We start from the raw sequence: 66213 nt of genomic DNA, 5'->3' as shown, positions 1-66213 counted from the left end.
GTGTTTTCGTTCTATACCGTACCAGGGAGGGACAGTTCTAAGGGGACCAGATACTGGGCTTTACCACTAATCCTGTTGACATAGCAGTTACTGTCTGATGTGTTTTATTGATATCTGTCATACAAAACTTAACCTTTGTGAACTGTTACTCAGTATCTGTGGTTTGTCAATGTACGTTGAAGGGGGTGTATCGTTGCTATAAAAGATCCCTGTAGCCATTCTGTAATCACCTTGTTCAATGGTTCATTCGAGAGAGTGCATTATTGGGTGTAAAGTGCTTTTGCAAAAGTATCTTAATTAAGTATTAAAGATGTAGTTTTAACTCGGACTGGTGTGTTTGTAACTCCTCATTTGGTAATGCAGAAATTAGCCACCACACGCCCCTTTAAAACCCCACACATCAGTTCAACAACTGCAGATCGCCCCTTTAAAACCACACACACATCAGTTCAACAACTGCAGATCGCCCCTTTAAAACCCCACACGAACATCAGTTCAACAACTGCAGATCGCCCCTTTAAAACCCCACACACACATCAGTTCAACAACTGCAGATCGCCCCTTTAAAACCCCACACGAACATCAGTTCAACAACTGCAGATCGCCCCTTTAAAACCCCACACATCAGTTCAACAACTGCAGAATGCCCCTTTAATACCCCCACATCAGTTCAACAACTGCAGATCGCCCCTTTAACACCCCCACATCAGTTCAACAACTGCAGATCGCCCCTTTAAAACCCCACACATCAGTTCAACAACTGCAGATCGCCCCTTTAAAACCCCACACACACATTTACATTTACATTTAAGTCATTTAGCAGACGCTCTTATCCAGAGCGACTTACAAATTGGTGCATTCACCTTATAATATCCAGTGGAACAACCACTTTACAATAGTGCATCTAAATCTTTTAAGGGGGGGTAAGAAGGATTACTTTATCCTATCCCAGGTATTCCTTAAAGAGGTGGGGTTTCAGGTGTCTCCGGAAGGTGGTGATTGACTCCGCTGTCCTGGCGTCGTGAGGGAGCTTGTTCCACCATTGGGGTGCCAGAGCAGCGAACAGTTTTGACTGGGCTGAGCGGGAACTGTGCTTCCTCAGAGGTAGGGAGGCGAGCAGGCCAGAGGTGGATGAACGGAGTGCCCTTGTTTGGGTGTAGGGCGTGATCAGAGCCTGAAGGTACGGAGGTGCCGTTCCCCTCACAGCTCCGTAGGCAAGCACCATGGTCTTGTAGCGGATGCGAGCTTCGACTGGAAGCCAGTGGAGAGAGCGGAGGAGCGGGGTGACGTGAGAGAACTTGGGAAGGTTGAACACCAGACGGGCTGCGGCGTTCTGGATGAGTTGTAGGGGTTTAATGGCACAGGCAGGGAGCCCAGCCAACAGCGAGTTGCAATAATCCAGACGGGAGATGACAAGTGCCTGATTTAGGACCTGCGCCACTTCCTGTGTGAGGCAGGGTCGTACTCTGCGAATGTTGTAGAGCATGAACCTACAGGATCGGGTCACCGCCTTGATGTTGGTGGAGAACGACAGGGTGTTGTCCAGGGTCACGCCAAGGCTCTTAGCACTCTGGGAGGAGGACACAAGGGAGTTGTCAACCGTGATGGCGAGATCATGGAACGGGCAGTTCTTCCCCGGGAAGAAGAGCAGCTCCGTCTTGCCGAGGTTCAGCTTGAGGTGGTGATCCGTCATCCACACTGATATGTCTGCCAGACATGCAGAGATGCGATTCGCCACCTGGTTGTCAGAAGGGGGAAAGGAGAAGATTAATTGTGTGTCATCTGCATAGCAATGATATGAGAGACCATGTGAGGATATGACAGAGCCAAGTGACTTGGTGTATAACGAGAATAGGAGTGGGCCACATCAGGAGTGGGCCACATCAGTTCAACAACTGCAGATCGCCCCTTTAATACCCCCACATCAGTTCAACAACTGCAGATCGCCCCTTTAATACCCCCACATCAGTTCAACAACTGCAGATCGCCCCTTTAAAACCCCCACATCAGTTCAACAACTGCAGATCGCCCCTTTAAAACCCCACACACACATCAGTTCAACAACTGCAGATCGCCCCTTTAAAACCCCACACATCAGTTCAACAACAGCAGATCGCCCCTTTAATACCCCCACATCAGTTCAACAACTGCAGATCGCCCCTTTAATACCCCCACATCAGTTCAACAACTGCAGATCGCCCCTTTAAAACCCCCACATCAGTTCAACAACTGCAGATCGCCCCTTTAAAACCCCACACACACACATCAGTTCAACAACTGCAGATCGCCCCTTTAAAACCCCCACATCAGTTCAACAACTACTGATCGCCCTTTTAAAACCCCACACACACATCAGTTCAACAACTGCAGATCGCCACTTTAAAACCCCACACATACACATCAGTTCAACAACTGCAGATCGCCCCTTTAAAACCCCCACATCAGTTCAACAACTGCAGATCGCCCATTTAAAACCCCACACACACATCAGTTCAACAACTGCAGATCGCCCCTTTAATACCCACACATCAGTTCAACAACTGCAGATCGCCCCTTTAAAACCCCACACACACATCAGTTCAACAACTGTAGATCGCCCCTTTAAAACCCCACAAACACATCAGTTCAACAACTGTAGATCGCCCCTTTAAAAACCCCCCACCCACACACATCAGTTCAACAACTGCAGATCGCCCCTTTAAAACCACACACACATCAGTTCAACAACTGCAGATCGCCCCTTTAAAACCCCACACACACACATCAGTTCAACAACTGCAGATCGCCCCTTTAAAACCCCACACATCAGTTTATCAACTGCAGATCGCCCCTTTAAAACCACACACACACACACACACACACACACACACACATACACACACACACACACACCAGTTCAACAACTGCAGATCGCCCCTTTAAAACCCCACCCACACACACACACACACACACACACACACACACACACACACACACACACACACACACACACACCAGTTCAACAACTGCAGATCGCCCCTTTAAAATCCCCACATCAGTTCAACAACTGCAGATCGCCCCTTTAAAACCACACACACATCAGTTCAACAACTGCAGATCGCCCCTTTAAAACCCCACCCCCACACACACCAGTTCAACAACTGCAGATCGCCCCTTTAAAACCCCCACATCAGTTCAACAACTGCAGATCACCCCTTAAAAACCCCACACACACATCAGTTTAACAACTGCAGATCGCCCATTTAATACCCCCACATCAGTTCAACAACTGCAGATCGCCCCTTTAAAACCCCACACACACACATCAGTTCAACAACTGTAGATCGCCCCTTTAAAACCCCCCCCACACACACACACATCAGTTCAACAATTGCAGAGCACCCCTTTAAAACCCCACACACACATCAGTTCAACAACTGCAGACCGCCCCTTTAAAACCCCACACACACACATCAGTTCAACAACTGCAGATCGCCCCTTTAAAACCCCCACATCAGTTCAACAACTACTGATCGCCCTTTTAAAACCCCACACACACATCAGTTCAACAACTGCAGATCGCCACTTTAAAACCCCACACATACACATCAGTTCAACAACTGCAGATCGCCCTTTAAAACCCCACACACACATCAGTTCAACAACTGCAGATCGCCCTTTTAAAACCCCACACACACATCAGTTCAACAACTGCAGATCGCCCCTTTAAAACCCCACAGGAACATCAGTTAAACAACTGCAGATCGCCCCTTTAAAACCCCCCACACACATCAGTTCAACAACAGCAGATCGCCCCTTTAATACCCCCACATCAGTTCAACAACTGCAGATCGCCCCTTTAACACCCCCACATCAGTTCAACAACTGCAGATCGCCCCTTTAAAACCCCACACACACATTTACATTTACATTTAAGTCATTTAGCAGACGCTCTTATCCAGAGCGACTTACAAATTGGTGCATTCACCTTATAATTTCCAGTGGAACAACCACTTTACAATAGTGCATCTAAATCTTTTAAGGGGGGGTTAGAAGGATTACTTTATCCTATCCCAGGTATTCCTTAAAGAGGTGGGGTTTCAGGTGTCTCCGGAAGGTGGTGATTGACTCCGCTGTCCTGGCGTCGTGAGGGAGCTTGTTCCACCATTGGGGTGCCAGAGCAGCGAACAGTTTTGACTGGGCTGAGCGGGAACTGTGCTTCCTCAGAGGTAGGGGGGCCAGCAGGCCAGAGGTGGATGAACGGAGTTCCCTTGTTTGGGTGTAGGGCGTGATCAGAGCCTGAAGGTACGGAGGTGCCGTTCCCCTCACAGCTCCGTAGGCAAGCACCATGGTCTTGTAGCGGATGCGAGCTTCGACTGGAAGCCAGTGGAGAGAGCGGAGGAGCGGGGTGACGTGAGAGAACTTGGGAAGGTTGAACACCAGACGGGCTGCGGCGTTCTGGATGAGTTGTAGGGGTTTAATGGCACAGGCAGGGAGCCCAGCCAACAGCGAGTTGCAATAATCCAGACGGGAGATGACAAGTGCCTGATTTAGGACCTGCGCCACTTCCTGTGTGAGGCAGGGTCGTACTCTGCGAATGTTGTAGAGCATGAACCTACAGGATCGGGTCACCGCCTTGATGTTGGTGGAGAACGACAGGGTGTTGTCCAGGGTCACGCCAAGGCTCTTAGCACTCTGGGAGGAGGACACAAGGGAGTTGTCAACCGTGATGGCGAGATCATGGAACGGGCAGTTCTTCCCCGGGAAGAAGAGCAGCTCCGTCTTGCCGAGGTTCAGCTTGAGGTGGTGATCCGTCATCCACACTGATATGTCTGCCAGACATGCAGAGATGCGATTCGCCACCTGGTTGTCAGAAGGGGGAAAGGAGAAGATTAATTGTGTGTCATCTGCATAGCAATGATATGAGAGACCATGTGAGGATATGACAGAGCCAAGTGACTTGGTGTATAACGAGAATAGGAGTGGGCCACATCAGGAGTGGGCCACATCAGTTCAACAACTGCAGATCGCCCCTTTAAAACCCCCCACACACACACACACATCAGTTCAACAACAGCAGATCGCCCCTTTAATACCCCCACATCAGTTCAACAACTGCAGATCGCCCCTTTAATACCCCCACATCAGTTCAACAACTGCAGATCGCCCCTTTAAAACCCCACATCAGTTCAACAACTGCAGATCGCCCCTTTAAAACCCCACACACACATCATTTCAACAACTGCAGATCGACCCTTTAATACCCCCACATCAGTTCAACAACTGCAGATCGCCCCTTTAATACCCCCACATCAGTTCAACAACTGCAGATCGCCCCTTTAAAACCCCCACATCAGTTCAACAACTGCAGATCGCCCCTTTAAAACCACACACACACACATCAGTTCAACAACTGCAGATCGCCCCTTTAAAACCCCCACATCAGTTCAACAACTGCAGATCGCCCCTTTAATACCCCCACATCAGTTCAACAACTGCAGATCGCCCCTTTAAAACCCCACACACACATCAGTTCAACAACTGCAGATCGCCCCTTTAATACCCCCACATCAGTTCAACAACTGCAGATCGCCCCTTTAATACCCCCACATCAGTTCAACAACTGCAGATCGCCCCTTTAAAACCCCACATCAGTTCAACAACTGCAGATCGCCCCTTTAAAACCCCACACACACATCATTTCAACAACTGCAGATCGACCCTTTAATACCCCCACATCAGTTCAACAACTGCAGATCGCCCCTTTAATACCCCCACATCAGTTCAACAACTGCAGATCGCCCCTTTAAAACCCCCACATCAGTTCAACAACTGCAGATCGCCCCTTTAAAACCACACACACACACATCAGTTCAACAACTGCAGATCGCCCCTTTAAAACCCCCACATCAGTTCAACAACTGCAGATCGCCCCTTTAATACCCCCACATCAGTTCAACAACTGCAGATCGCCCCTTTAAAACCCCACACACACATCAGTTCAACAACTGCAGATCGCCCCTTTAAAACCCCACACATCAGTTCAACAACTGCAGATCGCCCCTTTAAAGCCACACACACACACACACACACACACACACACACACACACACACACACACACACACACACACACACACACACACACACACACACACACATCAGTTCAACAACTGCAGAATGCCCCTTTAAAACCCCACACACACATCAGTTCAACAACTGCAGATCTCCCCTTTAAAACCACACACACACACACACACACACACACACACACACACACACACACACACACCAGTTCAACAACTGCAGATCACCCCTTTAAAACCCCACACACACATCAGTTCAACAACTACTGATCGCCCTTTTAAAACCCAACACACACACATCAGTTCAACAACTGCAGATCACCTCTTTAAACGCCCACAAACACACACATCAGTTCAACAACTGCAGATCACCCCTTTAAAACCCCACACACACACATCAGTTCAACAACTGCAGATAACCCCTTTAAAACCCCCCACACACACACATCAGTTCAACAACTGCAGAATGCCCCTTTAAAACCCCACACACACATCAGTTCAACAACTGCAGACCACCCCTTTAAAACCCCCCACACACACACACCAGTTCAACAACTGCAGAATGCCCCTTTAAAACCCCACACACACATCAGTTCAACAACTGCAGACCACCCCTTTAAAACCCCCCACACACACACACCAGTTCAACAACTGCAGATCGCCCCTTTAAAACCCCACACACACATCAGTTCAACAACTGTAGATCGCCCCTTTAAAACCCCACAAACACATCAGTTCAACAACTGCAGATCGCCCCTTTAAAACCCCACATATCAGTTCAACAACTGTAGATCGCCCCTTTAAAACCCCACACACACATCAGTTCAACAACTGTAGATCGCCCCTTTAAAACCCCACACACACACATCAGTTCAACAACTGCAGATTGCCCCTTTAAAAACCCACACATCAGTTCAACAACTGCAGATCGCCCCTTTAAAACCACACACACACACACACACACACCAGTTCAACAACTGCAGATCGCCCCTTTAAAACCCCCACATCAGTTCAACAACTGCAGATCGCCTCTTTAAAACCCCACACACACATCAGTTCAACAACTGCAGATCGCCCCTTTAAAACCCCACACACACATCAGTTCAACAACTGCAGATCACCCCTTTAAAACCCCACACATCAGTTCAACAACTGCAGAATGCCCCTTTAAAACCCCACACATCAGTTCAACAACTGCAGATCGCCCCTTTAAAACCCCACACACACATCAGTTCAACAACTGCAGATCGCCCCTTTAAAACCCCACACACACATCAGTTCAACAACTGCAGATCGCCCCTTTAAAACCCCACACACACATCAGTTCAACAACTGCAGATCGCCCCTTTAAAACCCCACACACACATCAGTTCAACAACTGTAGATCGCCCCTTTAAAACCACACACACACATCAGTTCAACAACTGCAGATCACCCCTTTAAAACCCTACACACACACATCAGTTCAACAACTGCAGATCGCCCCTTTAAATCCCCCCCCCACACACAAGTTCAACAACTGCAGATCGCCCCTTTAATACCCCCACATCAGTTCAACAACTGCAGATCACCCCTTTAATACCCCCACATCAGTTCAACAACTGCAGATCGCCCCTTTAAAATTCCACACACACACATCAGTTCAACAACTGCAGATCGCCCCTTTAAAACCCCACACATCAGTTCAACAACTGCAGATCGCCCCTTTAAAACCCCCACATCAGTTCAACAACTGCAGATCGCCCCTTTAAAACCCCACACACACATCAGTTCAACAAATGCAGATCGCCCCTTTAAAACCCCCCACACACACATCAGTTCAACAACTGCAGATCGCCCCTTTAAAACCCCACACGAACATCAGTTCAACAACTGCAGATCGCCCCTTTAATACCCCCACATCAGTTCAACAACTGCAGATCGCCCCTTTAATACCCATACATCAGTTCAACAACTGCAGATCGCCCCTTTAAAACCCAACACACACACATCAGTTCAACAACTGCAGATCGCCCCTTTAAAACCCCACACATCAGTTCAACAACTGCAGATCGCCCCTTTAAAACCCCACACATCAGTTCAACAACAGCAGATCGCACCTTTAATACCCCCACATCAGTTCAACAACTGCAGATCGCCTCTTTAAAACCCCCACATCAGTTCAACAACTGCAGATCGCCCCTTTAAAACCCCACACATCAGTTCAACAACTGCAGATCTCCCCTTTAATACCCACACATCAGTTCAACAACTGCAGATCGCCCCTTTAAAACCCCACACGAACATCAGTTCAACAACTACATATCGCCCCTTTAATACCCACACATCAGTTCAACAACTGCAGATCGCCCCTTTAAAACCCCACACACACACATCAGTTCAACAACTGCAGATCGCCCCATTAAAACCCCACACATCAGTTCAACAACTGCAGATCTCCCCTTTAATACCCACACATCAGTTCAACAACTGCAGATCGCCCCTTTAAAACCCCACACATCAGTTCAACATCAGCAGATCGCCCCTTTAATACCCCCACATCAGTTCAACAACTGCAGATCGCCCCTTTAAAACCCCACACACACATCAGTTCAACAACTGCAGATCGCCACTTTAAAACCCCCCACACACACATCAGTTCAACAACTGCAGATCGCCCCTTTAATACCCCCACATCAGTTCAACAACTGCAGATCGCCCCTTTAATACCCCCACATCAGTTCAACAACTGCAGATCGCCCCTTTAAAACTCCACACACACATCAGTTCAACAACTGCAGATCGCCCCTTTAAAACCCAACACACACACACATCAGTTCAACAACTGCAGATCGCCCCTTTAAAACCCCACACATCAGGTCAACAACTGCAGATCGCCCCTTTAAAACCCCACACATCAGTTCAACAACAGCAGATCGCACCTTTAATACCCCCACATCAGTTCAACAACTGCAGATCGCCCCTTTAAAACCCCCACATCAGTTCAACAACTGCAGATCGCCCCTTTAAAACCCCACACATCAGTTCAACAACTGCAGATCTCCCCTTTAATACCCACACATCAGTTCAACAACTGCAGATCGCCCCTTTAAAACCCCACACGAACATCAGTTCAACAACTACATATCGCCCCTTTAAAACCCCACACACACATCAGTTCAACAACTGCAGATCGCCCCTTTAAAACCCCACACACACATCAGTTCAACAACTGCAGATCACCCTTTTAAAACCCCACACACACATCAGTTCAACAACTGCAGATCGCCCCTTTAAAACCCCACACACACATCAGTTCAACAACTGCAGATCGCCCCTTTAAAACCCCCCACATCAGTTCAACAACTGCAGATCGCCCCTTTAAAACCCCACACACACATCAGTTCAACAACTGCAGATCGCCCCTTTAAAACCCCACACACACACATCAGTTCAACAACTGCAGATCGCCCCTTTAAAACCCCACACGAACATCAGTTCAACAACTGCAGATCGCCCCTTTAATACCCCCACATCAGTTCAACAACTGCAGATCGCCCCTTTAATACCCCCACATCAGTTCAACAACTGCAGATCGCCCCTTTAAAACTCCACACACACATCAGTTCAACAACTGCAGATCGCCCCTTTAAAACCCAACACACACACATCAGTTCAACAACTGCAGATCGCCCCTTTAAAACCCCACACATCAGTTCAACAACTGCAGATCGCCCCTTTAAAACCCCACACATCAGTTCAACAACAGCAGATCGCACCTTTAATACCCCCACATCAGTTCAACAACTGCAGATCGCCCCTTTAAAACCCCACACATCAGTTCAACAACTGCAGATCTCCCCTTTAATACCCACACATCAGTTCAACAACTGCAGATCGCCCCTTTAAAACCCCACACGAACATCAGTTCAACAACTACATATCGCCCCTTTAATACCCACACATCAGTTCAACAACTGCAGATCGCCCCTTTAAAACCCCACACACACACATCAGTTCAACAACTGCAGATCGCCCCATTAAAACCCCACACATCAGTTCAACAACTGCAGATCGCCCCTTTAAAACCCCCACATCAGTTCAACAACTGCAGATCGCCCCTTTAAAACCCCACACATCAGTTCATCAACTGCAGATCGCCCCTTTAATACCCTAAATCAGTTCAACAACTGCAGATCGCCTCTTTAAAACTCCACACACACACACATCAGTTCAACAACTGCAGATCGCCCATTTAAAACCCCACACATCAGTTCAACAACTGCAGATCGCCCCTTTAAAACCCCCACATCAGTTCAACAACTGCAGATCGCCCATTTTAAAACTCCACACACACATCAGTTCAACAACTGCAGATCGCCCATTTAAAACCCCACACACACATCAGTTCAACAACTGCAGATCGCCCCTTTAATACCCCCACATCAGTTCAACAACTGCAGATCGCCCCTTTAATACCCCCACATCAGTTCAACAACTGCAGATCGCCCCTTTAAAACCCAACACACACACATCAGTTCAACAACTGCAGATCGCCCCTTTAAAACCCCACACATCAGTTCAACAACTGCAGATCGCCCCTTTAAAACCCCACACATCAGTTCAACAACTGCAGATCGCCCATTTAAAACAACACACATCAGTTCAACAACTGCAGATCGCCCCTTTAAAACCCCACACATCAGTTCAACAACTGCAGATCGCCCCTTTAAAACCCCACACGAACATCAGTTCAACAACTACAGATCGCCCCTTTAAAACCCCACACATCAGTTCAACAACAGCAGATCTCCCTTTAATACCCCCACATCAGTTCAACAACTGCAGATCGCCCCTTTAATACCCCCCACATCAGTTCAACAACTGCAGATCGCCCCTTTAAAACCCCACACACACATCAGTTCAACAACTGCAGATCGCCGCTTTAAAACCCCACACACACATCAGATAAACAACTGCAGATCGCCCCTTTAAAACCCCACACATCAGTTCAACAACTGCAGATCGCCCCTTTAATACCCCCACATCAGTTCAACAACTGCAGATCGCCCCTTTAAAACCCCACACACACATCAGTTCAACAACTGCAGATCGCCCCTTTAAAACACCACACATGAGTTCAACAACTGCAGATCGCCCCTTTAAAACCCCACACATCAGTTCAACAACTGCAGATTGCCCCTTTAAAACCCCACACATCAGTTCAACAACTGCAGATTGCCCCTTTAAAACCCCACACATCAGTTCAACAACTGCAGATCGCCCCTTTAAAACCCCACACGAACATCAGTTCAACAACTGCAGATCGCCCCTTTAAAACCCCACACACACATCAGTTCAACAACTGCAGATCGCCCCTTTAAAACCCCACACACACATCAGTTCAACAACAGCAGATCGCTCCTTTAATACCCCCACATCAGTTCAACAACTGCAGATCGCCCCTTTAAAACCCCCACATCAGTTCAACAACTGCAGATCGCCCCTTTAAAACTCCACACACACATCAGTTCAACAACTGCAGATCTCCCCTTTAATACCCACACATCAGTTCAACAACTGCAGATCGCCCCTTTAAAACCCCACACACACACATCAGTTCAACAACTGCAGATCGCCCCTTTAAAACCCCACACATCAGTTCAACAACTGCAAATCTCCCCTTTAATACCCACACATCAGTTCAACAACTGCAGATCGCTCCTTTAAAACCCCACACATCAGTTCAACAACAGCAGATCGCCCCTTTAATACCCCCACATCAGTTCAACAACTGCAGATCGCCCCTTTAATACCCCCAAATCAGTTCAACAACTGCAGATCGCCCCTTTAAAACCCCCACATCAGTTCAACAACTGCAGATCGCCCCTTTAAAACCCCACACACACATCAGTTCAACAACTGCAGATCGCCCCTTTAAAACCCCACACACACATCAGTTCAACAACTGCAGATCGCCCCTTTAAAACCCCACACACACACCAATTCAACAACTGCAGATCGCCCCTTTAAAACCCCACACACACACATCAGTTCAACAACTGCAGATCGCCCCTTTAAATCCCCCCCCACACACAAGTTCAACAACTGCAGATCGCCCCTTTAAAACCCCCACATCAGTTCAACAACTGCAGATCGCCCCTTTAAAACTCCACACACACACATCAGTTCAACAACTGCAGATCGCCCCTTTAAAACTCCACACACACACATCAGTTCAACAACTGCAGATCGCCCCTTTAAAACCCCCACATCAGTTCAACAACTGCAGATCGCCCCTTTAAAACCCCACACACACATCAGTTCAACAACTGCAGATCGCCCCTTTAAAACCCCCCACACACACATCAGTTCAACAACTGCAGATCGCCCCTTTAAAACCCAACACACACACACATCAGTTCAACAACTGCAGATCGCCCCTTTAAAACCCCACACATCAGTTCAACAACTGCAGATCGCCCCTTTAAAACCCCACACATCAGTTCAACAACAGCAGATCGCACCTTTAATACCCCCACATCAGTTCAACAACTGCAGATCGCCCCTTTAAAACCCCCACATCAGTTCAACAACTGCAGATCGCCCCTTTAAAACCCCACACACACATCAGTTCAACAACTGCAGATCACCCTTTTAAAACCCCACACACACATCAGTTCAACAACTGCAGATCGCCCCTTTAAAACCCCACACACACATCAGTTCAACAACTGCAGATCGCCCCTTTAAAACCCCACACACACATCAGTTCAACAACTGCAGATCGCCCCTTTAAAACCCCCCACATCAGTTCAACAATTGCAGATCGCCCCTTTAAAACTCCACACACACATCAGTTCAACAACTGCAGATCGCCCCTTTAAAACCCCACACATACACATCAGTTCAACAACTGCAGATCGCCCCTTTAATACCCCCACATCAGTTCAACAACTGCAGATCGCCCCTTTAATACCCCCACATCAGTTCAACAACTGCAGATCGCCCCTTTAATACAACCACATCAGTTCAACAACTGCAGATCGCCCCTTTAAAACTCCACACACACATCAGTTCAACAACTGCAGATCGCCCCTTTAAAACCCAACACACACACATCAGTTCAACAACTGCAGATCGCCCCTTTAAAACCCCACACATCAGTTCAACAACTGCAGATCGCCCCTTTAAAACCCCACACATCAGTTCAAGAACAGCAGATCGCACCTTTAATACCCCCACATCAGTTCAACAACTGCAGATCGCCCCTTTAAAACCCCACACATCAGTTCAACAACTGCAGATCTCCCCTTTAATACCCACACATCAGTTCACCAACTGCAGATCGCCCCTTTAAAACCCCACACGAACATCAGTTCAACAACTACATATCGCCCCTTTAATACCCACACATCAGTTCAACAACTGCAGATCGCCCCTTTAAAACCCCACACACACACATCAGTTCAACAACTGCAGATCTCCCCTTTAATACCCACACATCAGTTCAACAACTGCAGATCGCCCCTTTAAAACCCCACACATCAGTTCAACATCAGCAGATCGCCCCTTTAATACCCCCACATCAGTTCAACAACTGCAGATCGCCCCTTTAAAACCCCCACATCAGTTCAACAACTGCAGATCGCCCCTTTAAAACCCCACACACACATCAGTTCAACAACTGCAGATCACCCTTTTAAAACCCCACACACACATCAGTTCAACAACTGCAGATCGCCCCTTTAAAACCCCACACACACATCAGTTCAACAACTGCAGATCGCCCCTTTAAAACCCCACACACACATCAGTTCAACAACTGCAGATCGCCCCTTTAAAACCCCACACATCAGTTCATCAACTGCAGATCGCCCCTTTAATACCCTAAATCAGTTCAACAACTGCAGATCGCCTCTTTAAAACTCCACACACACACATCAGTTCAACAACTGCAGATCGCCCCTTTAAAACCCCACACACACACCAATTCAACAACTGCAGATCGCCCCTTTAAAACCCCACACACACACATCAGTTCAACAACTGCAGATCGCCCCTTTAAATCCCCCCCCACACACAAGTTCAACAACTGCAGATCGCCCCTTTAAAACCCCCACATCAGTTCAACAACTGCAGATCGCCCCTTTAAAACTCCACACACACACATCAGTTCAACAACTGCAGATCGCCCCTTTAAAACTCCACACACACACATCAGTTCAACAACTGCAGATCGCCCCTTTAAAACCCCCACATCAGTTCAACAACTGCAGATCGCCCCTTTAAAACCCCACACACACATCAGTTCAACAACTGCAGATCGCCCCTTTAAAACCCCACACACACATCAGTTCAACAACTGCAGATCGCCCCTTTAAAACCCCCCACACACACATCAGTTCAACAACTGCAGATCGCCCCTTTAAAACCCAACACACACACACATCAGTTCAACAACTGCAGATCGCCCCTTTAAAACCCCACACATCAGTTCAACAACTGCAGATCGCCCCTTTAAAACCCCACACATCAGTTCAACAACAGCAGATCGCACCTTTAATACCCCCACATCAGTTCAACAACTGCAGATCGCCCCTTTAAAACCCCCACATCAGTTCAACAACTGCAGATCGCCCCTTTAAAACCCCACACACACATCAGTTCAACAACTGCAGATCACCCTTTTAAAACCCCACACACACATCAGTTCAACAACTGCAGATCGCCCCTTTAAAACCCCACACACACATCAGTTCAACAACTGCAGATCGCCCCTTTAAAACCCCACACACACATCAGTTCAACAACTGCAGATCGCCCCTTTAAAACCCCCCACATCAGTTCAACAACTGCAGATCGCCCCTTTAAAACTCCACACACACATCAGTTCAACAACTGCAGATCGCCCCTTTAAAACCCCACACATACACATCAGTTCAACAACTGCAGATCGCCCCTTTAATACCCCCACATCAGTTCAACAACTGCAGATCGCCCCTTTAATACCCCCACATCAGTTCAACAACTGCAGATCGCCCCTTTAATACCCCCACATCAGTTCAACAACTGCAGATCGCCCCTTTAAAACTCCACACACACATCAGTTCAACAACTGCAGATCGCCCCTTTAAAACCCAACACACACACATCAGTTCAACAACTGCAGATCGCCCCTTTAAAACCCCACACATCAGTTCAACAACTGCAGATCGCCCCTTTAAAACCCCACACATCAGTTCAAGAACAGCAGATCGCACCTTTAATACCCCCACATCAGTTCAACAACTGCAGATCGCCCCTTTAAAACCCCACACATCAGTTCAACAACTGCAGATCTCCCCTTTAATACCCACACATCAGTTCAACAACTGCAGATCGCCCCTTTAAAACCCCACACGAACATCAGTTCAACAACTACATATCGCCCCTTTAATACCCACACATCAGTTCAACAACTGCAGATCGCCCCTTTAAAACCCCACACACACACATCAGTTCAACAACTGCAGATCTCCCCTTTAATACCCACACATCAGTTCAACAACTGCAGATCGCCCCTTTAAAACCCCACACATCAGTTCAACATCAGCAGATCGCCCCTTTAATACCCCCACATCAGTTCAACAACTGCAGATCGCCCCTTTAAAACCCCCACATCAGTTCAACAACTGCAGATCGCCCCTTTAAAACCCCACACACACATCAGTTCAACAACTGCAGATCACCCTTTTAAAACCCCACACACACATCAGTTCAACAACTGCAGATCGCCCCTTTAAAACCCCACACACACATCAGTTCAACAACTGCAGATCGCCCCTTTAAAACCCCACACACACATCAGTTCAACAACTGCAGATCGCCCCTTTAAAACCCCACACATCAGTTCATCAACTGCAGATCGCCCCTTTAATACCCTAAATCAGTTCAACAACTGCAGATCGCCTCTTTAAAACTCCACACACACACATCAGTTCAACAACTGCAGATCGCCCATTTAAAACCCCACACATCAGTTCAACAACTGCAGATCGCCCCTTTAAAACCCCCACATCAGTTCAACAACTGCAGATCGCCCATTTTAAAACCCCACACACACATCAGTTCAACAACTGCAGATCGCCCCTTTAATACCCCCACATCAGTTCAACAACTGCAGATCGCCCCTTTAAAACTCCACACACACATCAGTTCAACAACTGCAGATCGCCCATTTAAAACCCCACACACACATCAGTTCAACAACTGCAGATCGCCCCTTTAAAACCCCACACACACATCAGTTCAACAACTGCAGATCGCCCCTTTAAAACCCCCCACACACACATCAGTTCAACAACTGCAGATCGCCCCTTTAAAACCCCACACGAACATCAGTTCAACAACTGCAGATCGCCCCTTTAATACCCCCACATCAGTTCAACAACTGCAGATCGCCCCTTTAATACCCCCACATCAGTTCAACAACTGCAGATCGCCCCTTTAAAACCCAACACACACACATCAGTTCAACAACTGCAGATCGCCCCTTTAAAACCCCACACATCAGTTCAACAACTGCAGATCGCCCCTTTAAAACCCCACACATCAGTTCAACAACAGCAGATCGCACCTTTAATACCCCCACATCAGTTCAACAACTGCAGATCGCCCCGTTAATACCCCCACATCAGTTCAACAACTGCAGATTGCCCCTTTAAAACCCCCACATCAGTTCAACAACTGCAGATCGCCCCTTTAAAACTCCACACACACATCAGTTCAACAACTGCAGATCGCCCCTTTAAAACCCCACACATCAGTTCAACAACTGCAGATCGCCCATTTAAAACAACACACATCAGTTCAACAACTGCAGATCGCCCCTTTAATACCCCCCACATCAGTTCAACAACTGCAGATCGCCCCTTTAAAACCCCACACACACATCAGTTCAACAACTGCAGATCGCCGCTTTAAAACCCCACACACACATCAGATAAACAACTGCAGATCGCCCCTTTAAAACCCCACACAGTTCAACAACTGCAGATCGCCCCTTTAATACCCCCACATCAGTTCAACAACTGCAGATCGCCCCTTTAAAACCCCACACACACATCAGTTCAACAACTGCAGATCGCCCCTTTAAAACACCACACATGAGTTCAACAACTGCAGATCGCCCCTTTAAAACCCCACACATCAGTTCAACAACTGCAGATTGCCCCTTTAAAACCCCACACGAACATCAGTTCAACAACTGCAGATCGCCCCTTTAAAACCCCACACATCAGTTCAAGAACAGCAGATCGCACCTTTAATACCCCCACATCAGTTCAACAACTGCAGATCGCCCCTTTAAAACCCCACACATCAGTTCAACAACTGCAGATCTCCCCTTTAATACCCACACATCAGTTCAACAACTGCAGATCGCCCCTTTAAAACCCCACACGGACATCAGTTCAACAACTACATATCGCCCCTTTAATACCCACACATCAGTTCAACAACTGCAGATCGCCCCTTTAAAACCCCACACACACACATCAGTTCAACAACTGCAGATCTCCCCTTTAATACCCACACATCAGTTCAACAACTGCAGATCGCCCCTTTAAAACCCCACACATCAGTTCAACATCAGCAGATCGCCCCTTTAATACCCCCACATCAGTTCAACAACTGCAGATCGCCCCTTTAAAACCCCCACATCAGTTCAACAACTGCAGATCGCCCCTTTAAAACCCCACACACACATCAGTTCAACAACTGCAGATCACCCTTTTAAAACCCCACACACACATCAGTTCAACAACTGCAGATCGCCCCTTTAAAACCCCACACACACATCAGTTCAACAACTGCAGATCGCCCCTTTAAAACCCCACACACACATCAGTTCAACAACTGCAGATCGCCCCTTTAAAACCCCACACATCAGTTCATCAACTGCAGATCGCCCCTTTAATACCCTAAATCAGTTCAACAACTGCAGATCGCCTCTTTAAAACTCCACACACACACATCAGTTCAACAACTGCAGATCGCCCATTTAAAACCCCACACATCAGTTCAACAACTGCAGATCGCCCCTTTAAAACCCCCACATCAGTTCAACAACTGCAGATCGCCCATTTTAAAACCCCACACACACATCAGTTCAACAACTGCAGATCGCCCCTTTAATACCCCCACATCAGTTCAACAACTGCAGATCGCCCCTTTAAAACTCCACACACACATCAGTTCAACAACTGCAGATCGCCCATTTAAAACCCCACACACACATCAGTTCAACAACTGCAGATCGCCCCTTTAAAACCCCACACACACATCAGTTCAACAACTGCAGATCGCCCCTTTAAAACCCCCCACACACACATCAGTTCAACAACTGCAGATCGCCCCTTTAAAACCCCACACGAACATCAGTTCAACAACTGCAGATCGCCCCTTTAATACCCCCACATCAGTTCAACAACTGCAGATCGCCCCTTTAATACCCCCACATCAGTTCAACAACTGCAGATCGCCCCTTTAAAACCCAACACACACACATCAGTTCAACAACTGCAGATCGCCCCTTTAAAACCCCACACATCAGTTCAACAACTGCAGATCGCCCCTTTAAAACCCCACACATCAGTTCAACAACAGCAGATCGCACCTTTAATACCCCCACATCAGTTCAACAACTGCAGATCGCCCCGTTAATACCCCCACATCAGTTCAACAACTGCAGATTGCCCCTTTAAAACCCCCACATCAGTTCAACAACTGCAGATCGCCCCTTTAAAACTCCACACACACATCAGTTCAACAACTGCAGATCGCCCCTTTAAAACCCCACACATCAGTTCAACAACTGCAGATCGCCCATTTAAAACAACACACATCAGTTCAACAACTGCAGATCGCCCCTTTAATACCCCCCACATCAGTTCAACAACTGCAGATCGCCCCTTTAAAACCCCACACACACATCAGTTCAACAACTGCAGATCGCCGCTTTAAAACCCCACACACACATCAGATAAACAACTGCAGATCGCCCCTTTAAAACCCCACACAGTTCAACAACTGCAGATCGCCCCTTTAATACCCCCACATCAGTTCAACAACTGCAGATCGCCCCTTTAAAACCCCACACACACATCAGTTCAACAACTGCAGATCGCCCCTTTAAAACACCACACATGAGTTCAACAACTGCAGATCGCCCCTTTAAAACCCCACACATCAGTTCAACAACTGCAGATTGCCCCTTTAAAACCCCACACGAACATCAGTTCAACAACTGCAGATCGCCCCTTTAAAACCCCACACACACATCAGTTCAACAACTGCAGATCGCCCCTTTAAAACCCCACACACACATCAGTTCAACAACAGCAGATCGCCCCTTTAATACCCCCACATCAGTTCAACAACTGCAGATCGCCCCTTTAAAACCCCCACATCAGTTCAACAACTGCAGATCGCCCCTTTAAAACTCCACACACACATCAGTTCAACAACTGCAGATCTCCCCTTTAATACCCACACATCAGTTCAACAACTGCAGATCGCCCCTTTAAAACCCCACACACACACATCAGTTCAACAACTGCAGATCGCCCCTTTAAAACCCCACACACACATCAGTTCAACAACTGCAGATCGCCCCTTTAAAACCCCACACACACATCAGTTCAACAACTGCAGATCACCCCTTTAAAACCCCACACATCAGTTCAACAACTGCAGATCGCCCCTTTAAAACCCCACACATCAGTTCAACAACTGCAGATCGCCCCTTTAAAACCCCACACACACATCAGTTCAACAACTGCAGATCGCCCCTTTAAAACCCCACACACACACCAATTCAACAACTGCAGATCGCCCCTTTAAAACCCCACACACACATCAGTTCAACAACTGCAGATCGCCCCTTTAAAACCCCACACACACACATCAGTTCAACAACTGTAGATCGCCCCTTTAAAACCACACACACACACATCAGTTCAACAACTGCAGACACCCCTTTAAAACCCTACACACACACCAGTTCAACAACTGCAGATCGCCCCTTTAAATCCCCCCCACACACAAGTTCAACAACTGCAGATCGCCCCTTTAATACCCCCACATCAGTTCAACAACTGCAGATCAACCCCTTTAATACCCCCACATCAGTTCAACAACTGCAGATCGCCCCTTTAAAACCCCCACATCAGTTCAACAACTGCAGATCGCCCCTTTAAAACTCCACACACACACATCAGTTCAACAACTGCAGATCGCCCCTTTAAAACTCCACACATCAGTTCAACAACTGCAGATCGCCCCTTTAAAACCCCCACATCAGTTCAACAACTGCAGATCGCCCCTTTAAAACCCCACACACACATCAGTTCAACAACTGCAGATCGCCCCTTTAAAACCCCACACACACATCAGTTCAACAACTGCAGATCGCCCCTTTAAAACCCCCCACACACACATCAGTTCAACAACTGCAGATCGCCCCTTTAAAACCCCACACGAACATCAGTTCAACAACTGCAGATCGCCCCTTTAATACCCACACATCAGTTCAACAACAGCAGATCGCACCTTTAATACCCCCACATCAGTTCAACAACTGCAGATCGCCCCTTTAAAACTCCACACACAAATCAGTTCAACAACTGCAGATCGCCCCTTTAAAACCCCACACATCAGTTCAACAACTGCAGATCGCCCCTTTAAAACAACACACATCAGTTCAACAACTGCAGATCGCCCCTTTAAAACCCCACACATCAGTTCAACAACTGCAGATCGCCCTTTAAAACCCCACACGAACATCAGTTCAACAACTACAGATCGCCCCTTTAAAACCCCACACATCAGTTCAACAACAGCAGATCTCCCCTTTAATACCCCCACATCAGTTCAACAACTGCAGATCGCCCCTTTAAAACCCCCACATCAGTTCAACAACTGCAGATCGCCCCTTTAAAACCCCACACACACATCAGTTCAACAACTGCAGATCACCCCTTTAAAACCCCACACATCAGTTCAACAACTGCAGAATGCCCCTTTAAAACCCCACACATCAGTTCAACAACTGCAGATCGCCCCTTTAAAAACCCACACATCAGTTCAACAACTGCAGATCGCCCCTTTAAAACCCCACACACACATCAGTTCAACAACTGCAGATCGCCCCTTTAAAACCCCACACACACATCAGTTCAACAACTGCAGATCGCCCCTTTAATACCCCCACATCAGTTCAACAACTGCAGATCGCCCCTTTAAAACCCCACACACACATCAGTTCAACAACTGCAGATCGCCCCTTTAAAACCCCACACACACATCAGTTCAACAACTGCAGATCGCCCCTTTAAAACCCCACACACACATCAGTTCAACAACTGCAGATCGCCCCTTTAAAACCCCACACACACATCAGTTCAACAACTGCAGATCGCCCCTTTAAAACCCCACACACACACATCAGTTCAACAACTGTAGATCGCCCCTTTAACCCCCCCCCCACACACAAGTTCAACAACTGCAGATCGCCCCTTTAATACCCCCACATCAGTTCAACAACTGCAGATCACCCCTTTAATACCCCCACATCAGTTCAACAACTGCAGATCGCCCCTTTAAAACTCCACACACACACATCAGTTCAACAACTGCAGATCGCCCCTTTAAAACCCCACACATCAGTTCAACAACTGCAGATCGCCCCTTTAAAACCCCCACATCAGTTCAACAACTGCAGATCGCCCCTTTAAAACCCCACACACACATCAGTTCAACAACTGCAGATCGCCCCTTTAAAACCCAACACACACACATCAGTTCAACAACTGCAGATCGCCCCTTTAAAACCCCACACATCAGTTCAACAACTGCAGATCGCCCCTTTAAAACCCCACACATCAGTTCAACAACAGCAGATCGCACCTTTAATACCCCCACATCAGTTCAACAACTGCAGATCGCCCCGTTAATACCCCCACATCAGTTCAACAACTGCAGATTGCCCCTTTAAAACCCCCACATCAGTTCAACAACTGCAGATCGCCCCTTTAAAACTCCACACACACATCAGTTCAACAACTGCAGATCGCCCCTTTAAAACCCCACACATCAGTTCAACAACTGCAGATCGCCCCTTTAAAACAACACACATCAGTTCAACAACTGCAGATCGCCCCTTTAAAACCCCACACATCAGTTCAACAACAGCAGATCGCCCTTTAAAACCCCACACGAACATCAGTTCAACAACTACAGATCGCCTCTTTAAAACCCCACACATCAGTTCAACAACAGCAGATCTCCCCTTTAATACCCCCACATCAGTTCAACAACTGCAGATCGCCCCTTTAATACCCCCCACATCAGTTCAACAACTGCAGATCGCCCCTTTAAAACCCCACACACACATCAGTTCAACAACTGCAGATCACCCTTTTAAAACCCCACACACACATCAGTTCAACAACTGCAGATCGCCGCTTTAAAACCCCACACACACATCAGATAAACAACTGCAGATCGCCCCTTTAAAACCCCACACATCAGTTCAACAACAGCAGATCGCACCTTTAATACCCCCACATCAGTTCAACAACTGCAGATCGCCCCGTTAATACCCCCACATCAGTTCAACAACTGCAGATTGCCCCTTTAAAACCCCCACATCAGTTCAACAACTGCAGATCGCCCCTTTAAATCTCCACACACACATCAGTTCAACAACTGCAGATCGCCCCTTTAAAACCCCACACATCAGTTCAACAACTGCAGATCGCCCCTTTAAAACAACACACATCAGTTCAACAACTGCAGATCGCCCCTTTAAAACCCCACACATCAGTTCAACAACTGCAGATCGCCCTTTAAAACCCCACACGAACATCAGTTCAACAACTACAGATCGCCCCTTTAAAACCCCACACATCAGTTCAACAACAGCAGAACTCCCCTTTAATACCCCCACATCAGTTCAACAACTGCAGATCGCCCCTTTAAAACCCCCACATCAGTTCAACAACTGCAGATCGCCCCTTTAAAACCCCACACACACATCAGTTCAACAACTGCAGATCGCCCCTTTAAAACCCCACACACACATCAGTTCAACAACTGCAGATCACCCCTTTAAAACCCCACACATCAGTTCAACAACTGCAGATCGCCCCTTTAAAACCCCACACATCAGTTCAACAACAGCAGATCGCACCTTTAATACCCCCACATCAGTTCAACAACTGCAGATCGCCCCGTTAATACCCCCACATCAGTTCAACAACTGCAGATTGCCCCTTTAAAACCCCCACATCAGTTCAACAACTGCAGATCGCCCCTTTAAAACTCCACACACAAATCAGTTCAACAACTGCAGATCGCCCCTTTAAAACCCCACACATCAGTTCAACAACTGCAGATCGCCCCTTTAAAACAACACACATCAGTTCAACAACTGCAGATCGCCCCTTTAAAACCCCACACATCAGTTCAACAACTGCAGATCGCCCTTTAAAACCCCACACGAACATCAGTTCAACAACTAGAGATCGCCCCTTTAAAACCCCACACATCAGTTCAACAACAGCAGATGTCCCCTTTAATACCCCCACATCAGTTCAACAACTGCAGATCGCCCCTTTAAAACCCCCACATCAGTTCAACAACTGCAGATCGCCCCTTTAAAACCCCACACACACATCAGTTCAACAACTGCAGATCGCCCCTTTAAAACCCCACACACACATCAGTTCAACAACTGCAGATCACCCCTTTAAAACCCCACACATCAGTTCAACAACTGCAGAATGCCCCTTTAAAACCCCACACATCAGTTCAACAACTGCAGATCGCCCCTTTAAAACCCCACACATCAGTTCAACAACTGCAGATCGCCCCTTTAAAACCCCACACACACATCAGTTCAACAACTGCAGATCGCCCCTTTAAAACCCCACACACACATCAGTTCAACAACTGCAGATCACCCCTTTAAAACCCTACACACACACATCAGTTCAACAACTGCAGATCGCCCCTTTAAATCCCCCCCCACACACAAGTTCAACAACTGCAGATCGCCCCTTTAATACCCCCACATCAGTTCAACAACTGCAGATCACCCCTTTAATACCCCCACATCAGTTCAACAACTGCAGATCGCCCCTTTAAAACCCCCACATCAGTTCAACAACTGCAGATCGCCCCTTTAAAACTCCACACACACACATCAGTTCAACAACTGCAGATCGCCCCTTTAAAACCCCACACATCAGTTCAACAACTGCAGATCGCCCCTTTAAAACCCCACACATCAGTTCAACAACTGCAGATCGCCCCTTTAAAACCCCCACACATCAGTTCAACAACTGCAGAATGCCCCTTTAAAACCCCACACATCAGTTCAACAACTGCAGATCGCCCCTTTAAAAACCCACACATCAGTTCAACAACTGCAGATCGCCCCTTTAAAACCCCACACACACATCAGTTCAACAACTGCAGATCGCCCCTTTAAAACCCCACACACACATCAGTTCAACAACTGCAGATCGCCCCTTTAATACCCCCACATCAGTTCAACAACTGCAGATCGCCCCTTTAAAACCCCACACACACATCAGTTCAACAACTGCAGATCGCCCCTTTAAAACCCCACACACACATCAGTTCAACAACTGCAGATCGCCCCTTTAAAACCCCACACACACATCAGTTCAACAACTGCAGATCGCCCCTTTAAAACCCCACACACACATCAGTTCAACAACTGCAGATCGCCCCTTTAAAACCCCACACACACACATCAGTTCAACAACTGTAGATCGCCCCTTTAACCCCCCCCCCACACACAAGTTCAACAACTGCAGATCGCCCCTTTAATACCCCCACATCAGTTCAACAACTGCAGATCACCCCTTTAATACCCCCACATCAGTTCAACAACTGCAGATCGCCCCTTTAAAACTCCACACACACACATCAGTTCAACAACTGCAGATCGCCCCTTTAAAACCCCACACATCAGTTCAACAACTGCAGATCGCCCCTTTAAAACCCCCACATCAGTTCAACAACTGCAGATCGCCCCTTTAAAACCCCACACATCAGTTCAACAACTGCAGATCGCCCCTTTAAAACCCCACACATCAGTTCAACAACTGCAGATCGCCCCTTTAAAACCCCACACATCAGTTCAACAACTGCAGAATTCCCCTTTAAAACCCCACATACACATCAGTTCAACAACTGCAGATCGCCCCTTTAATACCCCCACATCAGTTCAACAACTGCAGATCGCCCCTTTAAAACTCCACACACACATCAGTTCAACAACTGCAGATCGCCCCTTTAAAACCCAACACACACACATCAGTTCAACAACTGCAGATCGCCCCTTTAAAACCCCACACATCAGTTCAACAACTGCAGATCGCCCCTTTAAAACCCCACACATCAATTCAACAACAGCAGATCGCACCTTTAATACCCCCACATCAGTTCAACAACTGCAGATCGCCCCGTTAATACCCCCACATCAGTTCAACAACTGCAGATTGCCCCTTTAAAACCCCCACATCAGTTCAACAACTGCAGATCGCCCCTTTAAATCTCCACACACACATCAGTTCAACAACTGCAGATCGCCCCTTTAAAACCCCACAAATCAGTTCAACAACTGCAGATCGCCCCTTTAAAACAACACACATCAGTTCAACAACTGCAGATCGCCCCTTTAAAACCCCACACATCAGTTCAACAACTGCAGATCGCCCTTTAAAACCCCACACGAACATCAGTTCAACAACTACAGATCGCCCCTTTAAAACCCCACACATCAGTTCAACAACAGCAGAACTCCCCTTTAATACCCCCACATCAGTTCAACAACTGCAGATCGCCCCTTTAAAACCCCCACATCAGTTCAACAACTGCAGATCGCCCCTTTAAAACCCCACACACACATCAGTTCAACAACTGCAGATCGCCCCTTTAAAACCCCACACACACATCAGTTCAACAACTGCAGATCACCCCTTTAAAACCACACACATCAGTTCAACAACTGCAGATCGCCCCTTTAAAACCCCACACATCAGTTCAACAACAGCAGATCGCACCTTTAATACCCCCACATCAGTTCAACAACTGCAGATCGCCCCGTTAATACCCCCACATCAGTTCAACAACTGCAGATTGCCCCTTTAAAACCCCCACATCAGTTCAACAACTGCAGATCGCCCCTTTAAAACTCCACACACAAATCAGTTCAACAACTGCAGATCGCCCCTTTAAAACCCCACACATCAGTTCAACAACTGCAGATCGCCCCTTTAAAACAACACACATCAGTTCAACAACTGCAGATCGCCCCTTTAAAACCCCACACATCAGTTCAACAACTGCAGATCGCCCTTTAAAACCCCACACGAACATCAGTTCAACAACTAGAGATCGCCCCTTTAAAACCCCACACATCAGTTCAACAACAGCAGATGTCCCCTTTAATACCCCCACATCAGTTCAACAACTGCAGATCGCCCCTTTAAAACCCCCACATCAGTTCAACAACTGCAGATCGCCCCTTTAAAACCCCACACACACATCAGTTCAACAACTGCAGATCGCCCCTTTAAAACCCCACACACACATCAGTTCAACAACTGCAGATCACCCCTTTAAAACCCCACACATCAGTTCAACAACTGCAGAATGCCCCTTTAAAACCCCACACATCAGTTCAACAACTGCAGATCGCCCCTTTAAAACCCCACACATCAGTTCAACAACTGCAGATCGCCCCTTTAAAACCCCACACACACATCAGTTCAACAACTGCAGATCGCCCCTTTAAAACCCCACACACACATCAGTTCAACAACTGCAGATCACCCCTTTAAAACCCTACACACACACATCAGTTCAACAACTGCAGATCGCCCCTTTAAATCCCCCCCCACACACAAGTTCAACAACTGCAGATCGCCCCTTTAATACCCCCACATCAGTTCAACAACTGCAGATCACCCCTTTAATACCCCCACATCAGTTCAACAACTGCAGATCGCCCCTTTAAAACCCCCACATCAGTTCAACAACTGCAGATCGCCCCTTTAAAACTCCACACACACACATCAGTTCAACAACTGCAGATCGCCCCTTTAAAACCCCACACATCAGTTCAACAACTGCAGATCGCCCCTTTAAAACCCCACACATCAGTTCAACAACTGCAGATCGCCCCTTTAAAACCCCCACATCAGTTCAACAACTGCAGATCGCCCCTTTAAAACCCCACACACACATCAGTTCAACAACTGCAGATCGCCCCTTTAATACCCCCACATCAGTTCAACAACTGCAGATCGCCCCTTTAATACCCCCACATCAGTTCAACAACTGCAGATCGCCCCTTTAAAACTCCACACACACATCAGTTCAACAACTGCAGATCGCCCCTTTAATACCCCCACATCAGTTCAACAACTGCAGATCGCCCCTTTAAAACTCCACACACACATCAGTTCAACAACTGCAGATCGCCCCTTTAAAACCCAACACACACACATCAGTTCAACAACTGCAGATCGCCCCTTTAAAACCCCACACATCAGTTCAACAACTGCAGATCGCCCCTTTAAAACCCCACACATCAGTTCAACAACAGCAGATCGCACCTTTAATACCCCCACATCAGTTCAACAACTGCAGATCGCCCCGTTAATACCCCCACATCAGTTCAACAACTGCAGATTGCCCCTTTAAAACCCCCACATCAGTTCAACAACTGCAGATCGCCCCTTTAAAACAACACACATCAGTTCAACAACTGCAGATCGCCCCTTTAAAACCCCACACATCAGTTCAACAACTGCAGATCGCCCTTTAAAACCCCACACGAACATCAGTTCAACAACTACAGATCGCCCCTTTAAAACCCCACACATCAGTTCAACAACAGCAGATCTCCCCTTTAATACCCCCACATCAGTTCAACAACTGCAGATCGCCCCTTTAATACCCCCCACATCAGTTCAACAACTGCAGATCGCCCCTTTAAAACCCCACACACACATCAGTTCAACAACTGCAGATCACCCTTTTAAAACCCCACACACACATCAGTTCAACAACTGCAGATCGCCGCTTTAAAACCCCACACACACATCAGATAAACAACTGCAGATCGCCCCTTTAAAACCCCACACATCAGTTCAACAACTGCAGATCGCCCCTTTAATACCCCCACATCAGTTCAACAACTGCAGATCGCCCCTTTAAAACCCCACACACACATCAGTTCAACAACTGCAGATCGCCCCTTTAAAACTCCACACACACATCAGTTCAACAACTGCAGATCGCCCCTTTAAAACCCAACACACACACATCAGTTCAACAACTGCAGATCGCCCCTTTAAAACCCCACACATCAGTTCAACAACTGCAGATCGCCCCTTTAAAACCCCACACATCAGTTCAACAACAGCAGATCGCACCTTTAATACCCCCACATCAGTTCAACAACTGCAGATCGCCCCGTTAATACCCCCACATCAGTTCAACAACTGCAGATTGCCCCTTTAAAACCCCCACATCAGTTCAACAACTGCAGATCGCCCCTTTAAAACTCCACACACACATCAGTTCAACAACTGCAGATCGCCCCTTTAAAACCCCACACATCAGTTCAACAACTGCAGATCGCCCCTTTAAAACAACACACATCAGTTCAACAACTGCAGATCGCCCCTTTAAAACCCCACACATCAGTTCAACAACTGCAGATCGCCCTTTAAAACCCCACACGAACATCAGTTCAACAACTACAGATCGCCCCTTTAAAACCCCACACATCAGTTCAACAACAGCAGATCTCCCCTTTAATACCCCCACATCAGTTCAACAACTGCAGATCGCCCCTTTAATACCCCCCACATCAGTTCAACAACTGCAGATCGCCCCTTTAAAACCCCACACACACATCAGTTCAACAACTGCAGATCACCCTTTTAAAACCCCACACACACATCAGTTCAACAACTGCAGATCGCCGCTTTAAAACCCCACACACACATCAGATAAACAACTGCAGATCGCCCCTTTAAAACCCCACACATCAGTTCAACAACTGCAGATCGCCCCTTTAATACCCCCACATCAGTTCAACAACTGCAGATCGCCCCTTTAAAACCCCACACACACACATCAGTTCAACAACTGCAGATCGCCCCTTTAAAACTCCACACACACATCAGTTCAACAACTGCAGATCGCCCCTTTAAAACACCACACACACACATCAGTTCAACAACTGCAGATCGCCCCTTTAAAACCCCACACATCAGTTCAACAACTGCAGAATTCCCCTTTAAAACCCCACATACACATCAGTTCAACAACTGCAGATCGCCCCTTTAAAACCCCACACATCAGTTCAACAACTGCAGATCGCCCCTTTAATACCCCCACATCAGTTCAACAACTGCAGATCGCCCCTTTAAAACCCCACACACACATCAGTTCAACAACTACTGATCGCCCTTTTAAAACCCCACACACACATCAGTTCAACAACTGCAGATCGCCCCTTTAAAACCCCACACACACATCAGTTCAACAACTGCAGATCGCCCCTTTAAAACCCCACACATCAGTTCAACTGCAGATCGCCCCTTTAAAACCCCACACACACGTCAGTTCAACAACTGCAGATCGCCCCTTTAAAACCCCACACATCAGTTCAACAACTGCAGATCACCCCTTTAAAACCCCACACATCAGTTCAACAACTGCAGATCTCCCCTATAATACCCCCACATCAGTTCAACAACTGCAGATCGCCCCTTTAAAACCCCACACGAACATCAGTTCAACAACTGCAGATCGCCCCTTTAATACCCCCCACCTCAGTTCAACAACATTTGCAGATCGCCCCTTTAAAACCCCCACATCAGTTCAACAACTGCAGATCGCCCCTTTAAAACCCCACACATCAGTTCAACAACTGCAGAATGCCCCTTTCAAACCCCACACACACATCAGTTCAACAACTGCAGATCTCCCCTTTAATACCCCCACATCAGTTCAACAACTGCAGATCGCCCCTTTAAAACCCCACACGAACATCAGTTCAACAACTACAGATCGCCCCTTTAAAACCCCACACATCAGTTCAACAACAGCAGATCGCCCCTTTAATACCCCCACATCAGTTCAACAACTGCAGATCGCCCCTTTAATACCCCCCACCTCAGTTCAACAACATTTGCAGATCGCCCCTTTAAAACCCCCACATCAGTTCAACAACTGCAGATCGCCCCTTTAAAACCCCACACACACATCAGTTCAACAACTGCAGAATGCCCCTTTCAAACCCCACACACACACATCAGTTCAACAACTGCAGATCGCCCCTTTAAAACCCCACACATCAGTTCAACAACTGCAGATCGCCCCTTTAATACCCCCACATCAGTTCAACAACTGCAGATCGCCCCTTTAAAACCCCACACACACATCAGTTCAACAACTGCAGATTGCCCCTTTAAAACCACACACACACAAGTTCAACAACTGCAGATCGCCCCTTTAAAACCCCCCACACACACATCAGTTCAACAACTACAGATCACCCCTTTAAAACCACACACACACACACACACACACACCACACACACACACACACACACACACACACACACACACACACACACACACACACACACACACACACACACACACACACACACACCCCGCCCCTTTAAACCCCCCCCCACACACATCAGTTCAACAACTGTAGATCGCCCCTTTAAAACACCACACATCAGTTCAACAACTGCAGATCGCCCCTTTAAAACCCCCGTACTGGTCCCCCGTGGGAATCGAACCCCCAACCCTGGCGTTGCAAACACCATGCTCTACCAACTGAGCCACACGGGAGACTTCAACAACTGCAGTTTGTGCCTCTGTTTTTAAAATTAGTACTTCCTGGTTGTAATAAAGATAATCTAACCTTTTACCTAATGATATATAAGGAGGGCATTTGCACAACATGCTTCACAACAGCACACAACAAAATTCCAGAGACATATTGAGCAACCAACTGATACCAATCACGACCACACCCAGAGACAGATGGCTGACTTAAGCACTCACACAACAGGTAAGACATGAAAGCGCCCTAGCCACACGAACTGACCACTGGTGTAAAAAACAACATTCCATGAATATCGCAACCACCCAGACACGAATTACCAGAAATACACACACACACACACACACACACACACACACACACACACACACACACACACACACACACACACATAGGGGTGTTGGACTCCGAGGACAAAGGACACTGCCAAGGGCCAATAGGAAGTCGACACCACCTGGAGAATGGACCGTCCCTCCACTCATCGACCAGTCAGGAGAGCGGACCTACTAGACTCAACCTACGTCAACACACTGTTATTTCATTGTATAAATTGGATGCACACTATGTTTCGGGGCTCTCTTCTGCTAGTTCCCTATGAGCTAAACGAAGGAGTCCGTGCACGCTTTGCCAAATATCTTTGTCTCATAATAAACTGCCTTACTATAAACTGAATCCACCCGGTCCAGCGTCTTGACTTGGTCTCCTTCTCAAGTAACTGATCATCAACATGGTGTGTTAATCTTACCTCCTGTCTCCTCCTGCTCTTTTTTCGATGTGACAGTTACCTCCCCTTCCTCGGCAAAAACTGCTTCCTCTTCCTCTTCTTTCACTCTGAATGTGTATTTCTCTTCTTCTTTCACTGTAACAGCCTCACCTTCCTCCCCTTCTTGTTTTACTGTAACATCCTCCTCTTCCACGACAACGTTCAGCCCCAGACCTTTCTCCGTCCAGCAGACCTCCTCCTCTTTCTCTTCTTTAGCAGGAGGAGAGTAGCTTAGTGAACTCATGGTCGGGGATGTTAGCTAGCTAGGCTAATGCTAACTTAACCAGCCCGCTAGCTGACCAATAACAACAACACTGTAAATATGAAATTAAATCTGATAACTAACTAGATGACAGAAGTGGGTTTAAAACACAGTGGCTAATATACACTAAAGCGTCTAAAGAGCTTTATTCGTTCGGCTATTTTGTCTACAAGCTACCGAGGTGGCTGAATAACTGTTGCTGATGTTGAAAGAAGAATTCCGTCCACTACATTATACGTCACACCAGCAGTATCAAGCTACCGAGGTGGCTGAATAGCTGGCTAACTTCTTCTTCTCTAGTATAATAGCGCTCAGCAAAACAAACGTTTGAGGTGCATACTGCCACCCGCTGGAGGATACGATCAAATATCACGGTTTGCTTAACTCTACCATTTTTGTAAAAATTAAATAAAACAAATAAATCCCTACTAACTTCTTACATACATCCCCCTTCCCTCCCTCCCTCCCCAAACTACCAACCAAGTTCCCTCTATCATGCTTAGAAATGGTGACCAGAATGAGAGATTATGCTCACAGGACTGCTTTTGCTATCGCTGATTGGAATATGTTTCAAGACTCTGCTGATTAAAAAGAACAGGGCTTCCACACACAGGGCTTCCACACACACAGGGCTTCCACACACAGGGTTACCACACACACAGGGCTTCCACACACAGGATTACCACACACACAGGGCTTCCACACACAGGGCTTCCACACACAGGGCTTTCACACAGGGTTACCACACACACAGGGCTTCCACACACACAGGGCTTCCACACAAAGGGCTACCACACACAGAGCTATCCCAGACAACCCTGAGACTACAACACACAGAGCTATCCCAGACAACCCTGAGGATACCACACACAGAGCTATCCCAGACAACCCTGAGGCTACCACACACAGAGCTATCCCATACAACCCTGAGGATACCACACACAGACCTATCCCATACAACCCTGAGGATACCACACGCAGAGCTATCCCAGACAACCCTGATACTACCACACACAGAGCTATCTCAGACAACCCTGGGGCTACCGGCCGAGGACAGGAAGAAGTTCCAGAAGTCCCCCTATAACCGAAGTCTGAATTTTGTCCTGCTAGGTGACCTAAACTGGGACGTGCATAAACCACCTGACTAAATCCTAAACCAATGGGACTCCCTAAATCTTTCTCAGATTATTACCAATCCCACAAGGTATGACTCCAAAACACCCAGAAAAGGGATACTCTCCTCGATGTTATCCTCACAAATAATCCTGATTAGATATCAGGCCTGGTGTTTTCTGTAATGACTTTGGTGATCACTGCTTTACAGCCTGTGTTCATAATGGCTGCTCAGCGAAACGACCTGTCCTGATTTGTCATAGACGCTCGCTAAAAAACTTTAATGAGTAAGCCTTCCTTCACGAACTGGCCTCTGTAAAATGATATAGAATCAGCTTGATCCCCCTCTGTCGAAGACGCTTAGACCTTATTTTTGTGATATTTTCAGTGGTATTGTTTCACAAACACACCCCCATAAAGAAAATGAGAATTAAAAACGGGTTTAGCCCCTGGTTTGACCGTGATCTTGCAGAGTTACTACCACCTCAAGAATTGCATTTGGTTAAAGGTTCGGCACACGCATACTCAGGCTGACTGGCTCTCGTTCAGGCAAATGAGAAATAAGTGCACTCAGGCTATCCGGAAGGTTAGGGTTGAGGTCAGGGCTCTGTGCAGGCCAGTCAAGTTCTTCCACACCGATCTCAACAAACCATTTCTGTATGGACCTCGCTTTGTGCACGGGGTTGCATTGTCATGCTGAAACATGAAAGGGCCTTTCCCCAAACTGTTGCCACAAAGTTGGAAGCACAGAATCATCTAGAATGTCATTGTATGCTGTAGCGTTAAGATTTCCCTTCACTGGAACGAAGGGGCCCGAACCATGAAAAACAGCCCCAGACCATTATTCCTCCTCCACCAAACTTTACAGTTGGCACTTTCATTGGGGCAGGTAGTTGTCTCCTGGCATCCGCCAAACCCAGATTTGTCGGTCAGACACTAGCGGTTCTGGGGGTGGGGGGGGGGGGGGGCAGGGGGGGCCAGTGCCCCTGTGACAACAATTTTGGACCCCCTTGTGCCCCCCCCCCCCCTAAATGAGGACTATGAAATAATTTTTACATAACACATTTTTGCTATCGTTCTTTTTTTTTTTACATCCGTTATTAGACAGTGGCAACGATGATGATTATGAACATGGTCTTTTGCCTGCTAATGCAGTGAAGAAAACAATATGACAACAATAACGTCTAATGTAACTGGGCCCCCCCTCTAACAGTACAACTGGCCCCAGCTTGGGGCCCCCAGTTGAAATGGTCTAGAACCGCCACTGACGTCAGACTGCCAGATGGTGAAGCGTGATTAAAAAAAAAAAAAATGTAAATCAATTTATTTATTTTTTTGTCACATGCGCCGAATACAACAAGTGTAGACTTTACGGTGAAATGCTTCCTTACAAGCCCTTAACCAACAGTGCAGTTCAAAAAGAGAAAATATTTAGCAAATAAGCTAAAGTAAAAAAATAACACAACACAATAAAATAACATTAACGAAGCTATATTACAGGGGGTTACCGAGTCAATGTGGAGGCTATATTACAGTGGGTACAGAGTCAATGTGGAGGCTATATACAGGGGGTACCGGTACAGAGTCAATGTGGAGGCTATATACGGGGGTACCGGTACAGAGTCAATGTGGAGGCTATATACAGGGGGTACCGGTACAGTGTCAATGTGGAGGCTATATACAGCGGGTACCGGTACAAGGTCAATGTGGAGGCTATATACAGGGGGTACCGGTACAGAGTCAATGTGGAGGCTATATACAGGGGGTACCGGTACAGAGTCAATGTGGAGGCTATATACAGGGGGTACCGGTACAGAGTCAATGTGGAGGCTATATACAGGGGGTACCGGTACAGAGTCAATGTGGAGGCTATGTACAGGGGGTACTGGTACAGAGTCAATGTGGAGGCTATATAAAGGGGGTACTGGTACAGAGTCAATGTGGAGGCTATATACAGGGGGTACCGGTACAGAGTCAATGTGGAGGCTATATACAGGGTGTACCGGTACAGAGTCAATGTGGAGGCTATGTACAGGGGGTACCGGTACAGAGTCAATGTGGAGGCTATGTACAGGGGGTACCGGTACAGAGTCAATATACAGGGGGTACCGAGTCAATGTGTGGGGATGCAGGTTAGTTGAGGTAATATGTACATGTCGGTAGGGGTGAAGTGACTATGCATAGATAATAAACAGAGTAGCAGCAGTTTAAAAACAAAGGGGGGGGGTCTCAATGTAATAGTCCGGTGGCCATTTGATTAATTGTTCAGGAGTCTTATGGCTTGGGGGTAGAAGCTGTTAAGGAGCCTTTTGGACCTAGACTTGGTGCTCCGGTACCGCTTGCCGTGTGGTAGGAGAGAAAACAGTCTATGACTTGGTTGACTGGAGTCTTTGACAATTTTTGGGGCTTTCCTCTGACACCGCCTGGTATAGAGGTCCTGGATGGCAGGAAGCTTGGCCCCAGTGCTGTACTGGGCCGTTCGCATTGCCCTCTGTAGTGCCTTATGGTCAGATGCCGAGCAGTAAGCATACCAGGCGGTGATGCAACCGGTCAGGATGCTCTCGATGGTGCAGCTGTATAACTTTTTGAGGATCTGGGGACCCATGCCAAATCTTTTCAGTCTCCTGAGGGGGGAAAAGATTTGGTCGTGCCCTCTTCGCGACTGTCTTGGTGTGTTTGGACCATTGTAGTTCGTTGGTGTAGTGGACACCATGGAACTTGAAACTCTCGACCCGCTCCACTACAGCACGGTCGATGTTAATGGGGGCCTGTTAATGGGGGCCCCTCCTTTTCCTGTAGTCCACGATCAGCTCCTTTGTCCTGGCACCACACTGCCAGTTCTCTGACCACCTCCCTATTGGATGTCTCATCGTTGATCAGGCCTACCGCTGTTGTGTCATCAGCAAACTTAATGATGATGTTGGAGTCGTGGGTGGCCCCGCAGTCGTGGGTGAACAGGGTGTATAGGAGGGGACTGAGCAAGCACCCCTGAGGGACCCCCTGTGTTGAGGATCAGCGTGGCGAATGTGTTGTTACCTACCCTTACCACCTGGTGGAGGCCCGTCAGGAAGTCCAGGATCCAGTTGCAGAGGGAGGTGTTTAGTCCCAGGGTCCTTAGCTTAGTGATGAGCTTTGTGGGCACTATGGTGTTGAACGCTGAGCTGTAGTCAATGAATAGCATTTTCACGTGGCTGTTCCTTTTGTCCAGGTGGGAAAGGGCAGTGTGGAGTGCGATTGCATCATCTGTGGATCTATTGGGGTGAGGATGGTGTTGATGTGAGCCATGACCAGCCTTCCAAAGCACTTCATGGCTACCGACGTGAATGCTACGGGTCGGTAGTCATTTAGGCAGGTTACCTTCGCTTCCTTGAGCACAGGGACTACGGTGGTCTGCTTGAAACATGTAGGTATTACAGACTCGGTCAGGGAGACGTTGAAAATGTCAGTGAAGACACTTGCCAGTTGGTCAGCGCATCTTGTAAGCAGGAATCAGGAGGGTAGAATTATGGTCAGATTTACCAAATGGAAGGCGAGGGAGAGATTTGTACGCGTCTCTGTGTGTGGAGTAACAGCGGTCCAGAGTTTTTTTTCCCCTCTGGTTGCACATGTGACATGCTGGTAAAAAATGTGGTTAAATTGATTTAAGTTTTCCTGCATTAAAGTCCCCGGGCCACTAGGGAGCGCTGTTTCTGGGTGAGCATTTTCTTCTTTGCTTATGGCCTTATAGAGTTGGTTTGAGTGTGGTCTTAGTGACAGCATCGGTCTGTGGTGGTAAATAGACGGCTACGAATAATATAGATGGGAACTCTCTTGGTAGGTAGTGTGGTCTACAGCTTATCATGAGGTACTCTACCTCAGGCGAGCAAAACAACGAGACTTCTTTAATATTAGACATCGCGCACCAGCTGACCCCCTCTCTCTCTCTCATATAGAGCTCCTTTAACATACTGTATGACCGTTAACCTCTAACCCCCTCTCTCTCTCTCTCTCATATAGAGGTCCTTTAACATACTGTATGACCCTTAACCTCTGACCCCCTCTCTCTCTCTCTCTCTCATATAGAGGTCCTTTAACATACTGTATGACCCTTAACCTCTAACCCCCTCTCTCTCCCTCTACAGTGGGGGGAAAAAAGTATTTGATCCCCTGCTGATTTTGTATGTTTGCCCACTGACAAAGAAATGATCAGTCTATAATTTTAATGGTAGGTTTATTTGAACAGTGAGAGACAGAATTACAAAAAAAAGATCCAGAATAATGCATGTCAAAAATGTTATAAAAGGATTTGCATTTTAATGAGTCTCTCTCTCGATGTACAGGTACACTGCCTAGTGAACGTCTACACCCATTAGTCTTCACATTTTGACGCCTTAAAATTAAATTTAAAAAAGAGATGTTATTTTTTTTTTTTCCTCCTACAGAACTATACAATATGTTATTTATTTATTTTACAAATATGAAACATAATTTGACTTAAGTCTCCACCCTCCTTAGTTAATACTTGGCATCCATTAAACATTATTTTGAATAAGATTCTACCAACCTTGAACAACTCATAAATAATATATATATATATTCATTGTTCTTGTCACATTTTGCTCAAACTTAAAATAACATTTGGTTGGGAATCATTGATGGACAGTAATATTTAAACCTTTTCAGGTAGATTTAAAAGTCAGGACTGAGACTGGACCATTCAGGAACATTCAGCACTTCTTGGAAAAGACATTCTGGTGTTTGGCATTTAAAATGTGTGTCATTGTCCCTACTGGAAAATAAGACTCAATCCCAGGGTTCCAGGGTCAGGGTCCCAGGGTTAGGGTCCCAGGGCCAGGGATCCAGGGTTCCAGGGTCCCAGGGTCAGGGTTCCAGGGTCAGGGTCCCAGGGTCCATGGTAAAATTTCCATCGTCAACCTGATGAATTGTCTGCTTATCAGCTTTCCAATACAACTTGACCGTCTCGGCGCTTTCTGCAGCAGTTTCCTCCCATTCTATGAGAGGTCGAACGTGTACACAGGGTCAGGGTTCCAGGGTCAGGGTCCCAGGGCCAGGGTTCGGTTTTAAGAAGACTGAGGAGGCTTTTCTTAGCGTAACTCTGTTTCTGAAGAGGGATGGAAAAGGTGGTTTGTTTTGGGAAAATGGCGTATAATCTCAGCCAATCAGCCACAGGTAATCAGCCAATCAGCCAATCAGCCACAGGTAATCACACGGCTCTCATACCTACTTCTCCAACATGAACTTCCTCAGGCTTTAGGAGAGGAACGTCAGCGAAACGTGGAGCCGAGGCTACGTGACATTATAAACTCATTCTTCTGTTTATATACAGCAACATCTGGAATGTGAAAGCTTCTAGGGTCTCCAACTAAATCAAAAACATCACATGTATTGTCCCGATGCTCCTTCTATAACATTTTCTGTAAATGTTCCATCATTTACAAAAATTAAAAATGTGATCATTTGACATTAGAGCTGTCAAAAGTTGTAGGAATTTACAATATTATAAATTATATTATTTTGTATTATTATGAAACAAGTTGAACACAAACACTACGACATCAACAGTTAGATTACAAATAGATCATTACTCTGTGTTCTACTTCCCAGGTCTGGTGCTGGAGATCATTCCACACTCTGTGTTCTACTACCCAGGTCTGGTGTTGGAGATTATTCTACACTCTGTGTTCTACTACCCAGGTCTGGTGTTGGAGAACATTCCACACTCTGTGTTCTACTACCCAGGTCTGGATCTCCTGCATGAATTTTCTTGTGTTTTGCCAGGGAGTCTGATCGAATAAAACTCTTCCCACACTGATCACAGCTATAAGGTTTCTCTCCTGTATGTTTTCTCTGGTGTCTTCTCAGGTCGCTTGAGGAAGTAAAGCTCATTCCACAGTCGGAGCAGTGGTACGGTTTCTCGCCGGTGTGGATTCGTTTGTGTGTAGCCAGGGCTGTCCAGGTGGCAAAACTATCCTCACATACATCACAGCTGTAAGGTTTTTCTCCAGTGTGTGTTCTCTTGTGGACAGTCAAGTTTCCTGGCAAAGCAAAATGTTTCCCACATTGATCACAGCTATAAGGCTGCTCTCCTGTATGGGTTCTCTGGTGTACAGTCAGGTGCGCCGACTGAGTAAATCTCTTCCCACATTCATCACAGCTGTAAGGTTTCTCTCCTGTGTGTGTTCTCTGGTGAACGATCAGATTTGTTGCTGCAGCAAAGTTTTTCCCACATTGATCACAGCTATAAGTCCTCTCTGTGTGTAATCGCTGGTGTATAGTCAGTTTGTCTAATCCAGCAAAACTCATCCCGCAATCTGAGCAGTGGTATACTTTCTCTCCGGTGTGGATCCTCTGGTGTGATATCAGTCCACTTGAGGTGGTAAAACTCATCCCACAGTCTGAACAGTGGTATGGTTTCTCTCCAGTGTAGCTTCTCTGGTGTACAGTCAGAGCAACCGTGTGTTCTCTCTGGTGAACTATCAGGTTCCTTGCGGCAGCAAAGCTCTTCCCACACTGATCTCCTGTGTGTGTTTTCTGGTGCGATATAAGTCCACCCGAGGTAGTAAAACTCATTCCACAGTCAGAGCAGTGGTAAGGTTTCTCACCCGTGTGTGTTCTCTGGTGAATTGTCAGGTTGCCTGACTGAGCAAAACTCTTCCCACATCGATCACAGCTGAAAGGTTTTTCTCCCGTGTGTGTTCTCCGATGAGATATCATCTGGCTTCGTGTAGTAAAACTCCTTGCGCAGTCGGGGCAGCTATAAGGTTTTTCTCCTGTATGGATTCTCTGGTGTATTTTAAGATCTGATGAAGAGGTGAAACTCTTCCCACAGTCAGAGCAGCAGTGAGGTTTCTTTCCTGTGGGTCTCTGCTGGTGTTTATTGAGGTGGTCTGATCTGGAGAGACTCTTCTCTGCCTCGTCAGCATCATGAGGTTGTTGAGGCTCCCCAGAGGATCCACAATAGTCCCGTCTCTCTCCTGTGTGAACGACAAAGTCAGACAGATGGTTAAAGGTCCCACAACAGCGGAAATCCACTGTTCCTTTTAGCTGAAAGGGGATGGTGCTGTATGTCTGTAATGAATGTTTAAATGCTTTTAATTACTTATTTGACAATTGATTTGATTAGACAGTCAAGTGACCAACAATAGCCATATTCTGTCTTATTTTTCCCCCACATTAGTAGTAACATCGATGATTGTAGGCTAGAAATAAGTTATTACAGTTACTGAACCCCTAAGCAGTGTGCCAGACAATTTTTGGTCTCCAATTGAGGCCCCTTTCTGTGTTTGCTAAAATTGCGGCACGAGAGCGATCTGGTTGCAGAAACTCCTCCCTGCTAATGAGGAAACCGATAGTTATGGATGTACTATATCTGCCTGGAGCAAAAATGGTGAGCAAAGATTTTAGTTTTTCACAATGTATTCTGAATTTTACAGCTCAAGATCAGGAGTGCTACTCAAGGAAACTCACATTAAACTCTGTGTCTATTCACTAACTCACCACCGTGGGGGAAAACTCAGGGGAGTTCTCATAGGCTGACAGCTAATATAGCCTCCATTTACAGGTTGCTTATGAGTGCATTTCACATTTTACTTTTGGATTATAATTGTACAGGCTCGTTTGAATGTCCTGCTTATTATAATGTTTGTGTTGTCGCAAATCAACTGCTTTATACTTTAAAAAAACACTTCAACCAGTAAAATGCCCTTTGGCTAGCTTTGCTACCAGCCTATGTCAATAAGCGTTAGCATTCAAGCTAACAGCTTTGCTACCATCCTATGTCAATAAGCGTTAGCATTCTAGCTAACAGCTTTGCTTCCAGCCAATGTCAATAAGCGTTAGCATTCTAGCTAACAGCTTTGCTACCAGCCTATGTCAATAAGCGTTAGCATTCTAGCTAACAGCTTTGCTACCAGCCTATGTCAATAAGCGTTAGCATTCTAGCTAACAGCTTTGCTACCAGCCTATGTCAATAAGCGTTAGCATTCTAGCTAACAGCTTTGCTACCAGCCTAGCTAACAACTGCTGCATCCAAAATAAGTATTTTTTCAACTATCACAACCAAATATAATGATTGATAATCAATCAATAATCATAACATTATAAACCTATAAGAACCTAGCCTGCTTCTTAATGAAACTCACCAAGTCTTGGGTGTTACTGAATATAGGATATGAGATTATCCCAGCCTGCCTCTTAATGCTGAATATAGGATATGAGATTATCCCAGCCTGCCTCTTAATGCTGAATATAGGATATGAGATTACCCTAGCCTGCCTCCTAATGCTGAATATAGGATATGAGATTACCCTAGCCTGCCTCTTAATGCTGAATATATGATATGAGATTACCCCAGCCTGCCTCTTAATGCTGAATATAGGATATGAGATTATTCTAGCCTGCCTCTTAATGCTGAATATAGGATATGAGATTATCCCAGCCTGAATATAGGATATGAGATTATCCTAGCCTGAATATAGGATATGAGATTATCCTAGCCTGAATATAGGATATGAGATTATCCTAGCCTGAATATAGGATATGAGATTATCCTAGCCTGAATATAGGATATGAGATTATCCCAGCCTGCCTCTTAATGCTGAATATAGGATATGAGATTATCCCAGCCTGCCTCTTAATGCTGAATATAGGATATGAGATTATCCAAGCCTGCCTCTTAATGCTGAATATAGGATATGATTATCCAAGCCTGCCTCTTAATGCTGACTATAGGATATGAGATTATCCCACCCTGCCTCTTAATGCTGAATATAGGATATGAGATTATCCCAGCCTGAATATAGGATATGAGATTATCCTAGCCTGAATATAGGATATGAGATTATCCTAGCCTGAATATAGGATATGAGATTATACTAGCCTGCCTCTTAATGCTGAATATAGGATATGAGATTATCCCAGCCTGAATATAGGATATGAGATTATCCTAGACTGAATATAGGATATGAGATTATACTAGACTGCCTCTTAATGCTGAATATAGGATATGAGATTATACTAGCCTGCTTCTTAATGAAACTCACCAAGTCTCGGAAACTTGCTCTTTGCTCAGTATCTTCTTGAATGTCACATGCAGCTGACCTCCACTTTGTCTCTGAGTTTTGGAGATGGTTATTATCATGTTGTATAATGTATTAAATCTCTGTCATCTACATGGATATCTTCCATCACATTAACACAACCCGCTCAGAAACAATGCATAGACAGAGCCTTACCATCTACAACTCTAATGGGTGACCAGTCCAGAGCCTTACCATCTACAACTCTAATGGGTGACCAGTCCAGAGCCTTACCATCTCTAATGGGTGACCAGTCCAGAGCCTTACCATCTCTAATGGGTGACCAGTCCAGAGCCTTACCATCTACAACTCTAATGTGTGACCAGTCCAGAGCCTTACCATCTCTAATGGGTGACCAGTCCAGAGCCTTACCATCTCTAATGGGTGACCAGTCCAGAGCCTTACCATCTACAACTCTAATGTGTGACCAGTCCAGAGCCTTACCATCTCTAATGGGTGACCAGTTCAGAGCCTTACCATCTACAACTCTAATGGGTGACCAGTCCAGAGCCTTACCATATCTAATGGGTGACCAGTCCATATGTAATCAGCTACCTTCCAGGGTCCATATGTAAACAGCTACCTTCCAGGGTCCATATGTAAACAGCTACCTTCCAGGGTCCACATGTAAACAGCTACCTTCCAGGGTCCACATGTAAACAGCTACCTTCCAGGGTCCACATGTAAACAGCTACCTTCCAGGGTCCACATGTAAACAGCTACCTTCCACGGTCCATATGTAAACAGCTACCTTCCAGGGTCCACATGTAAACAGCTACCTTCCAGGGTCCATATGTAAACAGCTACCTTCCAGGGTCCACATGTAAACAGCTACCTTCCAGGGTCCACATGTAAACAGCTACCTTCCAGGGTCCATATGTAAACAGCTACCTTCCAGGGTCCACATGTAAACAGCTACGAACAAGGTCTCTCAGTTTCCCCGCTGGTTCTAAGAGACGTTGTTGGCAGCTGTTTACATATGGACCCAGGAATAGGGTGTTGGGAAGCCAAAGAGGCTCCAAGCTTTGACTACTAATTGCATACTAATTGCGTACTAATTGGTTGATGATGTCATTGGATACACCTTAATATTCCTCTGTCTTTTTGTCACTACAAAACATAGAAACTCACCAATTATACAGGTGTTATAATTACAATTCCCCCTTCCCTCTCAGATGTTCCCCTAACAGGTGATATAATTACAATCCTTCCCTCTCAGATGTTCCCCCTAACAGGTGTTATAATTACAATCCTTCCCTCTCAGATGTTCCCCCTAACAGGTGATATAATTACAATCCTTCCCTCTCAGATGTTTCCCTAACAGGTGATATAATTACAATCCTTCCCTCTCAGATGTTCCCCCTAACAGGTGTTATAATTACAATCCTTCCCTCTCAGATGTTCCCCCTAACAGGTGTTATAATTACAATCCTTCCCTCTCAGATGTTCCCCCTAACAGGTGATATAATTACAATCCTTCCCTCTCAGATGTTCCCCCTAACAGGTGTTATAATTACAATCCTTCCCTCTCAGATGTTCCCCCTAACAGGTGTTATAATTACAATCCTTCCCTCTCAGATGTTCCCCCTAACAGGTGATATAATTACAATCCTTCCCTCTCAGATGTTCCCCTAACAGGTGATATAATTACAATCCTTCCCTCTCAGATGTTCCCCCTAACAGGTGTTATAATTACAATCCTTCCCTCTCAGATGTTCCCCTAACAGGTGATATAATTACAATCCTTCCCTCTCAGATGTTTCCCTAACAGGTGATATAATTACAATCCTTCCCTCTCAGATGTTTCCCTAACAGGTGATATAATTACAATCCTTCCCTCTCAGATGTTTCCCTAACAGGTGATATAATTACAATCCTTCCCTCTCAGATGTTCCCCTAACAGGTGTTATAATTACAATCCTTCCCTCTCAGATGTTCCCCCTAACAGGTGATATAATTACAATCCTTCCCTCTCAGATGTTTCCCTAACAGGTGATATAATTACAATCCTTCCCTCTCAGATGTTCCCCCTAACAGGTGTTATAATTACAATCCTTCCCTCTCAGATGTTCCCCCTAACAGGTGTTATAATTACAATCCTTCCCTCTCAGATGTTCCCCTAACAGGTGATATAATTACAATCCTTCCCTCTCAGATGTTCCCCCTAACAGGTGTTATAATTACAATCCTTCCCTCTCAGATGTTCCCCTAACAGGTGATATAATTACAATCCTTCCCTCTCAGATGTTTCCCTAACAGGTGATATAATTACAATCCTTCCCTCTCAGATGTTTCCCTAACAGGTGATATAATTACAATCCTTCCCTCTCAGATGTTCCCCTAACAGGTGTTATAATTACAATCCTTCCCTCTCAGATGTTCCCCCTAACAGGTGATATAATTACAATCCTTCCCTCTCAGATGTTGGCCCTAACAGGTGATATAATTACAATCCTTCCCTCTCAGATGTTCCCCCTAACAGGTGATATAATTACAATCCTTCCCTCTCAGATGTTCCCCCTAACAGGTGATATAATTACAATCCTTCCCTCTCAGATGTTCCCCCTAACAGGTGTTGGGATTGTTCATTATATATTATACTATGGTATTATTTAGCTGTTGTAAATAGAGCCTGTTGATCCTTTGTTAATATCAGAGAGGTTGATGAGTGATACAAACAAACATTGTTGCAGTTTCTTCCATAATGTGGTTGATGTTTGTTCAATTCAGGCATTTGTTAAGTCCTTAAAGGTAATATCACTTTCTCAGGTCATAGGATTCGGTTGGAGTTTCATCAAACCCCCATCCCTCCAGTCGTGGTTCTAGACCATTTCAACTGGGGGGGGGGGGGGGCAAGCTGGGCCCAGTTGTACTGTTAGAGGGGGGGGGGGACCAGTTACATTAGACGTTATTGTTGTCATATCGTTTTGCATGTGGTACGATACTGTTGTGTTCTGTCTAAAGCCGTCCCTCTAGAAAATGTGTGGGTTAAATTAGTGTTCCGCGTTGCCACTGTCTAATAACGGATGTAAAAAAATAAAAGAATGATAGCAAAAAATGTGTTATGTAAAAATTATTTCATACTCCACATTTAGGGGGGCCACAAGGGGGTCCAAAATTGTTGTCACTGGCTCCCCCCTGGCCACCCTCCCCTGACATTATAAAAACTGGCTCTTGGAAAAATGATCGACCTGCATCCTAGAATCTGAGAAATATGGAATACGAGATACATTGGAATCTCCCACTATAACAAACAGGCTTCTCTATTCTTATTTCCCACTCTTTCTCATTGTGTGTGTGTGTGTGTGTGTCTTTGTGGTGTGTAAATGATTTTAATAACTGCCGGGTGAAAAATTACCCTAAGAAAATCTTTATACCCTTGTGGTGTACAGCTTTCATGGAAATATGAACAAAGGCGATGTTTCACTCTTTTTTCTAATGTTGTGGGTCACCTCTAGGAAAAGTCATCAAATTTCAATTTGAAAACCAATATATATATCATTTAGTTTTTTTTCTCTGTTGTTAAACATAGTGGAGGGTCTTTTTTATTTTTTTATCCATATTAATAAGAAAACACAAGGGTTAAGACAGTACTTACCGATGTTAGTCAGATCTCCTGTCTCATCTTCCAATATGACAGTTATCTCCCTCTCTTTCTCCTCCTTCACTGCAAAAACTGCATCTTCCTCTTTCTCCTCTTCCTCCTCTTCTTTTACTGTGACATCCTCCTCCTCCTCTTTCACTCTGAACGCGTCTTCCTCTTCTTTCACTCTGAATGTGTCTTTCTCTTCTTGTTTCACTGTAACAGCCTCACCTTCCTCCTCTTCTTCTTGTTTTACTGTGACATCCTCCTCCTCTTCCTCCTCTTTCACGACAACGTTCAGCCACAGACCCTCTTCCTCCGTCCAGCAGACCTCCTCCTCTTCTTCTTCAACAGGAGGCGAGTAGCTTGGTGAACTCATGGTCGGGGATGTTAGCTAACAGTTAGCTAGCTAGGCTAATGCTAACTTAACAAGCAGCCAGCTACGTTAGCTAGCTGGGCTAATGCTAACTCAACCAGCCAGCTCCGTTAGCTAGCTGGGCTAATGCTAACTCAACCAGCCCGCTACGTTAGCTAGCTAGCTGACCAATAACAACGTAAATATTAAATTAAATGGGGTAACTAGCTAAACGACAGAAATGTGTTCAAAACACAGTGGCTCATATATCAGAAAACGTCTTAAGCGCTTGAACGTTTCCGCTATGTTGGCTAGCAAGCTACCGAGATGGCTGACCAGCTGTTGTTGTTGTTCTTCTTCTTTTAGTTTCTATTTAACCGACCGAGAGGTGCCAACACCGCCCCCTACTGTACTGGAGTGGGAGACCGGTTACGACCTACCAATACCGCTATATTCTTCTCTTATCTAACCCTGCATTTCTAACTCAATAAAAATAATTCCCTTACAAACTAAACTACTCCCATCACCACCCATCCAATCCCCATTCTCCCAGTCCAAACGTCTCCGACCCTGTCATACAACCTCTCCCTGTCTAAATCAATACATTTCCCCCAAAAAAACATTTAGTCTACCATACAACCATTACCCATTCCAGTGCCCCCCTTGTTTCCCTATCAGTTCCTAAGAGGAATTGAATTCCGTCGGCCCTCATCTCATCCTGGACCATATAACTCCATCCCCTTTTCTGTTACCGTGACACTATTGGGGGCGGCAGGGTAGCCTAGTGGTTAAAGCGTTGGACTAATAACCTTAAAAGTTGCAAGTTCAAATCCCCCTGAGCTGACAAGGTACAAATCTGTTGTTCTGCCCCTATAACAAAGCAGTTAACCCACAGTTCCCCGGTAAGCCATCATTGTAAATAAGAATTTGTTCTTAACTGACTTGACAAGTTAAATAAATGTAAAAAATTACCCATACAGATTTCCTTGTATCACCGGGGGAGGGACGACCAGTACGAAAATAAATGCACTCACTAAGGTTAATGACGCAAATGTAAAAAATAAACATTTCTACTCTTACTACTTTCATCCTGTTATCTCTGCCAACAATCTGACCCATTTCTTCAGAATCAATGTTTTAATTTCCCCTTCTACACAACTCCACCTGTATATCCTTTAATATTAATATCCACTGCTCTTGTTGCTAATTATATCTACGATATAATGTCCGTTAAACTCCTGTATGAGCCAGGAAATCCAACAAAACTGAACATCGATACCATCTCTCTGTAAGCCAATCAACAGCGTCATTATTTCTACCCCATAAATCCTCAAGTTTCTGACTCTCCAGATCTTATTAAAGCACACAAAACTGATGCAGTCCCAACATCATATCACTAGTCTTCCTGGTTGCACCTCCTCTATCCACTACTAAACTGATGCAGTCCCAACATCATATCACTAGTCTTCCTGGTTGCACCCCCTCTATCCACTACTAAACTGATGCAGTCCCAACATCATATCACTAGTCTTCCTGGTTGCACCTCCTCTATCCCCTACAAAACTGATGCAGTCCCAACATCATATCACTAGTCTTCCTGGTTGCACCTCCTCTATCCACTACAAAACTGATGCAGTCCCAACATATTGCTAGTCTTCCTGGTTGCACCTCCTCTATCCACTACAAAACTGATGCAGTCCCATCATATTTACGAGTCTTCCTGGTTGCACCTCGTCTATCCACTACAAAACTGATGCAGTCCCAACATATTTCTAGTCTTACTGGGTGCACCTCCTCTATCCACTACTAAACTGATGCAGTCCCCAACATCATATTACTAGTCTTCTTGGTTGCACCTCCTCTATCCACTACTAAACTGATGCAGTACCAACACCATATCACTAGTCTTCCTGGTTGCACCTCCTCTATCCACTACAAAACTGATGCAGTCCCCAACATCATATTACTAGTCTTCCTGGTTGTACCTCCTCTATTAACTACTAAACTGATGCAGTCCCATCATATCACTAGTCTTCCTGGTTGCACCTCCTCTATCCACTACTAAACTGATGCAGTCCCAACATCATATCACTAGTCTTCCTGGTTGCACCTCCTCTATCCACTACTAAAGTGATGCAGTCCCCAACATATCACTAGTCTTCTTGGTTGCACCTCCTCTATCCACTACTAAACTGATGCAGTCCCCAACACCATCTTACTAGTCTTCTTGGTTGCACCTCCTCTATCCACTACTAAACTGATGCAGTACCAACATCATATCACTAGTCTTCCTGGTTGCACCTCCTCTATCCACTACAAAACGGATGCAGTCCCCAACATCATATTACTAGTCTTCCTGGTTGCACCTCCTCTATTAACTACTAAACTGATGCAGTCCCATCATATCACTAGTCTTCCTGGTTGCACCTCCTCTATCCACTACAAAACTGATGCAGACCCGACATCATATTGCTAGTCTTCTTGGTTGCACCTCCTCTATCCACTACTAAACTGATGCAGTCCCAACATCATATCACTTGTCTTCCTGGTTGCACCTCCTCTATCCACTACTAAAGTGATGCAGTCCCCAACATATCACTAGTCTTCTTGGTTGCACCTCCTCTATCCACTACTAAACTGATGCAGTCCCAACATCATATCACTAGTCTTCCTGGTTGCACCTCCTCTATCCACTACAAAACTGATGCAGTCCCAACATATTTCTAGTCTTCCTGGTTGCACCTCCTCTATCCACTACAAAACTGATGCAGTCCCCAACATATGTCTAGTCTTCCTGGTTGCACCTCCTCTATCCATTACTAAACTGATGCAGTCCCAACATATTTCTAGTCTTCCTGGTTGCACCTCCTCTATCCACTACTAAACTGATGCAGTCCCCAGTATCATATAACTAGTCTTCCTGGTTGCACCTCCTCTATCCACTACTAAACTGATGCAGTCCCAACATCATATCACTAGTCTTCTTGGTTGCACCTCTTCTATCCACTACTAAACTGATGCAGTCCCATCATATCACTAGTCTTCCTGGTTGCACCTCCTCTATCCACTACTAAACTGATGCAGTCCCAACATATTTCTAGTCTTCTTGGTTGCACCTCCTCTATCCTCTACAAAACTGATGCAGTTCCAACATATTACTAGTCTTCCTGGTTGCACCTCCTCTATCCACTACTAAACTGATGCAGTCCCCAACATCATATCACTAGTCTTCCTGGTTGCACCTCCTCTATCCACTACAATACTGATGCAGTCCCCAACATCATATTACTAGTCTTACTGGGTGCACCTCCTCTATCCACTACTAAAGTGATGCAGTCCCATCATATCACTAGTCTTCCTGGTTGCACCTCCTCTATCCACTACTAAACTGATGCAGTCCCAACATATTTTCTAGTCTTACTGGGTGCACCTCCTCTATCCACTACTAAAGTGATGCAGTCCCATCATATCACTAGTCTTCCTGGTTGCACCTCCTCTATCCACTACTAAAGTGATGCAGTCCCATCATATCACTAGTCTTCTTGGTTGCACCTCCTCTATCCACTACTAAACTGATGCAGTCCCAACATCATATCACTAGTCTTCCTGGTTGCAACTCCTCTATCCACTACAAAACTGATGCAGTCCCCAACATATTACTAGTCTTCCTGGTTGCACCTCCTCTATCCACTACAAAACTGATGCAGTCCCAACATCATATCACTAGTCTTCCTGGTTGCACCTCCTCTATCCACTTCTAAACTGATGCAGTCCCAACATCATATCACTAGTCTTCTTGGTTGCACCTCCTCTATCCACTACTAAACTGATGCAGTCCCATCATATCACTAGTCTTCCTGGTTGCACCTCCTCTATCCACTACTAAACTGATGCAGTCCCAACATATTTCTAGTCTTCTTGGTTGCACCTCCTCTATCCTCTACAAAACTGATGCAGTCCCCAACATCATATCACTAGTCTTCCTGGTTGCACCTCCTCTATCCACTACTAAACTGAGGCAGTCCCAACATCATATCACTAGTCTTCCTGGTTGCACCTCCTCTATCCACTACTAAACTGATGCAGTCCCCAATATCATATAACTAGTCTTCCTGGTTGCACCTCCTCTATCCACTACTAAACTGATGCAGTCCCAACATCATATCACTAGTCTTCTTGGTTGCGCCTCCTCTATCCACTACTAAACTGATGCAGTCCCATCATATCACTAGTCTTCCTGGTTGCTCCTCCTCTATCCACTACTAAAGTGATGCAGTCCCATCATATCACTAGTCTTCTTGGTTGCACCTCCTCTATCCACTACTAAACTGATGCAGTCCCAATATATTTTCTAGTCTTCCTGGTTGCACCTCCTCTATCCACTACTAAACTGATGCAGTCCCCAACATCATATCACTAGTCTTCCTGGTTGCACCTCCTCTATCCACTACTAAACTGATGCAGTCCCCAACATCATATCACTAGTCTTCCTGGTTGCACCTCCTCTATCCACTACTAAACTGATGCAGTCCCCAACATCATAATTCTAGTCTTCCTGGTTGCACCTCCTCTATCCACTACTAAACTGAGGCAGTCCCAACATCATATCACTAGTCTTCCTGGTTGCACCTCCTCTATCCACAACTAAACTGATGCAGTCCCCAACATCATATCACTAGTCTTCCTGGTTGCACCTCCTCTATCCACTACTAAACTGATGCAGTCCCCAACATCATATCACTAGTCTTCTTGGGTGCACCTCCTCTATCCACTACTAAACTGATGCAGTACCAACATCATATCACTAGTCTTCCTGGTTGCACCTCCTCTATCCACTACAAAACTGATGCAGTCCCCAACATCATATCACTAGTCTTCTTGGGTGCACCTCCTCTATCCATTGTAATCCAACAATTATCTCAACCATTTCTGTTGAATATAGAGATAAATCAAGTGTTAGTCTCTTATACAGATTAACATGGAACTCAGGAATAAATACACCTGCTTCTGTAAACTCTTTTCATGGGATCCTCGGAACCGTCTGTGTAACTCAGAAATACACCTGCGTCTGTAAACTCTTTTCATGGGATCCTTGGAACCGTCTGTGTAACTCAGAAATACACCTGCTTCTGTAAACTCTTTTCATGGGATCCTTGGAACCGTCTGTGTAACTCAGAAATACACCTGCTTCTGTAAACTCTTTTCATGGTATCCTTGGAACCGCCCGTGTAACTCAGAAATACACCTGCTTCTGTAAACTCTTTTCATGGGATCCTTGGAACCGTCCGTGTAACTCAGAAATACACCTGCTTCTGTAAACTCTTTTCATGGGATCCTTGGAACCGTCCGTGTAACTCATAAATACACCTGCTTCTGTAAACTCTTTTCATGGGATCCTTGGAACCGTCCGTGTAACTCATAAATACACCTGCTTCTGTAAACTCTTTTCACGGGATCCTTGGAACCGTCCGTGTAACTCATAAATACACCTGCTTCTGTAAACTCTTTTCATGGGATCCTTGGAACCGTCTGTGTAACTCAGAAATACACCTGCTTCTGTAAACTCTTTTCATGGGATCCTTGGAACCGTCTGTGTAACTCAGAAATACACCTGCTTCTGTAAACTCTTTTCATGGGATCCTTGGAACCGTCTGTGTAACTCAGAAATACACCTGCTTCTGTAAACTCTTTTCATGGGATCCTTGGAACCGTCTGTGTAACTCAGAAATACACCTGCTTCTGTAAACTCTTTTCATGGGATCCTTGGAACCGTCTGTGTACACTGCAAGGCAATAATTAAACTTGATTACTAATACAGTACCAATCAAAAGTTTGGACACGCCTACTCATTCAAGGGTTTTTCTTTATTTTTACTATTTTCTACATTTTAAAATTATAGTGAAGAGATCAAAACTGTGAATTAACACATATGGAATCAAATAGGGCTATCTTCTGTATATCACCCTTACCTTGTCACAACACAACTGATTGGGCTCAAACTCATTAAGAAGGAAATAAATTCCACAAATTAACTTTTAACAAGGGCACACCTGTTCATTGAAATGCATTACAGGTGACTACCACATGAAGCTGGTTGAGAGAATGCCAAGAGTGTGCAAAGCTGTCATCAAAGCAAAGGGTGGCTACTTTGAAGAATCTTGTTTAACACTTTTTTTGTTGTTGGTTACTACATGATTCCATGTGTTATTTCATATTTTTTGATGTCTTCACTATTATTATACAATGTAGAAAATAGTACAATATTAAGAAAAACCCTTGAATGAGTAGGTGTGTCCAAACTTTTGACTGGTACTGTATATATTTACAAAAATATATATAAATGGGGGGATTGGAAATGATGCAGACAATTACATGGATGGAAGCTACAATCTATCTGCAATATTAAAGCTGATCTACCCCTTAACAAAATGAATAAGGCTGTACAGTGCAATATGAACATCCAATACACACAATAGACTGACTGGGATGGGGGATTTCCCACAATCCCACAATACGGACATCGCTGAGTAGACTGATTTACATTTTTAAAAAAATTGTCATTTTAGCAGACGCTCTTATCCAGAGCGACTTACAGTAGTGAATACATAGATTTCATTTCATGCATTTTTATTTTATTTTGACTGATACAATTCATACTGTAGGTAAGGCTGTACAGTGACGTAGAAGTATGGCGTCAATTCAATTCTGATGTCTAATATCATCCATAATGCGTTTTCAACTGATAAAAAAAATAAAATAATAATAAATAAAGTCAAATTAACTAATTATTGTATTTTGTTGAATTTATATAACAACATTCCAACCTTGTTTAGCTTTATCTAGTCCAAATATGGCATGATTTCACAATTTGTATCCGTATACATCCCTCCTTTCAGTGAGGGACATTTATTTTGTAAAGCAAACCGCCGATTCCAACCGATGAGTGTAAATATGAACGGCGGGAGACCGACCGACCCCCTCTATATTGAACCACGGAAGTTCAGAGCGCTAAATTCCAGCTAAAATTCGAGACGACAGTTAAGCCTAACTATACTGACCGAAAAATATAAAACGCAACACAATTGCAAAGATTTCTTTTACTGAGTTACAGTTCATAGAAGAAAATCAATCAATTGAAAGCCCTAATCTCCCTAATCTATGGATTTCACATGACTGGGCAGAGGCACAGCCATGGGTGGGAATGGGAGGGCATAGGCCCACCCACTAGGGAGCCAGGCCCAGCCAATCAGAAATTGTTTTCCCCCCCACAAAATAGCTTTATTACATACAGAAATACTCCTCAGCACCTCCCCCCCTCCCCTCCCGCAGGTGAAGACGATGGATGTGGAGGTCCTGGCGCTGGCGTGTTCGGTTGTGAGGCCGGTTGGACGTACATCCATATTCTCAACAAAAAAAAAGACCTTGGAGGCAGCTTATGGTAGAGAAATGAACATTCAACAGCTCTGTTTGACATTCCTGCAGTCAGCATGCCAATTGCACGCTCCCCAAAAAAACTTGAGACATCTGTGGCATTAAAACTGCACATTTTAGAGTGCAGTTTTTAAATGTCCCCCAGCACAAGGTGCACCTGTGTAATGATCATGCTGTTTAAATCAGCTTCTTGATATACCACACCTGGTCAGGTGGTTCAATTATCTTGGCAAACGAGAAATGCTGAACAAAATTTGAGAGGGGGGGGAAAAAGAAGCTTTTTTTGTGATATTTTATTTCAGCTCATGAAACATAGGGACCAACACTGTTGTGTTTACATTTTTTGTTCAGTATACTTACTAAAACATGGAGAGGACAGTTACTTACAGAAAGCTTCTAATGAGAACAACAGCAGTAAATAGAGGTATTAGACTGAAAAGATATGAGGTCATTTCGTCAACCTTGTGAAGATCTACACGCTCAGAAGTTTCTCATTCAACGTATTTGCTGTTACTTCACTCAATCCTGTTTTAAATCTCCCTTCATAACTGTTACATCACTCAATCCAGTTTTAAAATCTCCCTTCCTGTTTTGAATCTCCCTTCCTGTTTTAAAATCTCCCTTCTTGTTTTAAATCTCCCTTCCTGTTTCGAATCTCCCTTCCTGTTTTAAAATCTCCCTTCCTGTTTTAAAATCTCCCTTCCTGTTTTAAAATCTCCCTTCCTGTTTTAAAATCTCCCTTCCTGTTTTAAAATCTCCCTTCCTGTTTTAAATCTCCCTTCCTGTTTTAAATCTCCCTTCCTGTTTTGACATTCCCTTCCTGTTTTGACATTCCCTTCCTGTTTTGACATTCCCTGAGATATGATCCTATGTTACTTCACTCAACCCTGTTTTAAATTCAACCTCACGGTCTGAAATGAAAACAACACAGTGGAGAACTAGCAACAACATTTTATTGAATAATCTAAACAAGAAATGAAATTAAATGACTTTTAATATTGTGTAAGCTCTCGTTGTTATAATGTCTCCATCAGGAGTCTGAATCAACAACCTGTGTGTGTGTGTGTGTGTGTGTCTGTGGTGTGTATAAATGTGAGAAAGTCGAACATTCTTCAGAAGACAGCTCCCCTCCTTCCATCTGACTGTCAGAGGTCAAACCCCTCGTCTTTCCTCGTGCACTTCCTCATCCTTCTTTAAAACGGACCTCAGCTGCTTCATACCCTGCAGCGTCATACATCATACGCAGCGCGACAAAGTGGGAGGCGAGCGGCGATGTGTTCTTCCGAGTATCAATCGGTTTGTTCTCGACTGTTAAATGGCGTACAAGTGCATCTTTGTAATCTAAACGCGTCGTCTCTGGATATGTTATTTTACTAGAGGTTTGTCTGGCCGTCCGTTCCGTTCCTGGTCATCCCCGGCGAACGTGTCAGACTCCTGGTACTGCACCTCGATCTCTTCAGGGTTGATGCTTCGTTCCTGGTCCTCCCCGTCGAACGTGTCAGACTCCTGGTACTGCACCTCGATCTCTTCAGGGTTGGTGCTTCGTTCCTGGTCCTCCCCGTCGAACGTGTCGGACTCCTGGTACTGCACCTCGATCTCTTCAGGGTTGGTGCTTCGTTCCTCTCCCTACCCGGCGAACGTGTCAGACTCCTGGTACTGCACCTCGATCTCTTCAGGGTTGGTGCTTCGTTCGGAGACGGAGTCGCCCTCTCTCGTCTTCCTCTTTCTGGAGGTGGAGGGCTGGTTCTCTGCGGCGACAGTGGTGTGGTATCTTCTCCCTTCGACGCCGTCTCAAGGAAGGCGCTGGTTTCACCGGCTTTGGAAGGATTCATCGCGTAACGTTTGTCTTTCACCTGGCTGTCGTGGCACATGAAGTCGGCCAGCATTTCCCTGTCGGCATTCGGGAGAACGTTTTTGACCTGTTAAGACACAAACAAGACAGATAAAAGATGATATTTTAGTCAATGGTTTTCAGACAGCCGTGGCATAGAATATTTTTATTTATATCACCCCCCCATCTGACTGACATGACTGACAATGGAAGTCCGCAGCTCGGTGAAGTTAGGGCTTTCAGGCAGGCCCATCTCCTTCCACGCCTCTTTCAGGTAGACCGGTAGATTCCTGATCTCAGTGTTGGTGGAATTGAAAAAAAAGTGCTGGGCTTTCTTTCCCCCTGGGAGGAAGTGCTTGAATTTCAGGAAGTCTGAAAACCAAGTGTACTCTTCTTTGGTCAGCGACATCTGGATCGTGGTTTCCATTTGTTGTGTGTTTCCCACCTGTTAGGAAATGAAAAAAACAAAAAAAACAAACAGGCATTAACGCTGCGGTGCCTGCAGTCGTTTCCAAAAACCAACCAATCACGTTCAGGTGTACAGTTATAGACTTACGTTGGATCACATAGGTCCCAGACAGGCCCCACTGGGCCACGTTCAGATGTACAGTTATAGACTTACTTTGATCAGAGAGGTCCCAGACAGGCCCCACTGGGCCACGTTCAGATGTACAGTTATAGACTTACGTTGATCAGACAGGTCCCAGACAGGCCCCACTGGGCCTCCTCCACCTCCTTCACCGTCATGTTTCTATACAGGCCCGGGCTGTGGCCGTACATGGAGGTAAAATAGGCACACAGAAATCCGTAAAACCGGTTCTGGTTCCTCTGTGTCCTCGTTTCTTCCAAGATTTCTGTTGGAACATGAGAATAAAAACAGGATAGCTTCCATAATGTCCTGTATACGTCTATAATAATAACAGACAGCTTCCATAATGTCCTGTAAACATCTATAATAATAACAGACAGCTTCCATAATGTCCTGTAAACATCTATAATAACAGACAGCTTCCACAATGTCCTGTAAACATCTATAATAATAACAGACAGCTTCCACAATGTCCTGTAAACATCTATAATAATAACAGACAGCTTCCATAATGTCCTGTAAACATCTATAATAATAACAGACAGCTTCCATAATGTCCTGTAAACATCTATAATAATAACAGACAGCTTCCATAATGTCCTGTAAACATCTATAATAATAACAGACAGCTTCCATAATGTCCTGTAAACATCTATAATAACAACAGACAGCTTCCATAATGTCCTGTAAACATCTATAATAATAACAGACAGCTTCCATAATGTCCTGTAAACATCTATAATAATAACAGACAGCTTCCATGATGTCCTGTAAACATCTATAATAATAACAGACAGCTTCCATAATGTCCTGTAAACATCTATAATAACAGACAGCTTCCATAATGTCCTGTAAACATCTATAATAATAACAGACAGCTTCCATAATGTCCTGTAAACATCTATAATAATAACAGACAGCTTCCATAATGTCCTGTAAACATCTATAATAACAACAGACAGCTTCCATAATGTCCTGTAAACATCTATAATAATAACTGACAGCTTCCATAATGTCCTGTAAACATCTATAATAATAACAGACAGCTTCCATAATGTCCTGTAAACATCTCTGACGTCTATAATAACAACAGACAGCTTCCATAATGTCCTGTAAACATCTATAATAACAGACAGCTTCCATAATGTCCTGTAAACATCTCTGACGTCTATAATAACAACAGACAGCTTCCATAATGTCCTGTAAACATCTCTGACGTCTATAATAACAACAGACAGCTTCCATAATGTCCTGTAAACATCTCTGACGTCTATAATAACAACAGACAGCTTCCACAATGTCCTGTAAACATCTCTGACGTCTATAATAACAACAGACAGCTTCCATAATGTCCTGTAAACATCTATAATAACAACAGACAGCTTCCATAATGTCCTGTAAACATCTATAATAACAACAGACAGCTTCCATAATGTCCTGTAAACATCTATAATAACAACAGACAGCTTCCATAATGTCCTGTAAACATCTATAATAATAACAGACAGCTTCCATAATGTCCTGTAAACATCTATAATAATAACAGACAGCTTCCACAATGTCCTGTAAACATCTATAATAATAACAGACAGCTTCCATGATGTCCTGTAAACATCTATAATAATAACAGACAGCTTCCATAATGTCCTGTAAACATCTATAATAACAGACAGCTTCCATAATGTCCTGTAAACATCTATAATAATAACAGACAGCTTCCATAATGTCCTGTAAACATCTATAATAATAACAGACAGCTTCCATAATGTCCTGTAAACATCTATAATAATAACAGACAGCTTCCATAATGTCCTGTAAACATCTATAATAATAACAGACAGCTTCCACAATGTCCTGTAAACATCTATAATAATAACAGACAGCTTCCATGATGTCCTGTAAACATCTATAATAATAACAGACAGCTTCCATAATGTCCTGTAAACATCTATAATAATAACAGACAGCTTCCATAATGTCCTGTAAACATCTATAATAATAACAGACAGCATAATGTCCTGTAAACATCTATAATAATAACAGACAGCTTCCATAATGTCCTGTAAACATCTCTGATGTCTATAATAACAACAGACAGCTTCCACAATGTCCTGTAAACATCTCTGGCGTCTATAATAACAACAGACAGCTTCCACAATGTCCTGTAAACATCTATAATAATAACAGACAGCTTCCATAATGTCCTGTAAACATCTATAATAATAACAGACAGCTTCCATGATGTCCTGTAAACATCTATAATAATAACAGACAGCTTCCATAATGTCCTGTAAACATCTATAATAACAACAGACAGCTTCCATAATGTCCTGTAAACATCTATAATAATAACAGACAGCTTCCATAATGTCCTGTAAACATCTATAATAATAACAGACAGCTTCCATAATGTCCTGTAAACATCTATAATAACAACAGACAGCTTCCATAATGTCCTGTAAACATCTATAATAACAGACAGCTTCCATAATGTCCTGTAAACATCTATAATAATAACAGACAGCTTCCATAATGTCCTGTAAACATCTCTGACGTCTATAATAACAACAGACAGCTTCCATAATGTCCTGTAAACATCTCTGACGTCTATAATAACAGACAGCTTCCACAATGTCCTGTAAACATCTCTGACGTCTATAATAACAACAGACAGCTTCCATAATGTCCTGTAAACATCTATAATAACAACAGACAGCTTCCATAATGTCCTGTAAACATCTATAATAATAACAGACATTAATGTCCTGTAAACATCTATAATAACAACAGACAGCTTCCATAATGTCCTGTAAACATCTCTGACGGCTAGAAGAGTGGAATAACAGATGGTATCACAGATTGAGAGAAAAAAACAACTTACTCAGCACTTGAGGGATCTTGACCTTGGCAAGAGACTGGCATTCCAGCAGGCTCTTTATAGACACCACCTTGCCTTCCTTCCTGGAAACGGGTCGTTTCACGGACTCGTTAATCTCCTTCATTGCCCGGTTGATCTCCTTCCAATGGTTTTTGGTCAGCCGGCTACCAGGCGGAGGCGTCTCCTCGGAGTATTGGAGAAACGCACCGATCGTCGAGGCGTAGTGGTTGACCGTGGCGACGGCCTTGTTCTTCTGAAGAGTCTGAAACCATCTAAACACACACACACACACACACACACACACACACACACACACACACACACACACACACACACACACACACACACACACACACACACACACACACACACACACACACACACACACACACACACATCAATGAGTGTATTGTTAATGAACGCCGATGAGACTAAAGAGATAGACAGATCCTCTGCTCACCTCCTCATGTTGTCGTGGTTCGTCAGGAAAGTGAGAGCGGATGGATAAAACTCATCCTTCGCCATGTACGTCAAAAATTGCTGCACCATCTTGATCTTTGCGGCACAATCTTGCTTCAGTTTATTGTTTGGATTTGGACCTTCACAGGTCTTCCTGAACCCCTCTATAAACACACCTAATCAAAGAAACATAACATTTTGGATTGGGGCCTTCACAGGTCTTCCTGAACCCTTCTATAAACACACCTAATCAAAGAAACATAACATTTTGGATTGGGGCCTTCACAGGTCTTCCTGAACCCTTCTATAAACACACCTAATCAAAGAAACATAACATTTTGGATTGGGGCCTTCACAGGTCTTCCTGAACCCTTCTATAAACACACCTAATCAAAGAAACATAACATTTTGGATTGGGGCCTTCACAGGTCTTCCTGAACCCTTCTATAAACACACCTAATCAAAGAAACATAACATTTTGGATTGGGGCCTTCACAGGTCTTCCTGAACCCTTCTATAAACACACCTAATCAAAGAAACATAACATTTTGGATTGGGGCCTTCACAGGTCTTCCTGAACCCTTCTATAAACACACCTAATCAAAGAAACATTACATTTAGGACTTTATTAAAACAGATCTCACAAGGCAACATAAATCAGACAGGCTGTTTTTTCCTAATCCGTTTCAAACACAAATAAATTTGAAGGCAGAGAAGCATTTGATTCTATTTAGATTTTAATAGTCCACCTGCACAGTCAGGACAGACAGAACTGTAGGTACGGTGAAATTGTTATGGTCTGTGCTCCAACAGGCTAGACTGAGCGGACGACGGGTGGGTTTCTGGGGAAGAGTGAAGCAGGCCAGATGCAGAGGAGGACGGGTGGGGGTCTGGGGAAAAGTGAAGCAGGCTAGACGCAGCAGAGGACGGGTGGGGGTCTGGGGAAGAGTGAAGCAGGCCAGACACAGAGGAGGACGGGTGGGGGTCTGGGGAAGAGTGAAGCAGGCTAGACGCAGCAGAGGACGGGTGGGGGTCTGGGGAAGAGTGAAGCAGGCCAGACACAGAGGAGGACGGGTGGGGGTCTGGGGAAGAGTGAAGCAGGCTAGACGCAGCAGAGGACGGGTGGGGGTCTGGGGAAGAGTGAAGCAGGCCAGACACAGAGGAGGACGGGTGGGGGTCTGGGGAAGAGTGAAGCAGGCTAGACGCAGCAGAGGACGGGTGGGGGTCTGGGGAAGAGTGAAGCAGGCCAGACACAGAGGAGGACGGGTGGGGGTCTGGGGAAGAGTGAAGCAGGCTAGACACAGCGGAGGACCCTAAAGTTTACAGGACCTTCAGAAAGTATTCACAGTGCTTGACTTTTTCCACTTATTGTCGTGTCACAGCTTGAATTTAACATTAATTAAAACTTTATATTTTCTTTGTCACTGGTCTTCACACAACACCCCAATAATGTCAAGTTTTTCACTTTTTTTTCATGCAAATTAATTAAAAATGAAAAGCTGAAATGTGATGAGTCAATACGTTTTCAAACCCTTATGTTATGTTCAGCCTAGGAGTAAAAATGTCTCTTAACAAGTTTATTTAACCCTTATTTTACCAGGTATAAGATAAGTTGCATGGACTCACTGTGTTTTAAAATTATTTTTTGAATGACTACATCACCTCAAGTCGAGCAGTGAATTTCAAACACAGATTCAACCACAAAGACCAAGGAGGTTTTTTCCCAATGCCTCGCAAAGAAAGGCACCTATTGGTAAATGGGTAAAAACTAAATGTGAGTTACCACTCTCCATATTTTCAAGCATAGTTGTGGCTGCGTCATGTTATGGGTATACTTGTCATTGTTAAGGACTGGAGAGTTTTTCAGGATAAAAAATAAATAAAACAGAACGGAGCTAAGCACAGACAAAAATCCTAGAGGAAAACCTGGTTCAGTCTGCTTTCCACCAGACACTGGGAGATGAATTCCCCTTTCAGAAGGACAATAACCTAAAACACAAGGCCAAATCTACACTGAACTTGCTTACCAAGAAGACAGTGAATGTTTCTGAGTGGGCCGAGTTACAGTTTTGACTTAAATCTGACTTAAATGGTTGTCTAGCAATGATCAACAAACAATTTGACAAAACTTGGCGAATTTTGAAAAAGAATAATGGGTAAAATGTTTCACAATCTAAGTGTGAAAAGCTCTTAGAGATTTACCCAGAAAGACTCACAGCTGTAATCGCTCTTAGAGACTTACCCAGAAAGACTCACAGCTGTAATCGCTGCCAAAAGGTGATTTTAAATGGATTTACTCAGGGGTGTGAATACTTATGTAAATGAAAATATTTCTGTATTTAATTTTCAATAAATTTGCAAACATTACTACTACAAACATGTTTTCATGTTGTCATAATGGGGTCTGTAGATGCGGGGGAGAAAAATCGATTTCATCCATTTTAAATTCAAGATGTAACAAAAACAAAAAATGTGGAATCAGTCAAGGGGTGTGAATACTGTCTGAAGGCTCTGTAACTGTGGATCTCAAACACATTTCTAACAACGTGAACAAAACAACAAACAAAAACAAAAAACAGTTGGCCTTTTAGGCTTTTCCAAATACTTTTCAAAAATAACAACACTATTTAAAGACAGTACTTACTCAGAGCAGAGCCCGGGAAGGGAATTTGGCTGCTCGATCCAGGCGCCGTGTCCTCCTCTGTCTGAGCCCCTGAACCCACGTCTTGGTCCTCCTGCAGCTCCCCTTGTTCTGTGTCTGACGCAAGAGGAGACGGCTCGGTCTGAAACCTGGACCTCGCATTTGCCGTCCTCGCCCCGACACTCGTCTTCTGCCTTTTCAGTAGTTGGTACCTCTTCCTCGCTCTATTCAATTCAGAGATCAGCTTTAGGTTGTCCTCTCTAACGGATCGGATGGTCTCACTTATCTTGGTCAGGGCTTCATCCCGCTCTTGCAAAGCTTTCCGCAGCCTCAAGATCGGCGCTTGGCAGTGGCAGGAATAAGCTTCGCAGCTCATGTCCTCCTCCTCCTCCTCCTCCTCCCCTTCCAAAGGAGTCAGCAGCGAATCTAAAGAGTCGTCCTCCTCTTCTTGCTTCGCACCACCGTCCGCGATATCCAAACGGGTGGCCAGCGGTACGACAGGGTTGGACGCCCTCAACGTGGCCAGCCGCTCCATGGTCAGCCGTCTCCTAAGTTCCTCTAAAGCTCGTCTCCTCTGCGATCTGTTGAGCTCCGTGTGGGACTCCATGTGTCGATCCAGTCTACTGACGCGTGTGGAACATCCCGTCACTGGACACGTTTCCTTTCTGATATTGACGCGGCCAGACTGCCAATTACAAAGGAGGATCCTCTCCTCCGTGTTCCTTACGTTGTGCGTGTTCCTCAGGTGCTGACTGAAGCCGACCACCACCTTGGGGCAAAGCGGACAGGAACGTACTGCAGAACGCACCGGAAACTTCTCTAGTACGAACAACAACAAAAAGAACAGCAAAAAATAAAAAAATAAAAATAAAAAAACACACAACACAATCAGTGATCCAATAAAGTAGAATGATCCAGGGTTGATTGGTTGTTGCTTAGAAACAACACCTGAGACCACACCTTCTCACTCTAGAATCTCTTTAACACCGCCTCCCACTCTTCCTCCTCCTCCTCACTAAAACACTCTTCCTCTGTTGTCATCCTGGAGTCAAATCTATTCTAGTTCCTCTCCTCCTCCTCACTAAAACACTCTTCCTCTGTTGTCATCCTGGAGTCAAATCTATTCCAGGTCTCCTCCTCCTCTCTAAAACACTCTTCCTCTGTTGTCAAATCTATTCCAGGTCTCCTCCTCCTCACTAAAACACTCTTCCTCTGTTGTCAAATCTATTCCAGGTCTCCTCCTCCTCCTCACTAAAACACTCTTCCTCTGTTGTCATCCTGGAGTCAAATCTATTCCAGAACTCACTCTTCCTCCTCCTCCTCACTAAAACACTCTTCCTCCTCCTTCCTGTTTTAAAACAGTACTTACTGGTGTTAATCAGGTCTCCTGTCTCCTCCTCTTCCTCCACCAATGTGTCAGTTCTCTCTCCTTCCTCCTTCAGTCCAAAAACTGCATCCTACAAATAAAATCAAATGTTATTGTTCACGTACACATGTTTAGCAACAGATGTTATTGCGGGCGTAGCGAAACGCTTGTGTTTCTAGCTCCGACAGTCCAGTAATATCTAACAACTTCACAACAAATACACACACATCTAAAGTAGAAGGAATGGAATTAGGAATATATAAATATATGGATTAACAACGTCAGCGCGGCATAGACTGAGATACAGTTTATACATATGAGAAATGATACGTAAACATTATTAAAGGGACATTATTAAAGTGGCCAATGATTTCAAGTCTGTGTATGTAGCCAGCAGCCTCTCTGTGTTAGTGATGTTATTTAACAGTCTGATGGCCTTGAGATAGAAGCTGTTTTTCAGTCTGATGGCCTTAAGATAGAAGCTGTTTTTCAGTCTGATGGCCTTGAGATAAAAGCTGTTTTTCAGTCTCTCTGTGCTAGTGATGGCTGTTTAACAGTCTGATGGCCTTGAGATAGAAGCTGTTTTTCTGTCTCTCGGTCCCAGCTTTGATGCAGCTGTACTGACCTCGCCTTCTGGATGGTAGCGGGCTGAACTGGCAGCGTCTCGGGTGGCTGTTGTCCTTGGTGATATTTTGATCCTTCCTGTGGCATCGGGTGGTGTAGGTGTCCTGGAGGGCAGGTCGTTTGCCCCCGGTGATACGTTGGGCAGATCGCACCACCCTCTGGAGAGCCCTGCGGTTGCGGGCGGTGCAGTTGCCGTACCAGGCGGTGACACAGCCCGACAGGATGCTCTCGATGGTGCATCCACTTTCTCTTCCTCCTCAGTCACTCTGAACGCGTCTTCCTCTTCTGTCACTGTCACTTCCATCTCCTCTTCTTTTACTGTAACATCCTCCTCCTCTTTCACTCTGAACGCGTTTTCCTCTTCTTTCACTGAAACGTCTTTCTCTTCTTCTTTCACGGTAACAGCCTCACCCTCTACTTGTTTTTGTATTGTAACAGCCTCCTCTTCCTCTTTGACGAGACCCTCTTTCTCCGTCCAGCAGACCTCCTCCTCCTCCTCCTCTTTAACAGGAGGAGAGTAGTTTTGTGAACTCATGGTCGGGGGACGTTAGCTATGTTAGCTAACTAGCTGGTGAAATAAATAAAACAGCTAGTTAACATGTGAGACTAGCCCAGTTGCTAAGCTATTTGAGCTATTCAGCTTGCTGATTTAGTAACGTACATATGAAATTAAACGAGGGAGGTAACTATCTATACGACAGAAATATGTTTTAAAACACAGTGAATTATATACACTGACAGCGTCTCAACATCTATAATGTTTCGGTTTTGTTGGTTAGAAAACTCCCCGAGGTGTCTGACTGACTGTTGTTGATGACGTCGAGGAAACACCCCGTCCACTACATTATACGTCAAAGACTCATATCCCGCCATCTAGCTGACTGGAGTGTGTGTGTGTGTGTGTGTGTGTGTGTGTGTGTGTGGGGGGGGATATATATGAAATGTCACTTTTTGGTCGAAACAACTAAAATTCACATAGAAATATGTGTTAATAGATCTGTCATTCTCATTGTTAAGCAAGTCTTAAGAAGCGGTAGATTTGTTTATATTTCTATGTTGGTGGCATCGGCCTCTGGTTCCAAATGGTTCCATATTTTTAAATACAGAAATATAAAGTTGTTTTTTCCCACAAGTATTTCACTACACCCGCAATAATAACATTGTCACCAGTGCTGTTTTTTTTTATCGTGATGGTAACACAGTCAACCTTAAACGTGACGTGTTCGTTATAAATACATTGTGATTTAGTTTCGGTACCAAACTCTTTTTTCTTATGATTTTGTCTGCAGAGCATACAGGCTGGCAGTTTATCCGGAGAAGGAGGTGTACGGCGTGTCGTCTCTTCCATAAAGCGCTCATACCCAGAATCAAAAGGCATTTAACATTGGGTTTGAGTTTGAATAAAAACCACTTCATTTAGTAAATCTAGCCTGCTGTTATTTTTTTTTTTACAAGACATAGACCTAATACCTGCGCCTTATGTAATTAAAAAAAAAAAAAATTAAGTATTTGTTAGCTTGCCCGCTATAAAAACAGGTTCAAGCGTAACCAGATAAACTTGTCTTTGAAGACTAAACTACTTTGAACGCGCACTAATCCCGTGTCCCCCTGTCGCCAGACTAGTGACTTCAACTATAACTTTGGCTGACATCTATTGGAAATGAATGGTAACTACACTGGGCATCTAGTTGGCAGAGTCAAAGGAGAATTTATAAATAATATATACCATTCAGCAGACACTTTAATCCAAAGTGAACTGGCTACATGGTAGTGGAAACAGATCATAGAAACAGGATTACAATGTTGATATATCATGGATGGTCAGGACTTGTCTCTATAGCTCTGTCTATGAATTTAAAAGTGGTTACATTTTTCCTCCAGACCCAAAATCTCTCAGCTTTTTTACCAAAAGAGGAGCAAGGAGACACTTTATTGTTTCTACTGCCGATTGCCACGTAAGAAGTTAAAGACACATATTAAATACACACCAAAATACGTTACAGATACTATAAACATGTCCCGTCACTCAGACAGTTAGTGTAAACACACAGCGTCCTGCACAGCAATCAATCAATCACTCAGTTAGTAAACACACAGTATCCAGCACAGCAAACAATCAATCACTCAGTTAGTGAATACACAGTATCCAGCACAGCAAACAATCAATCACTCAGTTAGTAAACACACAGTATCCAGCACAGCAATCAATCAATCACTCAGTTAGTAAACACACAGCGTCCTGC

The 66213-nt window shown here is 45.0% G+C and overlaps 2 protein-coding genes across 2 annotated transcripts; both read right to left on the bottom strand.

Annotated features, from left to right (window-relative positions):
* Positions 1 to 37329: 37329 nt before the first annotated feature.
* LOC106591155 (uncharacterized) lies at positions 37330 to 46522 on the bottom strand. Its single transcript, XM_045690492.2, has 2 exons — positions 45812 to 46522; positions 37330 to 40110 (listed from the first exon to the last, which is right to left on the bottom strand). The coding sequence occupies exons 1-2, from the start codon at positions 46173 to 46175 to the stop codon at positions 38801 to 38803; spliced, it is 1674 nt and encodes a 557-aa protein (XP_045546448.1). The 5' UTR covers positions 46176 to 46522; the 3' UTR covers positions 37330 to 38800.
* Positions 46523 to 53812: 7290 nt separating this feature from the next.
* Positions 53813 to 64788, bottom strand: LOC106563979 (uncharacterized). Its single transcript, XM_045690487.2, has 8 exons — positions 63972 to 64788; positions 63350 to 63437; positions 61984 to 62799; positions 59341 to 59515; positions 58884 to 59152; positions 56101 to 56267; positions 55610 to 55858; positions 53813 to 55501 (listed from the first exon to the last, which is right to left on the bottom strand). The coding sequence occupies exons 1-8, from the start codon at positions 64503 to 64505 to the stop codon at positions 54956 to 54958; spliced, it is 2844 nt and encodes a 947-aa protein (XP_045546443.2). The 5' UTR covers positions 64506 to 64788; the 3' UTR covers positions 53813 to 54955.
* Between the last annotated feature and the right edge of the window lie 1425 nt (positions 64789 to 66213).

This window comes from Salmo salar, chromosome 12 (assembly GCF_965601325.2).
Source record: "Salmo salar chromosome 12, fSalSal1, whole genome shotgun sequence".
NCBI classification, from domain to species: Eukaryota; Metazoa; Chordata; class Actinopteri; order Salmoniformes; family Salmonidae; genus Salmo; species Salmo salar.
The sequence above is the reverse complement of the archived record's forward strand: the minus strand, read 5'-3'. Positions and strand labels throughout refer to the sequence as shown.

Coding starts and splice junctions, on each gene's coding strand:
- LOC106591155 (XM_045690492.2), bottom strand. CDS start 46,175: ATGAGTTCACCAAGCTACTCGCCTCCTGTTGAAGAAGAAGAGGAGGAG. Junction 40,111..45,811: donor AGGAGATCTGACTAACATCG/GTAAGTACTGTC, acceptor TCGTTCACACAG/GAGAGAGACGGGACTATTGT.
- LOC106563979 (XM_045690487.2), bottom strand. CDS start 64,505: ATGAGTTCACAAAACTACTCTCCTCCTGTTAAAGAGGAGGAGGAGGAG. Junction 63,438..63,971: donor GCTACCATCCAGAAGGCGAG/GTCAGTACAGCT, acceptor TTTTATTTGTAG/GATGCAGTTTTTGGACTGAA. Junction 59,153..59,340: donor AACCACGACAACATGAGGAG/GTGAGCAGAGGA, acceptor GTGTGTGTTTAG/ATGGTTTCAGACTCTTCAGA.